Genomic DNA, 72,089 nt, shown 5'->3' with positions numbered 1-72,089 from the left:
CTGAGGGTGCTTTGGCTATCAACAAGGGAATATTCTTCCCCTGTCTCTTGTGACGAGCGCAAAGCTTCCGACTTCATGCTGACCAGAGAGTTTTTCAACAGGCCAAGCAGCGGGATGGTGAGGCTGATGATGGCGGCATCGCCACTGACCATCTGTGTTGACTCCTCAAAGTTACTCAGCACCTGACAGATATCAGACATCCACGTCCACTCCTCATTGTAGACTTGAGGAAGCTGACTGACCTGACTACCAGTTCAGGTGGAAGTTGACATCTGGCAGTCTACAATCGCTCTGCGCTGCTGGTAAACTCTGGATAACATGGTCAGTGTTGAATTCCACCTCGTGGGCACGTCGCACAACAGTCGGTGAGCGGGCAGTTGGAGGCGGCGCTGCGCTGCCCTGAGAGTGGCAGCATCTGGGCTGGACTTCCTGAAATGCGCACAGATGCGGCGCACCTTCGTGAGCAAATCAGACAGATTGGGGTATGTCTTGAGGAAACGCTGAACTATCAGATTTAACACATGGGCCAGGCATGGCACATGTGTCAGTCTGCCGAGTTGCAGAGCCGCCACCAGGTTACGGCCGTTGTCACACACAACCATTCCCGGCTTGAGGTTCAGCGGTGCTAGCCACAGATCAGTCTGCGCCGTGATGCCCTGTAATAGCTCTTGGGCGGTGTGCCTTTTGTCGCCTAGGCTCAGCAGTTTGAGCACCGCCTGCTGTCGCTTAGCGACGGCACTGCTGCTGTGCCTAGAGCTACCGACTGATGGCGCCGTGCCCACGGATGGTAGTTCGGAGGAGGAGGTGGAGGAGGGGTGGGAGGAGGAGGAGGCATAGTAGGCCTGAAACACCTGGACCGAGGTAGGCCCCGCAATCCTCGGCGTCGGCAGTATATGAGCAGCCCCAGTGTCAGACTCGGTCCCAGCCTCCACCAAGTTAACCCAATGTGCCGTCAGCGATATATAGTGGCCCTGCCCGGCAGCACTCGTCCACGTGTCCGTGGTCAGGTGGACCTTGTCAGAAACGGCGTTGGTCAGGGCACGGATGATGTTGTCTGACACGTGCTGGTGCAGGGCTGGGACGGCACATCGGGAAAAGTAGTGGCGGCTGGGGACCGAATACCGAGGGGCGGCCGCCGCCATGAGGTTGCTAAAGGCCTCGGTCTCTACTAGCCTATAGGGCAGCATCTCCAGGCTAAGCAATCTGGAGATGTGCACATTAAGGGCTTGGGCGTGCGGGTGGGTTGCACTATATTTGCGTTTCCGCTCCAGCATCTGGGGTATGGAGAGCTGAACGCTGGTGGATGCTGTGGAGGATCGTGGAGGCGACGATGGGGTTTTTGTGGCAGGGTCCTGGGCAGGGGGCTGACTAGCAGCTGACACAGGGGAAGGAGCAGTGGTGTGCACGGCCGGAGGTGAACGGGCTTGTTGCCACTGAGTGGGGTGTTTAGCATTCATATGCCTGCGCATACTGGTGGTAGTTAAGCTAGTAGTGGTGGAACCCCTGCTGAGCCTGGTTTGGCAAATGTTGCACACCACAGTCCGTCGGTCATCCGGTGTTTCCTTAAAGAACCTCCAGACTTCTGAAGATCTAGCCCTCGCCGCAGGAGCCCTCGCCACGGGAGCTTCACTAGTTGACACATTTGGCGCTGATGCACCAGCTCTGGCCCTGCCTCTCCGTCTGGCCCCACCACTGCCTCTTCCAACCTGTTCTGGTCGAGGACTCTCCTCCGTCTCAGAAGCACTGTGTTCACCCGGCCTCTCAACCCAGCTTGGGTCTGTCACCTCATCATCCTCCGGTCCCTCAGTCTGCTCCCCCCTCGGACTTCCTGCCCTGACAACAACTTCCCCACTGTCTGACAACCGTGTCTCCTCATCGTCGGACACCTCTTTACACACTTCCACTACGTCAAGAAGGTCATCATCACCCACAGACTGTGACTGTTGGAAAACCTGGGCATCGGAAAATTGCTCAGCAGCAACCGGACAAGTGGTTTGTGACTGTGGGAAGGGTCCAGAAAACAGTTCCTCAGAGTATGCCGGTTCAAATGCCAAATTTTCCTGGGAGGGGGCAGACTGGGGGGGAGGAGGCTGAGGTGCAGGAGCTGGAGGAGTGGCGATTTCGGTGACATGGGTGGACTGCGTGGAAGACTGACTGGTGGTGGACAAATTGCACGAAGCATTGTCAGCAATCCACGACATCACCTGTTCGCACTGTTCTGGCCTCAACAGTGCTCTACCACGAGTCCCAGTAACTTCAGACATGAACCTAGGGAGTGTAGCTCTGCGGCGTTCCCCTGCTCCCTCATCAGCAGGTGGTGTCTCACCCCGCCCAGGACCACGGCCTCTGACCCCTGCAGTAGTTGGACGCCCACGTCCCCGCCCTCGTCCTCTACCCCTAGCCCTCGGGTTAAACATTTTTAAAATGAGAGTTATAACTTTATTTTTTTTTTTACTTTTTTTTGTTTTTTTTTGTGTTTTTTTTTTTTTTGTGTTTTTTTTTTTTTTTTGAGTTTTTAAAACCAAACAATGCTATCCTATTGCTATGGCTATTTTCTAGCCAAGTATCAAAGCACACTACTATGCCAGATGAGATGACACTGAGTTAGTGCCTAATTGAAATCCAACCCCTACTAAATTTTCCCACTTTGGTCTTTGCTATGGATATGTGCGTCACTAAGCGCAGAACACAGCGGTCGCAAGTCTCACTACAAATTGCTCAGAATTGGCTAGTACATGCACTGCAGAAAGTACAGCCACCAGCAGATCAACCAGAAATCAAATATATAGAACGCTACTGTATGCGTAAGTAAGCTCTTTGTATTCTCCTATGGCTATTTTCTAGCCAAGTATCAAAGCACACTACTATGCCAGATGAGATGACACTGAGTTAGTGCCTAATTGAAATCCAACCCCTACTAAATTTTCCCACTTCGGTCTTTGCTATGGATATGTGCGTCACTAAGCGCAGAACACAGCGGTCGCAAGTCTCACTACAAATTGCTCAGAATTGGCTAGTACATGCACTGCAGAAAGTACAGCCACCAGCAGATCAACCAGAAATCAAATATATAGAACGCTACTGTATGCGTAAGTAAGCTCTTTGTATTCTCCTATGGCTATTTTCTAGCCAAGTATCAAAGCACACTACTATGCCAGATGAGATGACACTGAGTTAGTGCCTAATTGAAATCCAACCCCTACTAAATTTTCCCACTTCGGTCTTTGCTATGGATATGTGCGTCACTAAGCGCAGAACACAGCGGTCGCAAGTCTCACTACAAATTGCTCAGAATTGGCTAGTACATGCACTGCAGAAAGTACAGCCACCAGCAGATCAACCAGAAATCAAATATATAGAACGCTACTGTATGCGTAAGTAAGCTCTTTGTATTCTCCTATGGCTATTTTCTAGCCAAGTATCAAAGCACACTACTATGCCAGATGAGATGACACTGAGTTAGTGCCTAATTGAAATCCAACCCCTACTAAATTTTCCCACTTCGGTCTTTGCTATGGATATGTGCGTCACTAAGCGCAGAACACAGCGGTCGCAAGTCTCACTACAAATTGCTCAGAATTGGCTAGTACATGCACTGCAGAAAGTACAGCCACCAGCAGATCAACCAGAAATCAAATATATAGAACGCTACTGTATGCGTAAGTAAGCTCTTTGTATTCTCCTATGGCTATTTTCTAGCCAAGTATCAAAGCACACTACTATGCCAGATGAGATGACACTGAGTTAGTGCCTAATTGAAATCCAACCCCTACTAAATTTTCCCACTTCGGTCTTTGCTATGGATATGTGCGTCACTAAGCGCAGAACACAGCGGTCGCAAGTCTCACTACAAATTGCTCAGAATTGGCTAGTACATGCACTGCAGAAAGTACAGCCACCAGCAGATCAACCAGAAATCAAATATATAGAACGCTACTGTATGCGTAAGTAAGCTCTTTGTATTCTCCTATGGCTATTTTCTAGCCAAGTATCAAAGCACACTACTATGCCAGATGAGATGACACTGAGTTAGTGCCTAATTGAAATCCAACCCCTACTAAATTTTCCCACTTCGGTCTTTGCTATGGATATGTGCGTCACTAAGCGCAGAACACAGCGGTCGCAAGTCTCACTACAAATTGCTCAGAATTGGCTAGTACATGCACTGCAGAAAGTACAGCCACCAGCAGATCAACCAGAAATCAAATATATAGAACGCTACTGTATGCGTAAGTAAGCTCTTTGTATTCTCCTATGGCTATTTTCTAGCCAAGTATCAAAGCACACTACTATGCCAGATGAGATGACACTGAGTTAGTGCCTAATTGAAATCCAACCCCTACTAAATTTTCCCACTTCGGTCTTTGCTATGGATATGTGCGTCACTAAGCGCAGAACACAGCGGTCGCAAGTCTCACTACAAATTGCTCAGAATTGGCTAGTACATGCACTGCAGAAAGTGCAGCCACCAGCAGATCAACCAGAAATCAAATATATAGAACGCTACTGTATGCGTAAGTAAGCTCTTTGTATTCTCCTATGGCTATTTTCTAGCCAAGTATCAAAGCACACTACTATGCCAGATGAGATGACACTGAGTTAGTGCCTAATTGAAATCCAACCCCTACTAAATTTTCCCACTTCGGTCTTTGCTATGGATATGTGCGTCACTAAGCGCAGAACACAGCGGTCGCAAGTCTCACTACAAATTGCTCAGAATTGGCTAGTACATGCACTGCAGAAAGTACAGCCACCAGCAGATCAACCAGAAATCAAATATATATAACGCTACTGTATGCGTAAGTAAGCTCTTTGTATTCTCCTATGGCTATTTTCTAGCCAAGTATCAAAGCACACTACTATGCCAGATGAGATGACACTGAGTTAGTGCCTAATTGAAATCCAACCCCTACTAAATTTTCCCACTTCGGTCTTTGCTATGGATATGTGTGCCACTAAGAGCTAAACACAACGGTAGCAAGTCCCCCTGCTAATTCCTCACAAAATGGTACTAGATGCAAATTAAAATAAAAAAAGTAGAACGTTATTGTAGCCCTAAGAAGGGCTGTTGGGTTCTTTGAGAATCACTCCTGCCTAACAGTAAGCTAATAGAACACCCTAACGCTTTCCCTGACCAGCAGCAGCTCTCTCCCTAGCGGCATCCAGACACAGAATGATCCGAGCAGCGCGGGCAGCGGCTAGTCTATCCCAGGGTCACCTGATCTGGCCAGCCAACCACTGCTATCGACGTGTAAGGGTACCACGTCATGCTGGGTGGAGTGCAGAGTCTCCTGGCTTGTGATTGGCTCTGTTTCTGGCCGCCAAAAAGCAAAACGGCGGGAGCTGCCATTTTCTCGAGCGGGCGAAGTATTCGTCCGAGCAACGAGCAGTTTCGAGTACCCTAATGCTCGACCGAGCATCAAGCTCGGACGAGCATGTTCGCTCATCTCTAGTTAGCTGTTAACACCCTGGTCACATGACATGAAGTGCTGAATGGTGACAATGGGGCATTGGGATTAGCAGATACGAGTGAGAATGGGACAGCACACTCCTTATGACTTTCTGAAGATCTGGGTTTATACCAGGTAACATAACAAAGTTAATTTTAAGGGGATGTGAGGGTAACAAGTTTTACGAAACATTTAGTCAATAGAGCTTTATAGGCACCTGTCACTAGATGTAGTTGTGAAAAATGCGGTGACAGGTTCTCTTTTAGAGCTGTTCTCACATGGTGTAATAGGTCACTGCTTTAGACACAACACTATACAATTCAGAATTACTGCTTTATTTAGCCAAATACTGTATATACTCGAGTAGAAGCCGACCCAAGTATAAGCTGAGGCCTCTAATTTTACCACAAAAACCTCGTAAAACCTATATTTTTTTACTTGAGTATAAGCCGAGTTTGGGTTTTCAGCACATTTTTTGTGCTGAAAAACTAGGCTTATTCTCGAGTATATATGGTATATGTAGCACATTCATGTCCCCTGCTGGTATTAAGAAAGGGGTATTAAACACAATGCAATTTTTGTAAAACAAAATGTAAACAATAAACTCAAATAAAAATTGAAAAAAATATTAAAACAATAAACATTTCCCCTAACAAATTTTGAAATCTTATTTTTATAACAAAGAAAAGATGGAGTCACCCGTTCATATTAATAGTTCCTGCAGAATATTGTGAACAGAATTGTACAGTGCTACAGATTTCATGGCATACAGACCCCAATATTTTATGTACAATTCTAGAATGCACCTACCTCAAGACCGTGTGGTAATTAGTCACCAAACAAGGGGTCAATTCACCCAGTATAAAAAAAAACAAGAATAAATAAGAACTGAATAAATAAATCAAATATTTTTTGTAAGAAATTCTGCTACTCCTGTACATTTTTCACATGAAAAAAAAGACAGAGACAAGAATTAGGATTACATCTCCTTATATTAGGTATCTGCAATATCTCTCTTTCTATGGAAATGAGTGGCTGGAGATTTGCCACAATGTTCAGAGTTCTCAGTGATAATAATGGGTCTCCTGACACACCCTCCTCCTAAGAATTAAGAATAGTGTAGAATGAAGTTAAGAAAGTTTGAAAGTGTGTGGCCCACATTTACTGTACTATGTGCAGTTTGCCCGTGTAGTGTGCAGGGGGCGCCTGGTGCCTGTTCTTCATGAATCTGCACTGCCCTGACAAAGTGCACCAACTTTTTTTTGTGCACCTTAAACATGTCGGACTATGCATGTTGAATGTGGAGCACCACAGCACCTATTTCAGTGAAGAATATAGCAGCTGCACCCCAAAAGGGTCACATGTGCCACATACGTGGCACGGACACTTCTTAAATATATGTGCAAACAGTTTGCACCTAAAAGAAGGTCCTTAGTAAATGTGCCCCTGTATTTCTACATCTCATTAATTTTTTACTTTTAATTTAGTTTCAAACCAAAACCAAACATCTTTTGGTTCAAACTTTTTACCACTCAAATAAGATATATACAAAGATTATTCGATTTTACTGAAGAAATAAGACAGGAATATTTTAAATAAAAAACAATTGGGGCATTTTGGCCGTTCACAGTGGCATGGAGGCATGCCTTGGTGAATGAGGATGGCCAAAAAACTCATTGAAATAAATTTAGGCTGATGGAAGGTGTAATGTATGCCAGTCTCAATAATTGACGCACCCAGAATTGATACCTATTCTTAGTCCAGGTTGGCATAAATTTCTGGTAAGTTGGGGTAAGTTATAGTAAATTTCGTTGGCCAAGGCTTTAACTGTTAAAAAGTAATGATTGTAAAAAGGCCACAAGTTACCAATTTTAAGGCCATGCCCAGTACACCAAGAAAATTATGCATGACGCAAAATATATTGTTCTCAATGGGGCACATTTACAATACTTACCCCGCTGCTCAAGTTCAACGAAAGTGCATTGTCCATGTACAATGCCCTGTGCTGCGATTCACTAGGATAGTGCGCTCGATATCCTGCATGTGTCACTTCCCATCTCAGGTCCGGCAGAGTTCACCATCTTTATAGTGGTGCATGTAAGTGCTTGGGCTTACAACACAGTCCGAATCCATCGGCATGCCCCCTAAATTGTGTTGCATGGAAGCCAGCACCCATGCGCCAAAGAAGGGTTGTGTGTGACATAATACCAGCGCAAACACATGTTTAATACCTTTGCGAGCTGTTTTAGCCCTAAAATGGTGCACAGTCCAACGAAAGTGAGCAACGTGACCCTTTGTAAATGAGTCCCAATGTGTATCCGCATTGGAATGATTTTTTTCTCCAATTTGACAAGAAAAGATAACCTTCATTTCAACTGTAGCTGGACTCGGTACAAAGGAGAATATTCAACAAAATGTTCTTATTGCTAATTAGGAACTATATCCAGACACAGTTGTACTGGCTCCTCAGTTCTTAATCACTGGCCAGCAGGAGAGCCTGTGATGTCACAAGGCTCTCGTGATTCCCGGGCATGTGGGGGTCATCTCTTCAGTGCACAGTTGGCTGCTCTTCAATGTGGCTTCGCACTGCAGAAACAGCCATGCATGGCTAGAAATTGCCGATAGCCAGGTAGTGTCACCGGTACCCTGGCTGGCCATAGGGAAATGGCCGGCAGAAAGGGGAAAACATACATAAGTGAGGATGGAAAACAGAGGGGCTCCAATGTCACCCACCAGGGCTACTCTGTCTCATTGCCATATTTTTGAAACTCAATTTTCACAGAAATGAGGCCAAAAAATGAACAGCACATCTAGAACACGGGGGCACCTAGGATAATGTAAGAGATGCTGGTTAATATTGCAGGATACAGCTAGTAGATTTAATTTAAGAAACCAAATATGTGTAAAAGTTTGAACCTTTCATCTTTTTTTTCTTTTACAGTTTACTGCATATTTAACAAATAATAAAAATAAACCAAAGTTTAATATACATAGGTATTTAATATTTCCCTATTTCTTTCACTGTTATACCAGTAAACAGAGCCGGCGCCAGCACTGGGCATACCTGGGCAGGTGCCGGAGCCTAGAGCTGTAGGGGAGGCCCACATAAAGCTGTACATAAAAAATCTATAGAGTGAGGGGGACGGTATCTAATAAATCCATAGGGTGTGAGGGGGACTTATTTAATATAACCATTTGTGCCCTGATGTAGGGGAGGCCCACATAAAGCTGTACATAAAAAATCTATAGAGTGAGGGGGACTGTATCTAATAAATCCATAGGGTGTGAGGGGGACTTATTTAATATAACCATTTGTGCCCTGATGTAGGGGAGGCCCACATAAAGCTGTACATAAAAAATCTATAGAGTGAGGGGGACTGTATCTAATAAATCCATAGGGTGTGAGGGGGGCTTATTTAATACAACCATTTGTGCCCTGATGTCTCAGTTATTAAAATCAGATAAGTGGCACCTATAACAATCACTAAAACTTGTGACCGTTGAATGAATTCTCCAACAACTCATTAATACAATGAAGGAGGAAATTTGTGATACCATGTATATAGTTTGAATACAATATACAAAAAAGGGGAAAATTGCGCTCCCATAGAATAGTAAATCAGTATAACAATAGCCGTCAAGTGACCCGAGACCCAAAGGGAGAGAGGCTACCTTATTTACGCTAAGAAACAGCCTGTCCTATTAAAAAAGGCAGCACGAAGTCCTAAAAACCCGGATCGCATTGTCCAGATTGAAGAGTGAAGGCAAATAATTCTTTGTTCAAGAAATAAATTAATGCGTTTCTTTGCTTGTCGACGCCCATCTATTCCGATTGCCTTCTTATATATAGTATGGAAATACCATTGTTCATACGCTCTTTCTTAATATAGAGCAAACTGCAGAAACAAACATAGAAGTAAAGAAACTTAGTAGGAACTTTGTAAAGAAATTCTTTTAACAAATTTTTAAACTTTTAAAAAATGGTATTTATTTTTTATTATACCCTTGTTTTGCTGATGGTCTTAAGGAAGGTAAAAACCTCAATTATAAGATTACACCAGAAGAGTGAGATGCGGGTATCAAGACTCAGGATGCTGACTCCCTCTCTCCTAGAAAATAGTATCAGACAATAAACCTGGAGCCTTAACCCAAAAGCTTTAAAAATGGCTGGCTGCTGACTAATTCCACTATCCAACAGGTTAACATACTACATCCAAAAAGCCCAAGGTATAGAAATACAAACCAGAACATCCTTACGGGAAGATACTTCCGGCACCAGGACGTGCTAATATATGCCGCTTCTGGCACCGGAGCTGGGGTGTCTCACCGCTCACAATGCGCTCTGACGTTATTGGAGCAGCGCAATGATCGCCTTAAAAGAAAAATGTTCCAAAAAAGCTTTTAAAAAAGTTTAAAAAATACTCTAAAAAGTGAATAAAAAATGTTACGCACTCCGAAATAATAGCACTAAAAATCAACTCTTCTTGCAAAACAAGCCCTTAACTAGATTTGTCCACTTACAAATAAAAAAGTTATGCATCTGAAAAGACATTGATTCTAAAACTTTCTCCATATTAGTCTTTATTTAGTAACATTGGGAAAAAACTAAAATTCAGTAATTAAATTTCAGTAATTTCGGTAATTGTGGCTTTTCATGGAATAAAAATAACATATTGGGACACATTTACTTACCCGTCCCGTTGACGACGACGATACTCAACGTCCAACGAGGATTCAGGTCTGCCACGATTCACTAAGACCGTGTGTCCAATTTCCTGCATGTGTCGCTTCTCCCGCTGAGGTCTGCCGGAGTTCACCTTCTTCTTCCCGGTGCATGTGAGTGCTGATCTTGCAACACAATTTGGTTTTTAAATTCTGCGGTTTGTCCGAATCAGTCCGGTTGTCCGATGTCCACGCCCTCTGATTTGTGTCGCATTCAAGCAGGCACCGATACGCCACAATTCGATCACGTGCGCCAAAAGCCCGGGCAATTCAAGTTAAAAATGGTAAAAAGTCGGGACGAAAATGCGGTGTTAGTAAATGTGCCCCATTGTTTTATGGTATGGTGAACAGCCAAAAATATCATCTTACCAAAAATGTATGATTTTCATTTCCTCCACCAACAAAGAGTTAATAGAATCTTATGAATTAGCTATAGATGCCCCAAAATTATGTGCCAGAAAAGTACATCTCATGTGACAAAAAAATAAGCCCCTATATGTCCACATTAAAAAAATGTGTAACCTGTACAATGGGACAATACAAATCTGCTCCTCCTTCCATTCTGTGCCCGGCCGTGTGCCCACACATCAGGTTACCACCACATATTGGGTAACGACACACGGGAGAGATTGGGTATCAAACTTTGTGGAGCCTTTTACATGTAATCCATTGCGAATGTTTAATTTTCTGCCCAAAATGAATGTATTGACCAAAAATATTACAATTTGTAGACCTCACCTCCATTTTGTAATAACCCCTATAAAACACAGGAAGGCTTAACAAATGTCTTAAAAGTGATTTTTCATACATTGAGTAGTGTAGTTTCCATAATTTATGAGTCTAGCTATTATACAGACCTCTCACAGTCAGTTGAATGTTGAGCAGTTCCATCTAAATACAGGTTTTGACGATTTTCAAAAAAATTACACCCAAATTCTAAGTATCATTTGTTTTGGGTTTTTTTTTTTGCGCTATACGTTGGGCCATTCTTATTGTACCTAAACAGGAGGATTATCTTATATTGGAAGACATTTATTTCAGTTTTTAACCAGCTCATTTTCACCTTTTGGAAACAGCATGATTTTTCATATCTGCCTGTGTCGCGGTATGCAGTTATATTTTTGGAATGCTTTATCTTGCCAAGTTTATTTTCAGACAGTTTTTTCATGACATATTGTACTTTACATTAATGCTATAGTTGAGTTGATGTTTTTTGAACTTATTTATAAAAAAATTGAATTTTTTTTCAAATTTAAATTTTTTTTTTAAATTTTCTTATTTCTGAATATTATGCCCATCATACAGTTGGTCTAACCCCACAAACGGTATGCTGAGTAGAGTTTGTCAAATGGCAGAGGGACACTTGAGTTCTGCCTGAAAATGACAAAAATGAGTTCTGAAACAAAAATTGCGACAGGTGATCATAGAATTTGGGCATTGGTGAGAGGGTAGAGAGGGCTGAGCAAGAGACAATGGGGCAGATTTATCAAGCTGTCTAAAAGTAAGACTGTTCTTAGTTGCCAATGGCAACCAATTACAGCTCCCCTTTAAAATATTCATGAGCACTGGTAAAATGAAAGCTAAGCTTTAATTGGTTACAATGGACAACTAAGAACATTCTTACTTTTAGAAAGCTTGATAAATCTGCCCCAATGTCCAAGAGTAAATAGTGGTACTGTGTGATCTGTGACTTTATGTGAAATTAAAGGACAAACATGATTGGATTGTAGGGTGATGAATAACTAATACAAATGTACCAGAGAGACTATCGTCAATCTCCGTCAGTACCACAGAGATGAATGGAGCAACAGATCCAACAGAGGCTACTTGGACTCCATTGGACCACTCGTTCTCGTGATGGGTGGAGTCTAATCACCGAGCCTCCCACCAATCAGCAAGTTAGGCCCTATCCTGTGGACACGTCCCAAGAATACAGCTGGGGTGCTGATTTTGGTAGCAAACCACACAGGATAATAAATATTTCCAAGTGGGCCCCCAAACAGTTGTACCAATACTGCCTATAATCGTAGATAATAATTTTACAAAGGAATGCTGCAGACCGTTCATGATATAAGGAACCATAAAAATGTGTTTTTTTTCCATTCAGCCCAGACCACCATGAAGACTTTTTCCAGCTATGATGTGCCTTGTAACATTTCTTATGCAGACACCTTTGCCACCACACTTTTATAGCACCCTACCCAAATATTCCAGTGTTCCTAATTCCTGGCACAAATAACAAGCTTACAAGCCAAAGAGTATTGGAGTCTACATGTCCTTAAGCTGTACCAGTATCATACAGGAGAAAATTTGAACTGCACCATGTAAGCCCGTGGCTACTGCCCACCTTGGATGCCTCAGAGCTGTCACCAATTAGACTATAATAGGATTCAGAAATCTGCCAACCGTTTTGTTTTAAGAATCTATGTGCTTTAAAATAAACCCCAGTGGCAAGTGGTTAAGACTACTATTTACTTGATGTTTTAGCTTATTTCAATGGTCTCCTACAAAGTTTAAATATGATTGTGTCCTTAACATCCTTGTTCCTCATGCTATAGATGATGGGATTCAACATTGGGGTCACTGCTGTATATATAATGGAGATGACCTTGTCTATCTCAGGAGATTGTGCTGTAGGAGGTTTTAGGTAAATAAAGATAATTGCCCCATAGTAGATGGACACGACTGTGAGGTGGGAGGCACATGTGGAGAAAGCCTTATCTCTTCCTTGTGAAGATATTGTCTTTAAAATAGTCGAAATGATACGAATATATGAAATTAACGTCAAGAAGAAAGCAAACAAGATAATGATCTGTGCTGCAACGTACATAAATATTTCATTCAGACGTGTGTCTTTACAGGAAAGTTTGAAGAATGGAGGCATCTCACAGAAGAAGTGGTTGACATGATGAGATTTGCAAAAGGGTAGTTGGAAAGTAAGTGGTGTGTGAATGCTGGCAGCTCCAAAGCCCATGCCCCATGCTACGCTAGCCAAACAAATACACATCTTCTTATTAATGATGGTTTGGTAGTGCAATGGTCTACAAATAGCTGCAAATCGATCATAGGCCATGACGGCAAGAATGATGCACTCTGCAGCTCCCAGCGCCATGTGTAGATACATTTGAAGTGCACATCCCACCAGAGAAATACTCTTGTCCTTGGATAATGTATTAATTAGAATTTTAGGAACAATGGTGGATGAGAAGCCGATGTCAATCATGGAGAGATTACTCAAGAAGAAGTACATGGGGGTCTGTAGCTTTCTATTGATCCTTACAACAATAATCAGTAGAACATTTCCTGACAACATTATCAGATACATGATCAAAAACAGAACAAAGAAGATGATCTGGAGATGTGGAATATCAGACAGGCCAAGGAGGATAAATCCGCTTCCAGAGGTTTGATTTAAGATTTCCATAAGATATAATGTACCTGGTGAATAGGGCGAAACAAAGTCTTAAAAATCTATTGTTCTGTAGCATCAGCACCATCTTTAAGCCTTAGAGTAGTTAACCTGTTCTATCTGGATCATCCTTAGAACAGTGCTGGTTATAGTTCAATATTTACCCTACAGATGCTGACTAGTGATGATTGAACCCGAACCGCAATGAACCTCAGCCAGAAGTTTAGGCTTGGCTCAACCCTAAGGTTCCCTATGGCACACGCATGCCGCCTCTTACTCTAGGATGGTCAATCCTGATGACTATACCGGCTGCATTTAGAGGGTAACACCTGCAAAAGGTTCCAGTGACAATGACAGGTGTTACCGGAGGTGTGAGACTTTGGGTTCGGCCAAACTGTAACTTAAATGGGTCCACTCATCCCTAATACGAACATGTAAAGGCCCAAAGATTTTCCGATATTTTTATCTTGATCTCTGTTATAGAAGATACAGATACAAATATCTTTTGTTTCTCCTATTTGATGCCATTAAATGATTGAAGATGAGTGGATTTCATTTAGTATTTACATGAAGGAATTAACAGGTAAGTAGTCACTGTAGGTGAGTTGAGCTTTTTTGTTGATTGTGGTGTCAGAAGTCTTATAACTGTCGCACATGATACTATTTTAAAAATAGATTTTTTTGGAAAAGTATCCTTATTCTTAACACCTACAGTATCAAGCGTGACTGACATGGAGCCCTACCTTTTACTTGAGCCTCATGCACAAGATCATGTGGTGTATCCGGTGGCTAGCTGCGCCCTCACCAAACCCATGGCAGCCTGGCTGGAAAGAGGGGACTCGGCCTGTTGTCTGTAGCCTACATGCACATGGTTGTGTTCAATGAGCTTTAACCTTGCATCCATGGTCACAGTTAAAACTGTCCCTCAGGCACATAAGATACAAAAAATGTGGATCCATATAGGATTCATCCATAGGTGTTCACTCTACTTTTTAGTTTAGAAATCATGACTCTAATAGCTCTAATACATCTGTACAAGTGATATCAAATCTTTCTAAAATTAGACCAGAGAAAATATTAGTGTCCTTTTTCACCATATATAAAAACCTACCTTAGGACAAAGACATCTTTACTTGCTAGTAGACCACACCTGAAGACCTTCTGAAGACTTTCTGATCATCACCATAATCATCACCGGCTCATGTTCAATTAGTATAGGGCATGTATAATACTGGCAATGCCCTTTCATATATACTGTGCTGTCATCGACTTTTAGTCCCAGTTGTACACAAGTGGAGTAAAAGAAGTTGTAAAGATCATGGAGCTCCCTGCTGGGTTATCTCCCTCGAGATAACCCAGAAGTTCATAGTTTCATTGTGTTTAAAAAAAAAACAAACTTATTTTAAGTTGTAATTTATAATCCAAATCCCTTTTTATTTTAACTTTATCAAACAATCATGTTGTTTTATGTGTTTCTACTTTTTCACATTAAACTTTGCAGATGTAATTCTGCATATTTACACTTCGTATTGTGGTGGTTCGGGAGGTTGTTTGTTACATAAATAATAGAATTTATTTGAGACTTTTGATGTCTTGATAAGTCATAACTACTCCTCCTTTATGACACTTCCATACCAAGTGGGTGCCAGTGGAACATCAATCATGATAAATTCCAGCTTTTGTGAATACAAACCGATCACCTTCAGCTGAGGAGCAGATCAATCTGTGGTTGGATACAGGGGAAGAATTATAATATCTGATCCTTGCTGATGCAGAACAAGGAACAATCGACCATTATATTGGCTTCCAAACCAAAAGGTTATTTGTACTTAATCCCTTCAAGACCAAGTTTTTTCTTCTTTAGCGTTTGTGTTTTTTACTCCTCTCCTTCCACAAGCCATACTTTTTCGTATTTTTTAATCTTTTTTTGACTATTAGTTCAGCCCCCTCTACGGGTACTTGAAACCTAGGGAGTCTGATTATTTATACAATACCTTCTAATACAATTGGTGAACAGTTGCAGTTCCCAGCAGTTGTCAGCAGTGTAATACAGCTGACTACTGCCGCATATGGAAAAGACTCAGTCACCAGTTCAAATTTTAAAAAATAGCAGGTAAAAATGTCCAGACTAAAGATAAATAACCCTACTATCCAGTTCATTAATAAACCCCACAAATGTACTCATTCATGTCTTGGTCATCCTATGAGACCAAAGCACTTTCTCTGTGAATACCCAGACTGGGTAAAAGATATAGATGACAATATCAGATCAGATGGGCGGGTCACCGAATATCCAGCTAATGACAAGATAATGGTATCTTAGTACCAAAATATCAAAGTATATAAGGCCGGAAAAAGACGCAAGTCCATCAAGTCCAACCTTTAATAATTAAATAAATGTTTATCCCCATAATCTGTGATATTATTTCTCTCCAGAAAGGCATCCAGGCCTCTCTTGAGCATGTACATAGAGTCCGCCATAACAACCTCCTGCGGCAGAGAGTTCCATAGTCTCACTGCTCTTACAGTAAAGAACCTTTGTCTATTTTGATGGTAGAATCATCTCTACTCTATATGTAGAGGCTGTCCCCTGTCTATGGTGATGGTAGAACCTCCTCTCCTCGAGGTGTAGAGGATACCCCCTGTCTATGGTGATGGTAGAACCTCCTCTCCTCTAGGTGTAGAGGATGCCCCCTGTCTATGGTGATGGTAGAACCTCCTCTTCTCTAGGTGTAGAGGATGCCCCCGGTCTGTGGTGATGGTAGAACCTCCTCTCCTCGAGGTGTAGAGGATACCCCCTGTCTATGGTGATGGTAGAACCTCCTCTCCTCTAGGTGTAGAGGATGCCCCCTGTCTATGGTGATGGTAGAACCTCCTCTTCTCTAGGTGTAGAGGATACCCCCTGTCTATGGTAATGGTAGAACTGCCTCTCCTCTAGGTGTAGAGGATGCCCCCTGTCTATGGTGATGGTAGAGCCGCCTCTCCTCTAGGTGTAGAGGATACACCCTGTCTATGGTAATGGTAGAACTGCCTCTCCTCTAGGTGTAGAGGATGCCCCCTGTCTATGGTGATGGTAGAGCCTCCTCTCCTCTAGGTGTAGAGGATACCCCCTGTCTATGGTAATGGTAGAACTGCCTCTCCTCTAGGTGTAGAGGATGCCCCGTTGTCCTGATCACAGGCCTAGGCATAAAAAGATCTTTGGAGAGATCCTTGTACTGTCCATTCAGGTATTTGTACATTGTAATGAGGTCTCCCCTCAGTCGTCTTTTTTCTAAACTGAATGATCCCAAATTTTGTAATCTGTCATTGTATTCTAGTACCCCCATGCCCCTAATAATCTTGGTTGCTCTCCTCTGCACCCATTCCAGCTCTACTATATCATTTTTATACGCTAGTGCCCAAAACTGCACACAATATTCCATGTGTGGTCTGACCAGGGATTTGTATAAGGGTAAAACTATGTCTTTATCATGAGAATCAATTACTATCTTGATACATCCCATGATTTTATTTGCTTTAGCAGCAGACGCCTGGCTCTGGTCACTAAAAGTAAATTTACCATCCACCAATACCCCCCCAAGTCCTTTTCAGCTCCAGTTTGACCAAAAACAGTAATTTACTGTTTAGAACATAATTTTACTTTTTGTTTCCATGGCCCAAGTGCATAACTTTACAATTATCTACATTAAACCTTATCAACCATTTCTTTGCCCACTCCTCAAGCTTCCACAAATCCCTCTGTAAAGCTAAACTACCGACCTCAATATTAATTGCTTTACACAGCTTAGTATCATCTGCAAATACTGAAACTTGACTGTGTAAACCCACTACAAGGTCATTAATAAAAATATTAAAAAGAAGTGGCTCCAATACTGACCCCTGTAGCACTTCACTGGTCATCCATGTCATTAAATGGAACCAGTGAGTGCTATTTTATCAGCAGACAGGTTGCTGTAGAAAAGTACTGTATATTCCAAATATGTTTTGAAAAAATTGTCTGTGTTATATGGTGTTTGAAATAAAGTATGTAAAACTTTACCTGGCTCGCTGCCAGATGCCTCAGTCGAGTTCCAGAAAGGAAAAGTTTAAATCGGTCCTGCCCCTCCTCAACCCTCCGACATCCTCTCTCTCTTGCCTCTTGTACTGATATCCCAGGGGAGAGAGTAAGCAGTGAGCTGTCACGTCAGCAGGGGAGGGAGGGGCAGGAGCCTGGAATGACCAGGAGAGCAGTGAATGTATTACAGAGCAGATGGAAGTTGTGATTTGAAGTTTTCCTCTCTGGGACTCGGCTGAGGCATCTGGCAGGGAGCCAGGTAAAGTGTCACATACGGTACATTTTTTTTAAACACCATTTAACACATTTTTTAAAAACATATTTGCCATATACAGTATTTTGTGCCTATAGCAACCTGTCCCCTGAATGAATTAGCTCTCTGGTGGCAGGTTTCCTTTAACCTTTAAACCTCCTTTAATTCCTGCTTTTTACATGAACCACTATATATACATATATATCCTCACTTCTACAATTGACCAAAACTAGTAAAATGAACTCTTACTATATTATAGATGAGCAAGGAGGTTTTTGGTATAAAGCATATCTTAACCTAGATCCAATTTCTTCATAGTGTAAAACATTAAAAAGGTCATTTAGATTATATAATAATAAATAATGAATCTTTATTTCATCATATTGTACAATGCCTTAAAGATCATGGGGGACATCTACCAAATAATAACAGACTTTACAAATAATAACAGACTGAGGGCCCTTCTCACAAGGGTTTACAATCTATAGGGAGGAAGGTAGGACACAGGAGGAATAAGAGCTTGACCAATGGTCCAGTCATTCTTTAAGGGGTGGCTTCCATATGGGATCAGAATAATTGTATAAAATATTTAATTTAATAAATAGATAAAACTGCTCCATGAACCAGTCATTAGCTGTCATCTTATATACAGAGACCAATTTAAATAGAACTGCAGAAAAGCCTGAAGCTTGGTGTCTAGTACTTCCAATATTACATAGATGAGAAGAATACACAGGTTTGGTAAGTGAAAAGAGAGTTGAAGTTGTATGCAGTTAGTTGCTGGGATAGGCCCGCTTTAAGAGATGGGTTTTTAGGACACATTTGAGGCTTTGGTAGTTGTGTATTTGTTTGATAGTTCAGAGTAGGGCATTCCAGAGATTTGATGCAGCTCGGGAGAATTCCAGAAGACGTGTGTGGAAGGTTTGAATAAAAGATGAAAATAGAATAAGATGAGGGAGGAGAGGTTGGGCGGTTCTGCACTATGCACAGCTTTGTGTATGAGGGGTATAAATTACAAGATGACCATCAAAATGCTGATGATTGTCAACTTTCAGAATGATATATATACACTCACCGGCCACTTTATTAGGTACACCATGCTAGTAACGGGTTGGATCCCCTTTTGCCTTCAGAACTGCCTCAATTCTTCGTGGCATAGATTCAACAAGGTGCTGGAAGCATTCCTCAGAGATTTTGGTCCATATTGACATGATGGCATCACACAGTTGCCGCAGATTTGTCGGCTGCACATCCATGATGCGTTCCACCACATCCCAAAGATGCTCTATTGGATTGAGATCTGGTGACTGTGGAGGCCATTTGAGTCCAGTGACCTCATTGTCATGTTCAAGAAACCAGTCTGAGATGATTCCAGCTTTATGACATGGCGCATTATCCTGCTGAAAGTAGCCATCAGATGTTGGGTACATTGTGGTCATAAAGGGATGGACATGGGCAGCAACAATACTCAGGAAGGCTGTGGCGTTGCAACGATGCACAATTGGCACCAAGGGGCCCAAAGAGTGCCAAGAAAATGTTCCCCACACCATGACACCACCAGCCTGAACCGTTGGTACAAGGCAGGATGGATTCATGCTTTCATGTTGTTGACGCCAAATTCTGACCCTACCATCCAAATGTCGCAGCAAAAATCGAGACTCATCAGACCAGGCAACCTTTTTCTTCTACTGTCCAATTTCGATGAGCTTGTGCAAATTGTAGCCTCAGTTTACTGTTCTTAGCTGAAAGGAGTGGCACCCGGTGTGGTCTTCTGCTGCTGTAGCCCATCTGCCTCAAAGTTCGATGTACTGTGCGTTCAGAAATGCTCTTCTGCCTACCTTGGTTGTAACGGGTGGCGATTTGAGTCACTGTTGCCTTTCTATCAGCTCGAACCAGTCTGCCCATTCTCCTCTTACCTCTGGCATCAACAAGGCATTTCCGCCCACAGAACTGACGCTCACTGGGTGTTTTTTCTTTTTCGGACCATTCTCTGTAAACCGTAGAGATGGTTGTGCGTGAAAATCCCAGTAGATCAGCAGTTTCTGAAATACTCAGACCAGCCCTTCTGGCACCAACAACCATGCCGCGTTCAAAGGCACTCAAATCACCTTTCTTCCCCATACTGATGCTCAGTTTGAACTGCAGGAGATTGTCTTGACCATGTCTACATGCCTAAATGCACTGAGTTGCCGCCATGTGATTGGCTGATTAGAAATTAAGTGTTAACGAGCAGTTGGACAGGTGTACCTATTAAAGTGGCCGGTGAGTGTATAAGCTGCTTAGTTGGAGTTTGGACAATTTTAAGTTGTTAACATCAACTAACATCAGAACATTTTGAGAGTTTCACAATTTTTTATATTCTTTCTTATACAAATCTTAACCTCCTTATTTCTGATGCTGTAGATGATGGGATTCAACATAGGGGTGACCACAGTATAGAGAATAAATACAACCGTGTCTTTCTCCAGAGAGTGATAAGATGGAGGCTGAAGATAAACGGACATGAGGGTTCCAAAATAGAGGGTGACAACAGTGAGGTGGGAGGTGCATGTAGAAAAACCTGCACGTCTTCCCTGTGAAGACTTTATCCTTAATATGGTGGAGATGATGTAAACATAGGAAACTAAAGTCAAGAAGAAAGAGCCCGAAACAATGGTCACAGATGCCACATACATTGATATCTCATTAAGCCAAGGATCTCTGCAGGACATTCTTAAGAGGGGAGGTACGTCACAAAAGAAATAGTTAATATGATGAGTCCTGCAGAAAGGAAGTGTCCAGGTGATGTACGTCTGTATATAGGAGTTTATGGAAGAAACAATCCATGGAATTAACACTAAAGTAACACATACCCTCATGTTCATAATACTGCTATAGTGTAATGGTCTACAAATGGCTACAAACCTATCGTAAGCCATGAAAGCAAGTAAGATACACTCTCCGGCCGAAAATACTAAATAGCAGAACATCTGGACAACACATCCTTCAACTGAAATGCTCTTATCTTTGTATAGAGTATTTATGAGGAGTACAGGAACAATGCTGGAGGAGAGACAGATGTCAATGATAGAGAGATTACTCAGGAAGAAGTACATAGGGGTGTGTAATGTTGGGCTGGTCTTCACTGTGATGAGAAGAAGACAATTTCCTACCAATGTGAGAATATACATCATCACGAAAATAAGGAATCCTATGACCTGGAGGTGAGGTACAGTAGTTAATCCAATCAGGTAGAATATACCTGGAAGTGTTTGGTTATAACTCTCCATTAGAACACCCAGAACCTCAAACAAAGAATCAAAACTGTAATTATCAACAAATAGACTCAAGTCAACCAACCAGATTTTGTAGTTTTTATAGAGAACTTTTCTAAGCTTTTTAACCTTCTTGGCTTAAAGCTTCCAACTGTAGTCTCTACAATTATCTATTTTATTTGTCTTCATATACAGAGCTGCATACTACATCCTGATGGCTGAAAATTAGACCAAATGCTGAGATTTAAAGGTGACATTAAAAAGGGAAGTGGCTCTACACATTGTTGTTGTTTTTCAATCTGAGCTCAAAAGGCTGACTTTTGCCCTTAAGAAATTCCTTAGGGGTGTAAATCTTATCAAGGGATATTTTATATATTATTTGAGTCTCCTATTTTCTGCATGGTAAATAACAAAATAAATCCTGGAAGCAATTTGGTGCTCTGCAGTGCTGAACCATACAAAAAAAAAATGGAGCCCCAGATTTTTCAGTGTATAATAAAATCAAGTAAAATAGCGGGACTCCAAGCTTCTGTGTACCTTTACTCACAAGTGACTAACTAACTCACTGGGAGTCATTTACTAAGGGCCCAAATCGCGTTCTTACGGCGGGGTACCAGAATTTTTCAGTTTTGCGACGATTTTCCCAGAACTGCCCCGGGTTTTTGGCGCATACGATCGAATTGTGGTGCCAGCGTGCACGCGACGGAAATCGGGGTGCGTTGCCGGCGAAAACCCAACGGATTTGGAAAAACCGCTGCATTAAAAAAAGTGTCGATGGACACGCGCTTACCTGCACCCGGCCCGGCTTGGTGAACTTCAGTGCATTCCGATGAACTTCAGCACAGCAGCGACACCTGGTGGACGTCGGGGGAACTACCTTAGTGAATCCCGGCAGAACCCGAATCCTCCGCAGAGAACGTGCCGCTGGATCACGAATGGACCGGGTAAGTAAATCTGCCCCATTGTTTCAGCTCCCCACATCAAGCCAGACTTCAGGAGCTAAAACATTACAATGGTTACTTTTGAATAATACTACACCGAAGCTTGGAGGTCTGCCATTTTGCTTTAATATTTGGATGGATGGAGGGAATTTTTAAGACGGGTGTTTCAAATGTCAGTAATAAAATTCCCCAGGCAGAGCTCAGACACCCATATTTACTAAGAGGCCTCTGAGCAGATCGAGCGCAATCTACATCAGTTCAAACCTAAGACCAGGTCTGGAATGGTGGAGATCTCTGCTATAGTTTCTACCAGTTTTCTGGTGAAGCCTATGGTAAATGCAGAGGGCGGGGAGTTCATGTCTCTGCCTGACCACCCTTCTTTCTGCCCCAACACACCCAAAGTGACCCACAGGTCGGGGAAATCTGGGATCCTGGGCTTTTCATTTGAGAACTAATTTTTAGCATTGTGTTGCTATCTTTATATTTTTAGCACAGTGAATAGTAGAAATTTTCCCTTTTACCAGTCATTGTACATTCATTTTTGGTAATCATCTGTGGAGTCAACATGTACCCTGCATTGAGTAGTGCTGTTTCCAAAATGTGAACCATTGTTGGGGTTTATATGTCCCTCCAGTGCTCTGCCAATGCTGTGTAAGGCACCAAAGTTGTCCCTTAATGACATAACAAAGCAAAGGGGGTGGGGAATTTCTTCTTTCTTCTGTCACTAAATTCTATGTAGCAAATAATCCAAATAATCACTATCCCACTATATCGCTATATCCCCATAGCGGATTGTGCACTAAATGATGAAGAGTGTTTTTTGTAAATGTGCAAATTTTGGGCGGCATATAAATGTGTTTTTGAAAGGATTTAAGATTCTATGTTTTACCTCTATTTTGTATTTATTCCTAACAGGCTTAATAAAATTCATTTTGAACAGTATGAGGGGTACAATATTAAAAAATGGGTCATCTTACAGGAAGGTTCTAATATATCGTTTTTTGATGTTCTTTAAGAAGTTGGAAAGTAAATTTAACTTTCAACAAATTGCTGTGTGATTTCTAAACGTTCTAAGGTATGTGGTCATTTATAAATGATTCAAGCATAAAGCTGAGATATGGTAAATTAGCAATCTGAGGGGTGTGTCTATCTTTCAAAAAAGAAAGGAATTATAGGAAACAAAAAGAAAAAAAAATTCAAGTTTTCATGATTTTATTTTAAATCAAAACGTGTTGACCAATATGTACTTCTATCAAAAATTCTGGAAAAAGTGGTCTCAAAATTCCCTAGATACTTTAACATGTTCCAAAGTAATTACTACATAAAGAGATACTTGTCAGGTCTGAAAAATGTGGCCCAGTCAGGAGGTCGAAACAGTGGATGAGGTTAATGGCAAAAAGTAAAGAAAATAACACCAATAACATAGTATGGTATCCACCATATCATCATCAAGAAAACAACAATGGCAAATAGGAAAACATAGGGAAAATGAGATTTCAAAATATGTTCAGTAGCAAGAATTTGGAAAGGAGATACCCTTGTTTTTATGTTTTTCTGAGAAATTAAAAACAGACCAAAAAAACTTGTATGAAATTGACTTTAAAGTAAACCATGTACTTCACTTCCAAATTTAGCAATATTCAAATATTCTGTGTATTTGTATTTATCTGCTTTGAAACCATAAAGATAGTGGGGGGGATTTATTAACGCACTTGTGCCACAATTCAGGTGGTTTTGTGCCAAAAACACTTTCTAAAATGCCTTTCACCACAGTTATCTGTGGCTTTTAGACCGTTTTTTGGCAGTTTTCTGACTTGTCCGAATAAAGGGCCTTTGGGGAAATAGGTATGAAAGGGGCATGGCTTGTAGGAAATCGTCCATGAGCCCAAAATTCTGCTGCACAGTTTAGATCAACTAAAACTAGCTCTAAATTAGGAACCGACAGTCTTATCCTGCACCGGGATTCATCATTACAGTGATAAATCTGGCGCAGCAAAAGACTAGTGTTTTCCGGCTAGAAATTGGCGGAACCTGAAAGACATTGTGAAATCACCCCCAATGTATGTACATTCGTCCAACATATCAATGGGAAGACAGAAGTTTATTTGAAATAGCAGAAATAAATATTCCCAAAAAATTGGGGGAGATTTATAAATCTGATTTACTTCAGAATTCTATTGTAATTTGCATAAAAAAACTGCCCCACATTTACCAAGGGTTTTTTAGACAGTTTTACGACAAAAGGGTAGTGGCCAATAAAAAGGGGCATTGTTTCGTGCCAAAAAGTCTATGTGCTAAAAATAATGCGCCAGAATTTTGGCTCAAGTTTCTGGCATAAACTAAAATAGTTTGTGCAAAATATGACTAGACAGTTTTACCCAATGGCAGATTTCTCATCCAGCATCGGACCTGTGCTGCAACATAAGGGTTTTCTCACCAGCTACCGAATAGGGCAGCAGGGTGCTGTTATCCGAATATAGAGAAGACGGCACTCACCAACATGAAAGTCAAGCACCACTTAAAAGAAAAGATGCTGTAACCACTCTTTACATGGTGGAGGTGCTGGCAGTGTACACACTGCTTTACCGATTGTAAATTGACTAAGAAAAATATTACTTACAGATATTATACACAACGCAATTTGGTTAAGAAAGGATCCCAAAAAAATATGCAAAATAGAGACATGTAAGTCTATGGTTTGTATTTCCTATCTTGAGTCTTGTTTTTGTTTAGGAAAAAAATTGTTTTTATACCATATACAAGAGATTATGAACAATCCTCGTAAAAAAAAACACAGAGATGAGCTGGTTTTAGAGTTTAACTAAACCCTTTATTTTATCATAATGACTTAGAATTACAATTCCAGGTTCTAATTAACTGAACACCATCCGGTTATAAGTCCAACAAGCAAGCGGCTATGTCATAACATTCAGTATAAGAATAAGGATAATAATTCTAACTTCAAGATTTTTTGATTTTCAGAAAGAAATTCTGCATGACTGATTTCTTACATCTTGTTCTGCTTGTAATGGTGAAGCGTCTTGTTGTCTTAAAAAAAAAATTTAATTGCTGGACACTAGCATTACCGTATTTATAGTATTTAGGACAATGATCTTCCTTCTTCATGTAGATGAGTGATTGGAGCTTTGCCACGATATTCAGAGCGCTCAGTGATAATAATGAGCCACCAGACATCCGGTCCTCCTAGGAATGAATAAAATTATCTGAAGAAGTAGAATGTTTATCTTTAGGTCTATTTCTTTTAAACTTTATATGAACACAAGTTTTCTTTGTCAACAAACTTTGTACAAGACAATTTCAGCAAGCCTCATTGTAAATAGAGCATTGGAGCAGGGCTCACTCGAACAGGAGGATAGGGTAGAATTATTGGTCGTTCATGATGGCATATGCCAATGGGGATATGGTAGGAAACTACTCAAATTTTGCCATTTACCACAGGAAATAAAAAAAATTAGTTCTCCAATACCTAGCCCACCAAAGAGGTTTTAAATGATATACAATTTGGATGGAACCTATAGTGTAGTATACAAAATATGACAAATAATTTGCGGCAGCACTTGCAGCAAACAATAGGCGCAGGTCTTCTGAAGCTTTGACCAAACCATCTTGTCATCCAGATCAATATAATACTATGAAGCAGCATTCCTCAAGCAAGTGGGAAATGACAAAAGACCCTAGATTCCCATCTAGATATATAGTCTCCGAATAACTGACCCTGGGTAGTTAAACAACTTTAGAAACAAAAGGACCTGGATTCCCATCCACATATAGGGATATAAATTGTCTCAGAATAACTGACCCTCAGGAGTTTGAATGGACACTTCGCTTTACAGAGCTCCCATTTTTTTTAACTCCCCTGCATAATACACCATCGGATTCCCATCTGTACCCCCCACTGCAGTATATCTCTCCCCTGCCTGAATCCTCAACATTGAGCCTGGCGCAACGGGTTGGTGCACAGGTATAAGATATCCTTGTCCTCTAGCTGTATCTTCTCCCTCTTTTCCTATGACCGAAGAGGATTTCGATGACCTGGAGACATTATAACATTTTTAAAGGGGTTGTCTACTTTCAAAAAATTATACAATTTTTCAATATACTTTCTGTATCAATGCTGTGTTCTAGATCTGTTCTTGCTGTTATTTTAGAGAAAGATTATATGTTTACTTGCAGGGGATAGAAATATGTCCATGGTCTTGTGATGGACATGCAGGTGCACGAGACGTTATTATTAGAGATGGGCAGATTTTTCAAATATTCGATTCGCCGAGTTTGCCGGATTTTCTGAAAAAAAATCGATTCGACCCGAATCAAATCATAGCAAATTACATTAAAAACAGGTACTTCCTGGCTGCAGAGAGCCTGTAGGATGTTGTAGAACACTGTGACATGTTCAAATATGCATAGGGAGAGTAATTTGGTCTTCAAACAATGCTGTGTTTTAGTATGACACGCACATGACAGCCGTCGCTCTTAGAATCGCTTCACTTTTCAATTCCATGGGCACTTACAGGGGCCAACTTAACCAAATAAACAAAGCAGGAACGCAGCCTGACAAGGTAACGTCTGTGCCGGCTCGAAAGGACTGAGATAAGGGCCAAGATCCCACTATAACAATAAAGAGTGCACTCTTTTTAGACTGACATCAGATGATCCCATAGATGATGACAGAACCTGTTCAGTAAATAATCCATCAGTGTTGCTAAAGAAAAAAACAAACAGGAGTGGATCCAGAACAGAGATGACCAGTAAATGGGATATTTGCATGTCCTCTGTGTTCTGTGTACACTCCTGCTTTTGGCTATCAATCCTGAAGCTTTTCATTCCTTCTGACAGATGAAATGAGGGGGAAAACCAAACATAGTGGCAACGTCAAAGAGCGATGGAGGGTGAAAACAGCATTATGGAAATCACATGGTGTTCCAGGGAGACCGAGGTCAGTTGGCAGCAGCATGAGTAGGCCGCAGAGTGGCACAATGACAAATTCTGGTGGTAGCAGCAACATGGTAGGCCCCAGTGTGGCACAATGAGTGTGAAGGTGTTGGCAGCAGCAGGAGGTCGGAAAGTGGCACAATGACAGTTTGTGGAGGTGGGTGACAATTCCAGTCCCTGGTAAAGATGGTGGGAGGCAGATGGAGCAACTGGCAGCAGATGTGTGGAATCAAGTGGTTGGCAGCATCAGAATAGTGGTTGAGGCAGGTAGTTAGAATCAAAACTCATTTCTCAACGTTTGGGGGAGGCATCATGGTTGATCTAATCTGATGCATTAGGCATTGGTGTGTTGAAATCCTGGCCGATCCACACCTGATTCATCTTGACAAATGTCAGTTTCTCCAGAGATGGATGGACAAGCGGGTTCTCCCATGGCTAACGATGGCCCCCACCGCACTGAACACCCGTTCTGATGCCACACTACTGTCTAGGTAGGACAGCTTCTCTACTGCAAACTCTGCAAGTTGCGGCCACGCATCAAGTTTGGCTGCCCAGTGGTCCAGTGGATCCTCTACCTGGGCTTGTAGAGTGCTGTCCAAGTAGGCCACCACCTGCTGGCCAGGGTCTGATCCATGTCCTCCTGCTAGTGGCGGCAGCTACCCTGCTCACTAGACGGGTGAAGGAAGCTGCTCATGCAGCTGCTGCTGATGGAGCTGCTACTGCTCCTACCCCCCTATCTCCCCACAGCATCCATGTCAGTAATACCTGAGCAATGACTGCCAGGAATCCCCTGGTCAGACCTGACAGAGGCATAAGAATGGCGCACATAGTCATCGGCCAACTGTCTGCACAGTGTTTCTCTATAGTACGCCAGTTGTTTCACCCTCTCGGCAGGTGGAAAAAAGTCACCCTTTTTGCACCAGGAGGGTGGAGATCCAAAACTCATCCCTATGCCGGATGTTGACTATTCGGCTGTCACTAGTTAAGCACAGCAGCATGCTGCGGGCCATCTGCGCAAGTGACTCTGAGGGACACCCGCCCTCCATATCCACTGCATACTGCCATGGTGCCTCTGGGTCATATGCCTCATCTTCTAACACCGCTGAGAGATGTGTGGATCCCCTGGACCACAACGGGAGGTGGTACTAGCCGACACCTGGGACCAGAGTCTAAGTGGCACCTGGTTTTCACCAGAGACCACCACAAAGCGGGTTGGACTTGCTGTAGCAGAGTAACACCAAGTCGTTCCACAGGTGCGACTAGCCTGCGGTGGCAGCCGAGGTCAAGGTACCTTAACGGAGGGCAGTCTCGTGGTTGGGTCCAGGCACAGAGTGAAGGTAGGCAGCAGAGATGCAGGGACAAGTCCAATCCAGGGTCAGCAACGGGAGGTCCAGGCAGATGGGAATGGGAGCATGGGCATACGGGACACAGGAGCACAGCTACACGGAGGAACACTGGTAACACAGCAATACAGGACTCAGGAGCAGGAACACAGCAACATGGAGGAACACTGGTAACATGGCAACACAGGACTCAGGAGCAGAAATCCCAGCAACATGGAGGAACAGGAATAATCGCTAGGCAGCTTTCTCTAAGGCTGTGAGGCACAAAGATCCGGCAAGGGTCACAGGAAGGGGCAGGAACTTCTGGCAGGCCAGCGCCAATTATCGGCATGCTGGCCCTTTAAATCTTTGTGAGACGGCGCACATGCGCCCTAGGAGACAGGGACGCTGGCCGAGCCACGTGAGCCAGAGAGGCTACCACTGCAGCCAGGGGAGGTGAGTTTAGTGTCCCTGACAGCACCTGTGACAATACATCCCCCCCTCGGCTTCCCCCTCTTCTCCTTGGACCCAGGAAACCCCTGGAGGAGAGACTTCAGGCTCCCAGGATCTCTCCTCAGGCCCGAACCCCTTCCAGTCTACAAGAAAGAACTGCTTACCCCTCACAAACTTCATATCCAGTACCTCCTTAACTTCATAGACATCTGGGGAATCCACTTCAGGAACAGGAGGAGGGATTGCTGGGAGAAGCGGTTCAAGATGACTAGCTTCAGGAGGGATACATGGAAGAAGTTCAGGACGCACATAGATGGAAGAAGGCAGAGCTTGCAGGCCACTTGTTTGATGCGCTTGATTACCTCAAAGGGACCAAAGACCAAGCTTGTAACTGGGTATCTTGAGTCGGAGGTATCTGGAGGACAACCATACTTTTTCACCAGGGAGAAGACAGGAGGAGCTTGACATTTTTTATCAGCTTGGGTTTTGGTACGGTCTGTAGCTCGTAGAAGAGACTTGAGGTCCTGCACCAGATCCTCTACCGCAGGGACATCAGAGGGAGTAGATAGCGGAAGAGGAGAGTTAGGAATACGTCCATAGACCACAAAGAACGAAGCCGAGCAGTAGACCCAGAGTCCAGGGAATTGTAGGAGAACTCATCCCAAGGTAGTAGGTAAGCCCAGTTGTCCTGACGGGCTGAGATGAAGTGGAAGAGGTAGCAGCCCAAAGTCTTGTTCACCCTCTCTACTTGACCATTAGACTGAGGGTGGTAGGCAGAAGAAAAGTCATGGTTGACCTGCAGTTGGTTACACAAGGAACTCCAGAATTTTGACACAAACTGAACTCCTCGATCGGACACGATGTGCATAGGAAGACCATGCAGCCGAAAGATATATTTGAAGAATAGACTGGCAAGCTGTGGAGAAGATGGAAGACCTGGAAGGGGAAAAAAATGGGACATCTTTGAAAACCAGTCCGTGACCACACGGATGACAGCACTGCCCGAGGAGACAGGCAGATCGGTGAAAAAATCCATTGCGATGTGGGACCACGGGAGACTGCGTATCGGCAACGGCAGTAACAGTCCAGCCGGTTTGAGAAGAGAGGTTTTTTTGCAGGCACAGGAGGAGCAGGATCCCACAAACTCCCGAACATCTTGGACCAGATCTGGCCACCAGTAGCAGCGGGAGATGAGGGCCACAGTGCGTTGTACCCCAGGGTGCCCAGCCACAGGAGAAGAATGTCAGCAAGATAAAATACTCTTCCGGAGAGCAGGTCTGACATCAGGGCATCAGCCTTGACATTCTTGTCAGCCGCACAAAAATGGATTAGCAGGTCGAAACAGGAAATAAATAGACATGAGCGAACACACTCGTACGAGCTTGATGCTCGTTCCAGCATTAGCGTACTCGAAACTGCTCGTTGTTCGCACTAGTATTTCGCCAGCTCGAGAAAATGCCATCTCCCGCCGTTTTGATTTTTGGCGGCCAGAAACAGAGCCAATCACAAGCCAGGAGACTCTGCACTCCACCCAGCATGACGTGGTACCCTTACACGTCGATAGCAGTGGTTGGCTGGCCTGATCAGGTGACCCTGGAATAGACTAGCCCCTGCCCGCACTGCTCGCATCATTCTCTGTCTGGATGCCGCTAGGGAGAGATCCGCTGCTGCTGCAGGGATAGCGTTAGGCTGTTATATAAGCTTACTGTTAGGCAGGAGTGAGTCTACAAGAACCCAACAGTCCTTCTTAGGGCTAGAATAGCGTTATATATTTTTTTTGGTTGTTTGCTTGTGGCTGGGCTTGCTGGCACTAGAAGTGCAGCTAGTACCATATTGTGAGGAATTTGCAGGGAGACTTGCTACCGTTATGTTTAGCTCTTAGTGACACACATATCCACCTCAAACACCGAAGTGGGACAATTTATTAGGGGTTTGATTTGAATTAGGCACAGTCTGCTGATTTTTTTTTTTTTCCTTTTTTTTTTTTTTTATAACTCAAAGTCATCTGGCATTGCAGTGTGCTTTCAGTGTAGGCTAGAAAATAGCCATAGGAGAACCCAAACGGCTTACTTTGTCCTACAATAGCGTTATATATTTTTTTTTTTGTTCATTTGCTTGTGGCTGGGCTTGCTGTCACTAGTAGTGCAGCTAGTACCATATTGTGAGGAATTTGCAGGGAGACTTGCGACCGTTGTGTTTAGCTCTTAGTGACACACATATCCACCTCAAACAAAGGTCCCAAAGTGGGACAATATATTAGGGGTTTGATTTGAATTAGGCACAGTCTGCTGATTTATTTTTTTTTTACGTTTATTTTTTTTTATAACTCAAAGTCATCTGGCATAGCAGTGTGCTTTCAGTGTAGGCTAGAAAATAGCCATAGGAGAACCCAAACGGCTTACTTTGTCCTACAATAGCGTTATATATATTTTTTTTTGTTGATATGCTTGTGGCTGGGCTTGCTGGCACTAGTAGTGCAGCTAGTACCATATTGTGAGGAATTTGCAGGGAGACTTGCGACCGTTGTGTTTAGCTCTTAGTGACACACATATCCACCTCAAACAAAGGTTTAGGGGTTTGATTTGAATTAGGCACAGTCTGCTGATTTACAGTTTACACTTTAATTTTGAAAATGTTTAACCCGAGGGCTAGGGGTAGAGGACGAAGGCGTGGATGTGGGTGTCCAACTACTGCAGGGGTCAGAGGCCGTGGTCCTGGGCGGGGTGAGACACCACCTGCTGATGAGGGAGCAGGGGAACGCCGCAGAGCTACACTCCCTAGGTTCATGTCTCAAGTTACTGGGACTCGTGGTAGAGCACTGTTGAGGCCAGAACAGTGCGAAGAGGTGATGTCGTGGATTGCGGACAATGCTTCTAGCCATTTGTCCACCAGTCAGTCTTCCACGCAGTCCACCCATGTCACCGAATTCAGCACTCCTCCTGCTCCTCCACCTCAGCCTCCTTCCCTTCAGTCTGCCCCCTCCCAGGAAAATTTGGCATTTGAACCGGCTTACTCTGAGGAACTGTTTCTGGACCCTTTCCAGAGTCACAAACCACTTGTCCGGTTGCTGCTGAGCTCTTTTCCGATGCCCAGGTTTTCTACCGGTCGCAGTCTGTGGGTGATGATGACATTATTGACGCAGTGGAAGAAGTGTGTAAAGAGGTGTCGGACGATGAGGAGACACGGTTGTCAGACAGTGGTGAAGTTGTTGTCAGGGCAGGAAGTCCGAGGGGGGAGCAGACTGAGGGATCGGAGGATGATGAGGTGACAGACCCAAGCTGGGTTGATAGGCCGGGTGGACACAGTGCTTCTGAGACAGGGGCGAGTCCTATAGCAGAACAGGTTGGAAGAGGCAGTGGTGGGGCCAGATGGAGAGGCAGGGCCAGAGCTGGTGCATCAGCGCCAAATGTTTCACGTAGTCAAGCTCCCGTGGCGAGGGCTAGATTTTCAGAAGTCTGGAGGTTCTTTAAAGAAACACCGGATGACCGACGGACTGTGGTGTGCAACCTGTGCCAAACCAAGATCAGCAGGGGTTCCACCACTACTAGCTTAACTACCACCAGTATGCGCAGGCATATGAATGCTAAACACCCCACTCAATGGCACCAAGCCCGTTCACCTCCGGCCGGGCACACCACTGCTCCTTCCCAGGGCCGGATCATAGGCGGGGCTCCCGCGGCACGAGCCCCGGGGCCCCCACCACTTAGCCCTTTAAAGGGGCCCCCACCAGTGTAGTTGGCTTCGGGCTCCCCGGCCGATTCGCGCGATGTTCCTCACTTTCGTCTATGGCAGAGCGAGGGAACAATAAGTTCCCTGCTCTGCCATAGACGATCGCATATAAACAAAGATGGCGGCCCCCTGCCGCTAGCGTCGCAGTGCGTGACGTCTCAGCGTGTGACGTCACGGCGTCGCGACGACGGCGCTGCTTGTAGCAGGGCGCCGCCATCTTTGTTTACATCCGACACCGAGAAGGAAGATGATGACGGCACGCATCGGAGGGAACGCTGGAAGGTGAGAACAATTTTAGTTTATCTGTGACTGTATATAGTTAATTATAGGGGGATTGTCTGTATATATTTATTATGTGGGGAGGGTGTTGTATATAGTTGTTATGGGGGATTGTATGTAGTTAGTTATTATAGGGGGTCTGTATTTAGTTATAGGGGTTGTATATAGTTTAAGGGGGGTATATAGTTATTATAGGCGGTGTATAGTTATTATAGGAGGACTGTATACAGTTATAGGGGTGTATAGTTATTATAGGGAGACTGTATATTGTTATAGGGGGACAGTATATAGTTATTATAGGGGGTGTATATAGTTATAGGGGGACAGTATATAGTTATAGGGGTATATAGTTACTATAGGGGGCTGTATATAGTTATAGGGGTCTATAGTTATTATAGGGGACTGTATATAGTTATAGGGGGACAGTATATAGTTATTATAGGGGTGTATAGTTATTTTAGGGGGACTGTATATAGTTATTATAGGGGTGTATAGTTATTTTAGGGGGACTGTATATAGTTATTATAGGGGGACAGTATATAGGGGGAGCTGTATATAGCGGTTGCTTGGGGAGCTGTATACAGCGATTGCTGATGGAGCTGTATATAGTGATTGCTGGGGGAGCTGTATACAGTGATTGCTGGGGGAGCTGTATACAGTGGTTGCTGGGGGAGCTGTATATAGTGATTGCTGGGGGAGCTGTATACAGTGATTGCTGGGGGAGCTGTATACAGTGGTTGCTGGGGGAGCTGTATACAGTGGTTGCTGGGGGAGCTGTATATAGTGGTTGCTGGGGGAGCTGTATATAGTGATTGCTGGGGGAGCTGTATACAGTGGTTGCTGGGGGAGCTGTATATAGTGATTGCTGCGGGAGCTGTATATAGTGATTGCTGGGGGAGCTGTATATAGTGATTGCTGGGGGAGCTGTATATAGTGATTACTGGGGGAGCTGTATACAGTGGTTGCTGGGGGAGCTGTATATAGTGATTGCTGGGGGAGCTGTATATAGTGATTGCTGGGGGAGCTGTATACAGTGATTGCTGGGGGAGCTGTATATAGTGATTGCTGGGGGAGCTGTATACAGTGATTGCTGGGGGAGCTGTATACAGTGATTGCTGGGGGAGCTGTATACAGTGATTGCTGGGGGAGCTGTATACAGTGATTGCTGGGGGAGCTGTATACAGCGATTGCTGGGGGAGCTGTATATAGTGATTGCTGGGAGCTGTATATAGTGATTACTGGGGGAGCTGTATATAGTGATTGCTGGGGGAGCTGTATACAGTGGTTGCTGGGGGGCTGTATACAGTGATTGCTGGGGGAGCTGTATATAGTGATTACTGGGGGAGCTGTATATAGTGATTGCTGGGGGAGCTGTATACAGTGGTTGCTGGGGGGCTGTATACAGTGATTGCTGGGGGAGCTGTATATAGTGATTGCTGGAAGGCTGTATATAGTGATTGCTGGGGGAGCTGTATATAGTGATTGCTGGGGGAGCTGTATACAGCGGTTGCTGGGGGAGCTGTATACAGCGTTTGCTGGGGGAGCTGTATACAGCGGTTGCTGGGGAGTGGTATGTAGCGATTGCTGTTCCTTGTCTGGACTACATTCGATGGGGGCCCCCACCATATTTTGCGCCAAGGGGCCCCCACCAACCTTGATCCGGCCCTGCTCCTTCCCCTGTGTCATCTGCTAGTCAGCCCCCTGCCCAGGACCCCGGCCCAAAGACCTCCCGTGCGAAAACCCCATCTTCGCCTCCACGATCCTCCACAGCATCCACCAGCTTTCAGCTCTCCATACCCCAGACGCTGGAGCGCAAAAGGAAGTATAGTGCAACCCACCCACCCACACGCCCAAGCCCTCAACGTCCACATCTCCAAACTGCTTAGCCTCGAGATGCTGCCCTATAAGCTGATAGAGACAGAGGCCTTTCGAAACCTCATGGCGGCGGCCGCCCCTCGGTATTCGGTCCCCAGCCGCCACTACTTTTCCCATTATGCCGTCCCAGCCCTGCACAAGCACGTGTCAGACAACATCATCCGTGCCCTGACCAACGCCGTTTCTGACAAGGTCCACCTGACCACGGACACGTGGACGAGTGCTGCCGGGCAGGGCCACTATATATCGCTGACGGTACGTTGGGTTAACTTGGTGGAGGCTGGGACCGAGTCTGACCCTGGGGCTGGTCATATACTGCCGACGCCGAGGATTGCGGGGCCTACCTCGGTCCAGGTCTCAAAGGCCTACTATGCCTCCTCCTTCTCCCACCCCTCCTCCACCTCCTCCTCCGAATTACCATCCGTGGGCATGGCGCCATCAGTCGGTAGCTCTAGGCACAGCAGCAGTGCCGTCGCTAGGCGACAGCAGGCGGTGCTCAAACTGCTGAGCCTAGGCGATAAAAGGCACACCGCCCAAGAGCTATTGCAGGGCATCACGGCGCTGACTGATCTGTGGCTGGCACCGCTAAACCTGAAGCCAGGCATGGCTGTGTGTGACAACAGCCGTAACCTGGTGGCGGCTCTGCAACTCGGCAGACTGACACATGTGCCATGCCTGGCCCATGTCTTAAATCTCATAGTTCAGCGGTTCCTCAAGACATACCCCAATCTGTCTGATTTGCTCACGAAGGTGCGCCACATCTGTGCGCATTTCAGGAAGTCCAGCACTCTCAGGGCAGCGCAGCGCTGCCTCCAACTGCCCGCTCACCGACTGTTGAGCGACGTGCCCACGAGGTGGAATTCAACATTAACCATGTTATCCAGAGTTTACCAGCAGCGCAGAGCGATTGTAGACTGCCAGATGTCAACTTCCACCAGAACTGATAGTCAGGTCAGTCAGCTTCCTCAAGTCTACAATGAGGAGTGGAAGTGGATGTCTGATATCTGTCAGGTGCTGAGTAACTTTGAGGAGTCAACACAGATGGTCATTGGCGATGCCGCCATCATCAGCCTCACCATCCCGCTGCTTGGCCTGTTGAAAAACTCTCTGGTCAGCATGAAGTCGGAAGCTTTGCGCTCGTCACAAGAGACGGGGGAAGAAGATTCCCTTGTTGATAGCCAAAGCACCCTCAGGTCTGTTTCTCAGCGCATATCGTAGGAGGTGGAGGAGGATGAGGAGGAAGAGGAGGAGAATGTTGGCGAGACAGAAGAGGGGACCATTGTTCAGTCCTTCACTGTTCAGCGTGTATGGGCCAAAGAAGAGGAGTTGGAGGAGTTAGAGGAGGAGTAAATGGAGAGTCAGGCCAGTGAGGGGAGTGAATTCTTGCGCTTTGGTACTTTGGCGCATATGGCAGATTTCATGCTAGGCTGCCTATCGCGTGACCCTCGCGTTCAAAGAATTTATTCCAGCACCGATTACTGGGTATTCACTCTCCTGGACCCACGATACAAGCAAAATCTTTCCACTCTCATCCCTGGAGAGGAAAGGAGTGTGGGAATGCATGAATACCAGCAGGCCCTGGTGCACAAGCTGAAACAGTATTTCCCTTCTGACAGCGCTAGCGGCAGAGGGCGTACTTCTGCGGGACAAGTAGCGAGGGAGAGTAGGCGAGCAGGCAGTTTGTCCAGCACTGGCAGGGGTATGCTTTACAAGGCCTTTGCCAGTTTTATGTCACCATAGCAAGACGCTGTCACCTGTCCCCAGTCTCGGCAGAGTAGGGCTGATCTTTACAGAAAGATGGTGAGGGAGTACGTAGCTGACCATACCATCGTCCTAAATGATCACACAGCTCCCTACAACTACTGGGTTTCAAAGCTGGACATTTGGCACGAACTGGCGCTGTACGCCTTGGAGGTTCTTGCCTGCCCTGCCGCTAGCGTGTTGCCCGAGCGGGTTTTCAGTGCAGCTGGTGGCATCATCACCGATAAGCGTACACGCCTGTCGACTGACAGCGCTGACAGGCGTGTACGCTTATCAAGATGAATAAGGCCTGGATTTCTCCGAATTTTCATTCTCCACCAGGTGAAAAAAGTTCAACCTGAATAATGTATGCACTCCTCCTCCTCATTGTCCTCCTTCTCCTCCTCTTTGTACACTAAAGCAGAGGAAACTGGCTATTTTTTGCCAGGGCCAACTGGCTCTAGCTATAGTACTCTATGTATTTAATTTTTCTGGAGGGCCACCTACCAGGTCCTCTGTTTTAAGCAATTTTTGGGACTGCCACATACAGGCACTCAATCTATTTAATTTTTCTGGAGGACCACCCACCTGCTCCTCTGGTTTGAAAACTTTTTTGGATTGCCACATACAGGCACTATCCAAATTAAATTGTCTCCATAACAGCCTCCACACATCTGTTTAGCTGCCTCCACACGTTGTCCATATAGCTGCCTCCATACATCGTCCCCTTATCAAACGAGCTGTGTCAGGCAGAATTTTGGGTTGTTTTCATGGATTCCATATCAAAGTTGTTAACTTTGTCGCCACCCTGCTGTGTTATCCACAAAATATACTGGCAAACTTTTATCATTTACCGATATTATTTCAGCGCCTCTTGCGCATCTGTTTACATTCACCTCACCGGCCATAACCCAAACTTATAAGAACACTACTACACTTGATCTTATACAAAAGGTTCTTAGAAGTGCTGTTTAGGGAGGAGCCGAGAGACAGGGGCTTGGACAGGCGAAAGTTCGCCTGGCAGCGGACCGCCAGCTCCATCCCAAGATCCAACGAACATCGTTTTAACTGCAGCACCTTTAATCTAATACTACTTCACTGCCTCCATACATCGTCCCCTTATCAAACGAGCTGTGTCAGGCAGAATTTTCAGGTGTTTCACCAGATACATAGTGGAACTCAGCCCATCTGTCGCCGCCATGCTGGAGTACTGAAGTTGCAATCATAGCAGCGCAATATGGATGCCCCATTCTGTCGCTCTTAATCATGGAACCATTTCCGAAAAAACAATTAAAACTAGAACCACTATGCTGTTCCATTATTCCTAGGTGAAATATTCAAACGACCCGCCTGTTTTGAAAATTATAATTTTTTCAAAGTAAACGCTTCTGGCCCCCAGGCCCATTTTGGGTGGGGAGGAGCCGAGAGACAGGGGTTCGGACAGGCGAAAGCTCGCCTGGCAGTGGACCGCCAGCTCCATCCCAAGATTAGGCAGCCTCAGAGGCATCCATGCATGCTGCCCCTGCTGTTTCCTGTCCATTTTTCCTCCACGATCCTCCACAGCGTCCACCAATGTCTCCATCTGCAACTTTCAACTCTCTATACCCCAGACGCTGGAGCACGTGAGGATATGCAGCACATCATCCCCTTATCAAACCAGCTGTGTCAGGCAGAATTTTCAGGTGTTTCACCAGATACATAGTGGAACTCGGCCCATCTGTCGCCGCCATGCTGGAGACCTGAAGTTGCAATCATAGCAGCGCAATATGGATGCCCCATACTGTCGCTCTTAATCATGGAAGCCGTCTCCATGGCTGCCTCCACATGTCGTCCCCTTATCAAACGAGCTGTGTCAGGCTCATTTTTCGGGTGTTTCACCAGATACATTATGGAACTTGCTCACTATGTCGCCACGATGCTGTGTTATCGACTAAATATACCGTCAACCTTTTGTTGACATAGGAAATCATTTCAGCGCTTCTTGCTCATCTCCTTTGGTTCCTCTCTGCCACCCATTGGTTTGAAGCCTGAGTCCATTTAGGGTATGTCGCCATGACACTCTCTACCGCTGCTGCCACTGCCTCTGCATGCCGTCCCCTATAGTGTCAGGGTCAATTATTGGATGTTTTAGATGCTATCTAGCCTCATTCTGTCACTCTGTCATGGCCATGCTGTTGCCCATAATTTTGGCATAATGGTACGATTAAGCAGCCTCAGAGGCATCCATGCATGCTGCCCCTGCTGTTTCCTGTCCATTTCCGTGGTGTTTCCATCCTTTTCTGAGGTTCCCAGGTGTTTGGTCAAGCTTCCCTGTGCAGAGCCTTGGTCCCCTTGAAAAAAGCTCGAGTCTCCTATTGACTTCAATGGGGCTCGTTATTTGAGATGAGCACTCAAGCATCGGGAAAAGTTCGTCTCGAATAACGAGCACCCGAGCATTTTAGTGCTCGCTCATCTCTAGAAATGAACAATGACCGCCTGTGATTCAGGCACTGGGCTGTCTGGAGGTATAGCAAGTTCTTGTGGTCAGTGTGCACACTCACGGGATGAAGAGCACCTTCCAGAAGATACCGCCATTTTTCTAGAGCAAGTTTGATAGCCAACAGCTCTCTGTCACCAATCAAATAATTTCTGTCAGCTGGGGAAAAGGTAATGGAAAAAAAGCCGCATGTGGAAGTTTGGCCCTTGGGCCCTCTCTAGATGTTCACTGCTCCAGCTGCTAAGGAGGACGCATCCACCTCAAGATGAAAAAGGCTTGTTCGTATCAGGCCTAGAGAGTACTGAAGCCGAGGCAAAAGCGGACTTCAACTTGGAGAAGGCCTCTTCAGCCGTAGGAGACCAGGAACGTGGATTGGCACCCTTCTTTGTGAGTGCCACGATGGGAGACACCACAGGGGAGAAATGGGGAATAAACTGTCGATAATAATTCCAGACCCCAAGAACCTCTGTATGGCTCAGAGGCCTTCTGGGCATGGCCACTGAAGAACTGCAGACGCAGGATCCAACGCAGGATCTCACCAGCCCTCCAATTGAGATCCGGGCATGATGTTGAAGCCAAGGAAGACCCACAAGAAGAGCTGATGTGGAGTGAGGCAGGACATAGAAGGACAGTCTCTCCTTCTGCAGTACACCGATCTGCAAGAACAGAGGCATGGTGCAGTACTGGACCGGGTCAGAGAGGATTTGGCCACTGACTTAGGAGATGACCAACGGTTTTTGAGATGAACCACTGGAATGTGATGCCGGGAGACCAAAGTGGTATCCACAAAGTTCCCTGCAGAACTGGAGTCCAAGAATCTGGGTGTTGGTGCCAGTGCTGAGATGCACCGGAATCATCAGGTGTGGTGAAGTTTTACTTACACCTAGGGACGCCTGTCCCAAGAACCCTAGGTGCTGGGCATCCTTTACATGAGAGGAGAATCCCTTTTTGAAAGTTGCAGACAGGGCCGTGTCGTTCCAGGAGAGTTCTGAGGCCAGGGTAAGGAACTTGACTGCATAATCTCTTACTGAGGAGTTGCCTTGGCGCAGGTTCAACAAAGCAGTCTCAGCAGAAGAGGCCCATGCAGTTTCTTTAAATACGGAACAAGACTCCGCCAGAAAAGCCACGAGAATAGCCGTGACCGGGTCGCCTCTGTCCCAGGCCAGGGCTTTTCCGGAGAGAAGAGTGATGAAGAATGTCACCTTGGATCACTCCAAGACAAATTGGTAAGGCATGAGTTCTATGTGCAGGGATCACTGGGTTATAAAGCTCCTGCACAGCTTGGGATCTCCGTCATACTTGCCGGGCATAGACAGCCGTAGGAGCAGGCTCAGAATCCTGTTGCTGGGCGGATAGCAGCTGTTGCAGCATGGAGGTGACTTGATCCAGCTGTTCACGTTGAGCGGCAATCTCCCGGGATTGCTGGACCACTATGGAGGCAAAGTTGGGTCGAGTGGGAAGCGGAACCTCGGCGGGATCCATGGCCGGATCTTACTGTCAGGAATTGGGATGTGTGGATCCCCTGGACCGCCGCGGGAGGTGGTACTAGCCGATACCTGGGACTGGAATCTAAGTGGTACCTGGATTTCACCAGAGCCCGACGCAAAGCGGGCTGGACTTGCTGCGGCAGGTTGCTACCAGTTCGTTCCACAGGTGCAACTAGCCCGCGGTGGCAGCCGAGGTCGAGGTACCTTAACGGGGGGCAATTTCGTGTTCAGATCCAGGCACAGGGTCAAGGCAGTCGACAGAGATGCAGGGTCAAGTCCAATCCGGGGTCAGCAACGGGAGGTCCAGGCAGATGGGACTGGGAACACAGGCACACAGCAACACAGCGGAACACTGGTAACATGGCAACACAGGACTCAGGAGCAGGAACACAGCAACACGGAGGAATATTGCCAACATGACAACACATGACTCAGAAGCAGGAAAAGTGCAAGATGGAGGAACACTGGTAAAACGACAGCACAGAACTCAGGAGCAGGAACACACATGAACGCAGGAATACAAAGGAATGCAGGAATAATCGCTAAGAAGCTTTCTCCCAGGTTGTGAGGCACAAAGATCCGGCAAGAGTCACAGGAAGGGGCAGGAACTTCTGGCAGGCCAGTGCCAATTATCGGGAGCCGCGGGAGCCAGAAAGGCTGCCACTTAACTTTATCAAACATGTTAATTTATGTTTTTCTACTTTTTCACATTAAACTTTGCAAACCAGATGTAATTCTGCATATTTACAGTTCATGTTGTGGTGGTTCGGGGAGGTTGTTTGTTACAGAAATAATAGAATTTATTTGAGACTTTTGAGTCTTTTTGTGTCTTGATAAAGTCACAACTTCTCCTCCTTTATAACCAAGTCGGTGCAAGTGGGACATCAATCACGATAAATTCCAGCTGTGGTGTTTTTAGTTGAATAAAAACAGATCACCTTCAGCTGAAGAGCAGATCAATCTGTGGTTGGATACAGGGGCAGAATTATAATATCTGATCCTTGCTGATGCAGAACAAGGAACAATCGACCATTATATTGGCTTCCAAACCAAAGGTTATTTGTACTTAATGCCTTCAACACCAAGTTTTTGTCTTTTTTAGTGTTTGTGTTTTTACTCCTTTCCTTCCACAAGCCATCATTTTCATATTTTTTAAATATTACTATTTTTATTTGACTATTATTTCAGCATTTATGGCAGATAAAAATGTCCAGACTAGAGATAAATAACCCTAATGACCAGTTGATTAGTAAATCCACTAATGTACTCATTCATGTCTTGGTCATCCTATGAGACCAAAGCACTTTCACTGTGAATACCCAGACTGGGTAAAAGATAACAATATCAGATCAGATGGGCGAATCACCCAATATCCCGCTAATGACCAGATATAAAGGGAACCTGTCAGTGCTATTTATTTTATCAGCAGACAGGTTGCTATAGACAAAATACTCTAAATGCCAAATATGTTTTTTAAAAAAATGTCTGTGTTATATGGTGGTTGAAATAAAGTATGTAAAACTTTACCTGGCTCCCTGCCAGATGCCTCAGCCGAGTCCCAGAAAGGAAAATTTTAAATCGCTCCTGCCCCTCCTCCCCCTCCTACATCCTATCTCTCTTGTCTCTTGTACTGTGATGCCAAGGGAGAGAGTAAGCCGTGAGTTGACACTTCATCAAGCGAGGGAGGGGCAGGAGCCAGGAATGACCAGGAGAGCAGTGAATGTATTACAGAGCAAACAATATGTAGTGTGATCGGAGCTCTATATGTCCTTATTCCTTATTTCCATACATATGCAAGTTCTTGTCATACACATAGAATCCTCTGGTAAATTTGGAGACAATCCGACCAAACGAACTTCGGTGGGAATAAGACACCATTCAGACACGGAACCGCTAACGTTTTCTCTTTATCCTCAAAATTCTCCTTGTAGCCAATTTCGCTATACAAAGAAGATACACACAGACATAGTGTAGAAAGTTCCAATAAAATGAATATTTTAATATATATTTTAATATTTAAAAATGCGGATATAATTCAGCGAGGACGCCAAGTCACAGTGACTTGGCGTCCTTGAGGAGTTATATGCGCATTTTTATCTTGTTTTATGTGAGTAGATCTGATATTAAAATATTCATTTTATTGGAAATGTCTTGGCTACAGGGAGAATTTTAAAGGATAAAGAGAAAATGGTAGAGGTTCCGTGTCTGCATGGTGTCTTATTCCCACTGAAGTTCGTTTGGTCGGATTGTCTCACGAATTTACCAGGGGATTCTGTGTGTATGACAAGAACTTGCATATGTATGGAAATAAGGAAGAAGGAAGAAGGACATATAGATCTCCGGTCACACTACATATTGTTTCTTCTGATTTTTTGGGTGATATTTGGATCCAGCCGGGACCTTTTTTGTAGCTATTTTTATCTAGAAGGTGCTGCATTCTTTTATTGATTTTTTTGTTGCATTACAGAACAGATGGAAGTTGTGATTCGAAGTTTTCCTCTCTGGGACTCGACTGAGACATCTGGCAGGGAGCCAGGCAAAGTTTCACATACATTATTTTTTAAACACCATTTTCCACATTTTTTTAAAAACATATTTGCCATATACAGTATTTTGTGTCTATAGCAACCTGTCCCCTGATTAAATTAGAACTCTGATTAAATAATCCCTGCTTATTACATGAACCAATGATATATATATATATATATATATATATATATATATATATATATATATATATATCCTCACTTCTACAATTGACCACCAAAACTATTATCATTTAGATTAAATAATAACAAATAATGAATCTTTATTTCTATAGCGGCATCATATTGCAAAACTCCTTAACCCCTTAAGGACGGAGGGTTTTCCGGTTCATTTCTCGCTATCCAACTTCAAAAATCCATAACTTTTTCATTTTTACGTGTACAGACCTGTGTGAGGGCTTATTTTGTGCGTAACAAATTTTACTTTCCCGTAATGTTATTTATTTTAACATGCCGTGTACTGCGAAGCTGAAAAAAAATTCCAAATGTGGAAAAATTGAAAAAAAACCGCACGTCACGTTCTTGTGGGCTCAGTTTTTACGACTTTCACTCTTCGCTCCAAATAACACGCCTACTTTATTCTTTGGTTCGGTGCGATCGCGGTGATACCAAATTTATATAGGTTTTATTGTGTTTTAATACATTTTCAAAAATTAAACGAATGTGTACAAAAAAGAAAAAAAAATTTTTGCCATCTTCTGACGCTAATAACTTTTTCATACTTTGGCGCACGGAAATGTGTGAGGGGTCATTTTTTGCGAAATGAGGCGACGTTTTCATTGCTACCATTTTGAGGTCTGTGCGACATTTTGATCATTTTTTATTTCATTTTTTATGTTATGTAAAAAGGTGTAAAAGTCGCATTTCGGACATTTGGGCGCCATTTCCCGCCTCGGAGGTCACCGCCGGCCGTAACCGTTTTTATATTTTGATAGATCGGGCATTTTGGGACGCGGCGATACCTAATATGTCTGTGATTTTTACTGTTTGTTATGTTTTATATCCGTTCTAGGGAAAGGGGGGTGATTTGAACTTTTAATATTTTATTAATTTTTTTTATTTTTTAAACTTTTTTTTTTCTTTTTTTTTTCACTATTTTTTAGACCATCTAGGGTACAATAACCCTAGATGATCAGATCGCTCCTACCATATACTGCAATACTACAGTATTGCAATATATGGCGTTTTTGCAGGTCTTACATTACAATGAGCCACTGGCTCATTGTAACGAACCTGCATAAACCATGTAGCCTCGTGTCAAGAGAAGACCCGAGGCTACCATGGTAACCAATCGCCGCCCCCCGATGACGTTCGGGGGCGTGGCGATCGAAAAAAAGATGGCGGCGCCCGCGCGCCGCCGTCTTTTAAACGCCGCCCGCGACTTTGCGGGCGGCGTTTAGAGGGTTAATAGCCGCGATCGGTGCAAGCACCGACCGCGGTTATTAGCGGTGGGGGTTTTGTGCAAAATGCAAAAACCCCCACCTCTGTATGAAGAGGACTCAGCCCGTGAGCCCTCTTCATACTTCCCTTATACCTCTGCGCCGTAGAGCTACGGCGCAGAGCGTTAAGGGGTTAAAAGATCATGGGGGACACCTACCAAATAATAACAGACTTTACAAATAATAACAGACATGGTCAGATGAAACAATAGGAGTGAGGGCCCTGCTCACAAGAGTTTACAATCTATAGGGAGGAAGGTAGGACACAGGAGGAATAAGAGTTTGTTCAATGGTCTAGTCATTCTTTAAGGAATGGCTTCCATATGGGATCAGAATAACTGTATACAATAATTAAATAAATAAATAAATAAATAGATAAAGCTGCTCCATGAACCTGTCATCTAATATAAAGAGACCAAGTTGAATAAGATTGCAGAGAAGCCTGAAGCTTGGTGTCTAGTACTTGCAATATTGATGCGAGAGATGAGATTAGAAGAATACACAATGAAAAGAGAGTTGAAGTTGTATGTACTTAATTGATGGGATAGGCCCGCTTGAAGAGATGGGTTTTTTGAGGCTTTGGTAGTTGTGTATTGGTTTAATAGTCCAGTGTAGGGCATTCCAGAGATTTGATGCAGCTCGGGAGAAGTTCTGGAGTTGTGAGTGGAAGGTTTGAATTGAAGATGAGAATCATTGGAAGATTGAAGTGTTGAAAAATAGAATGAGATGAGGGAGGAGAGGTTGGGTGATTCTGCACTATGCACAGCTTTGTGTATAAAGGGTATAAAAAAGAAGATGGCCATCAACATGCCACGATTGTCATCTTTCAGAATGATATATGTAAGCTGACTAGTTGGAGTTTGAACAATTTTAAGTTGTTAACAACAACTCACATCAGAACATTTTGAGAGTTTAACAATTTTTTTTATATTCTTTTTTATGCAAATCTTAACCTCCTTATTTCTGATGCTGTAGATGATGGGATTCAACATTGGGGTGACCACAGTATAGAGAACAGACACAACCTTGTCTTTCTCCAGAGAGTGATAAGATGGAGGCTGAAGATAAACGGACATGAGGGTTCCAAAATAGAGGGTGACAACAGTGAGGTGGGAGGTGCATGTAGAAAAACCTGCACTTCTTCCCCGTGAAGTGTTTATCCTTAATATGGTGGAGATAATGTAAACATAGGAAACTAAAGTCAAGAAGAAAGAGCCTGAAACAATGATCGCAGATGCCACATACATTGATATCTCATTAAGCCAAGGATCTCTGCAGGACATTCTTAAGAGGGGAGGTACGTCACAAAAGAAATAGTTGATATGATGAGTCCTGCAGAAAGGAAGTGTCCAGGTGATGTACGTCTGTATATAGGAGTTTATGAAAGAAACAATCCATGGAATTAAAACTAAAATAACGCATACCCTCATGTTCATAATACTGCTGTAGTGTAATGGTCTACATATGGCTACAAACCTATCGTAAGCCATGAAAGCAAGTAAGATACACTCTGCTGCCCCAAATCCTAAATAGCAGAACATCTGGACAACACATCCTTCTACTGAAATGCTCTTATTTTTGTATAAAGTATTCATGAGGAGTACAGGAACAATGCTGGAGGAGAGACAGATGTCAATGATAGAGAGATTACTCAGGAAGAAGTACATAGGGGTGTGCAATGTTGGGCTGGTCTTCACTGTGATGAGAAGAAGACAATTTCCTACCAATGTGAGAATATACATCATCACAAAACCAAGGAATCCTATGACCTGGAGGTGAGGTACAGTAGTTAATCCAAGCAGGTAGAATATACCTGGAAGTGTGTGGTTAAAGCTCTCCATTGGAACATCCAGAACCTTAAACAAAGAACCAAAACTGTAATTGTCAACGAATAGACTCTAATCAACCAACCAGATATTGCAGTTTTATAGATAACTTTTCTAAGCTTCTTAGCTTAAAACTTCAACTGGAGTCTCTACAGTTATCTATTTTATTTGTCTTCATATACAGAGCTGAATACTACATCCTGATGGTTGATAATTAGACCAAATGCTTAGATTTGAAGGTGACATTAAACAGGGAAGTGGCTAATACATTCGGCCAACAAAGAGTTAATACCATAGAAGCCTCAAGATGCACATATACTTTTACTTCCAATACACATTGGGACAGATTTACTTACCAGGTCCCGTCGTGCGTTGTCCGACGAGGATTCGGGTCCGGCGTCATTCACTAACATTGTGCGTCCGAGTTCCTGCAGGTATCGCTTCTGCACTGAGGTCCGGCGGAGTTCACCTGCTTCTTACTGGTGCATGTAAGTGCTTGATCGTGCGACACAAATCCTTTTTTTTATTCTGCGGTTTGTCCGAATCCGCCGGGTTGTCCGATGGCCACGCCCCCCATTTCTGTCAAGTGAAAGCCAGCGCCGATGCGACACAATCTGATCGCATGTGCCAACATCCTGGGGCAATTCGGAGCAAAACGGAAATATTCAGAAAACCTGACAAAAGTGCAGCATTCGGACCCTTAGTAAATGAGCCCCATTGTTTCGTTTTTTTTATCTGAGGTCAAAAGGCACACTTTTGCCCTTACAAAATTCCTTAGGGGTGTAGTATTTATCAAGGAGTATTTAATACATTAATTAAGTCTCCTGTAAAATAAAATAAGTCCTGGAAGCCATTTGGTGCTCTGCAATGCTGAACCATACCATAATTGTAGCACAAAAAAAAAAAAAATTGGAGCCCCAGATTTTTCACAGTGTATAATAACATCAAGTGAAATGGCAGGACTCCAATCCTCCGTGTACCATTATTCACAAGTAACAAACTTGTCTCATTGTTTCAATGATTACAATGTCACTTGTAAACAAAAGTACAAAGAAGCTTGGAGTTTTGCCATTTTACTTGCTTTAATATTTGGATAGATTAGAGGGCAGCCCCCCTTATCTACTAAGAGGTCTCTAAGCAGATTGAGTGCAATTTACACCAGTCTGAACCTAAGACCAGTTCTGTAATGGTGGAAATCGCTGCTATAGTTTCTGCTAGATTTCTGGTGGACACTGTAGTAAATGTGGCAGACCAGGGAGTTTATGCCCCTTACCCAACCACCCTGATTCCTCCCCTAATACACCCAAAGTGACACGCAGGTCGGAGAAATCTGTATTTGTATTTGAGTATTAATTTTTAGCATTGTGTTGCTATCTTTATATATTTTTTTAGCACAGGGAATAGTAGAAATTTTCCCTCTTACCAGTCATTGTACATTCATTTTTGGTAATCATCTGTGGAATCAACATGTACCCTGCATTGAGTAGTGCTGTTTCCAAAATGTGAACCATTGTTGGGGTTTATATGTCCCTCCAGTGCTCTGCCAATGCTGCCTATAGCACCAAAGTTGGCCCTTAATGACATAACAAAGCAATGGAGGGAATTTCTTTTTTCTTCTTCTTTAATTATATGCAAACATATTCTCATGGGTCACTGTCAATAAATTCTATGAAGGAAATGATCCAAATAATCACTATACTGCCATAGCCCCATAAAGAATTGTGCACTAAATGATGAAGAGTGTTTTTTGTGAATGTGCAAATTTTGGGCGGCAAGTAAATGTGTTTTTGAAAGGATTTGAGATTCTATGTTTTACCTATATTTTGTATTTATTCCTAACAGGTTTAATAAAATTCATTTTGAACACTATGTGGGTTGCAATATTAAAAAATGGGTTGTCTTACGGGGAGGTTCTAAAATATAGTTGTCTGATGTTCTTTAAAAATTTGGAAAGTGCGATTTCTAAATGTTCTAAGGTATGTGGGCATTTATAAATGATTCAAGCATAAAGCAGTGATATGGTAAATAAGCAATCTGAGTGGTGTGTCTATCTTTCAAAAAAGAAAGGAATTATAGAATAGAGAAAGAAAAAAAATTCAAGTTTTCATGATTTTATTTTAAATCTAAACATGCTGACCAATATTTACCCCTATCAAAAACTTACAACATGTATGGAAAAATTGATCTCAAAACTCCCTAGATACTTTAACATGCTCCAAAGTTATTACTACGTAAAGAGTTACTACATGTCAGGTCTGAAAAATGTGGCCCAGTCAGGAGGTCGAAACAGTGGACGAGGTTAATGGCAAAAAGTGTAAGAAAACAACACCATTAACATAGTATGGTATCCACCATATTATCCACAAGAAAGCAACAATGGCAAATATGAAAACATAGGGAAAATTATATTTCAAAATATGTTTAGTAGCAAGAATTTGGCAAGGAGATACCCTTGTTTTTATATTTTTCCTGGATATTATAAACAGATCAAAAAACTTTATTTAGCAATATTCAAATGTTCTAAGTATTTGTATTTATCTGCTTTGAAACCATATGTACATTCATCCAACATATAAATGGGAAGACAGAAGTTTATTTGAAATAGCAGAAATAAATATTCCAAAAACATTGGGGCAGATTTATAAATCGGATTCACGACAGAATTCAGTTGTAATTTGCATTAAAAAACTGCCCCACATTTACCAAGGGCTTTAGACATTTTTACGACAAAAGGGTCGTGGCTAGAGATGAGCGAACACTAAAATGCTCGGGTACTCGTTATTCGAGACGAACTTTTCCCGATGCTCGAGTGCTCGTCTCGAATAACGAACCCCATTGAAGTCAATGGGAGACTCGAGCATTTTTCAAGGGGACCAAGGCTCTGCACAGGGAAGCTTGGCCAAACACCTGGGAACCTCAGAAAAGGATGGAAACACCACGGAAATGGACAGGAAACAGCAGGGGCAGCATGCATGGATGCCTCTGAGGCTGCTTAAACGCACCATTATGCCAAAATTATGGGCAACAGCATGGCCATGACAGAGTGACAGAATGAAGCTAGATAGCATCTAAAACATGCAATAATTGACCCTGACACTATAGGGGACGGCATGCAGAGGCAGCGGCAGCAGGCTAGAGAGTGTCATGGCGACATACCCTAAATGGACTCAGGCTTCAAACCAATGGGTGGCAGAGAGGAACCAAAGGAGGTGAGCAAGAAGTGCTCAAATAATATCGGTACATGATAAAAGTTTGCCAGTATATTTTGTGGATTACACAGCAGGGTGGCGACAAAGTTAACATGGAAGCCATGAAAACAACCCAAAATTCTGCCTGACACAGCTCGTTTGATAAGGGGACCATGTATGGAGGCAGTGAACTAGTAGTAGATTAAAGGTGCTGCAGTTAAAACTATGTTAGTTGGATCTTGGCATGGAGCTGGCGCTCCGCTGCCAGGCGAGCTTTCGCCAATCCAAGCCCCTGTCTCTAGGCTACTCCCCAAACAGCACTTCTAAGAACCTTTTGTATAAGATCAAGTGTAGTAGCGTTCTTATAAGTTTAGGATATGCCGGGTGAGGGGAATGTAAACAGATGCGCAAGAAGCGCATGATGCGCATGGAGCTGGCGCTCCGCTGCCAGGCGAGCTTTCGCAAATCCAAGCCCCTGTCTCTAGGCTACTCCCCAAACAGCACTTTTGTATAAGATCAAGTGTAGTAGCGTTCTTATAAGTTTAGGATATGGCGGGTGAGGGGAATGTAAACAGATGCGCAAGAAGCGCTGAAATAATATCCCTAAATGGTAAAAGTTTGCAAGTATATTTTGTGGATTACACAGCAGGGTGGCGACAAAGTTAACAACTTTGATGTGGAATCCATGAAAACAACCCAAATTTCTGCCTGACACACCTCGTTTGATAAAGGGACGATGTATGGAGGCAGCTATATGGACGACTTTTGGAGGTAGGAATGGAGACAACGTGTGGAGGCTGCTATGGAGACAATTTAATTTGGATAGTGCCTGTATGTGGCAGTCCCAAACATTTTTCAAACCAGAGGAGCAGGTAGGTGGCCCTCCAGTAAAATGGGATAGATTGAGTGCCTGTATGTGGCAGTCCCAAAAATTGTTCAAACCAGAGGAGCAGGTAGGTGGCCCTCCAGTAAAATGGAATAGATTGAGTGCCTGTATGTGGCAGTCCCAAAAATTGTTCAAACCAGAGGAGCAGGTAGGTGGCCCTGCAGTAAAATGGAATAGATTGAGTGCCTGTATGTGGCAGTCCCAAAAATGTTTCAAACCAGAGGAGCAGGTAGGTGGCCCTCCAGTAAAATGGGATAGATTGAGTGCCTGTATGTGGCAGTCCCAAAAATGTTTCAAACCAGAGGAGCAGGTAGGTGGCCCTCCAGTAAAATGGGATAGATTGAGTGCCTGTATGTGGCAGTCCCAAAAATGTTTCAAACCAGAGGAGCAGGTAGGTGGCCCTCCAGTAAAATGGAATAGATTGAGTGCCTGTATGTGGCAGTCCCAAAAATTGTTCAAACCAGAGGAGCAGGTAGGTGGCCCTCCAGTAAAATGGGATAGATTGAGTGCCTGTATGTGGCAGTCCCAAAAATGTTTCAAACCAGAGGAGCAGGTAGGTGGCCCTCCAGTAAAATGGAATAGATTGAGTGCCTGTATGTGGCAGTCCCAAAAATTCTTCAAACCAGAGGAGCAGGTAGGTGGCCCTCCAGTAAAATGGAATAGATTGAGTGCCTGTATGTGGCAGTCCCAAAAATTGTTCAAACCAGAGGACCGGGTAGGTGGCCCTCCAGAAAAATGGAATAGATTGAGTGCCTGTATGTGGCACTCACAAAAATTGTTTCAAACAGAGGACCGGGTAGGTGGCCCTCCAGAAAAATTAAATGCATGAAGTATAGCAAGAGCCAGTGGGCCCTGTCAAAAAATAGCCATTTTCCTCTGCTTTACTGTACAAAGAGGAGGAGAAGGAGGAAAATGAGGAGGAGGAGGAGGAGTGGATCAATTATTCAGGTTGAGCTTCCTTCACCTGGTGGAGATTGGAAATTCTGAGAAATCCAGCCTTTATTCATTTTAATAAGCGTCAGCCTGTCAGCGCTGTCAGTCGACAGGCGTGTACGCTTATCGGTGATGATGCCACCAGCTGCACTGAAAACCCGCTCGGACAAGACGCTAGCGGCAGGGCAGGCAAGAACCTCCAAGGCGTACAGCGCCAGTTCGTGCCACATGTCCAGCTTTGAAACCCAGTAGTTGTAGGGAGCTGTGTGATCATTTAGGACGATGGTATGGTCAGCTACGTACTCCCTCACCATCTTTCTGTAAAGATCAGCCCTACTCTGCCGAGACTGGGGACAGGTGACAGTGTCTTGCTGGGGTGACATAAAGCTGGCAAAAGCCTTGTAAAGCGTACCCTTGCCAGTGCTGGACAAGCTGCCTGCTCGCCTACTCTCCCTCGCTACTTGTCCCGCAGAACTACGCACTCTGCCGCTAGCGCTGTCAGAAGGGAAATACTGTTTCAGCTTGTGCACCAGGGCCTGCTGGTATTCATGCATTCTCACACTCCTTTCCTCTGCAGGGATGAGAGTGGCAAGATTTTGCTTGTACCGTGGGTCCAGGAGAGTGAACACCCAGTAATCGGTGCTGGAATAAATTCTTTGAACGCGAGGGTCACGGGATAGGCAGCCTAGCATGAAATCTGCCATATGCGCCAGAGTACCAACGCGTAAGAATTCACTCCCCTCACTGGCCTGACTGTCCATTTCCTCCTCCTCCAACTCCTCCAACTCCTCTTCTTCTGCCCATACACGCTGAACAGTGAAGGACTCAACAATGGTCCCCTCTTGTGTCTCGCCAACATTCTCCTCCTCTTCCTCCTCATCCTCCTCCACCTCCACCTCCTCCGATATGCGCTGAGAAACAGACCTCAGGGTGCTTTGGCTATCAACAAGGGAATATTCTTCCCCCGTCTCTTGTGACGAGCGCAAAGCTTCCGACTTCATGCTGACCAGAGAGTTTTTCAACAGGCCAAGCAGCGGGATGGTGAGGCTGATGATGGCGGCATCGCCACTGACCATCTGTGTTGACTCCTCAAAGTTACTCAGCACCTGACAGATATCAGACATCCACGTCCACTCCTCATTGTAGACTTGAGGAAGCTGACTGACCTGACTACCAGTTCTGGTGGAAGTTGACATCTGGCAGTCTACAATCGCTCTGCGCTGCTGGTAAACTCTGGATAACATGGTCAGTGTTGAATTCCACCTCGTGGGCACGTCGCACAACAGTCGGTGAGCGGGCAGTTGGAGGCGGCGCTGCGCTGCCCTGAGAGTGGCAGCATCTGGGCTGGACTTCCTGAAATGCGCACAGATGCGGCGCACCTTCGTGAGCAAATCAGACAGATTGGGGTATGTCTTGAGGAAACGCTGCACTATCAGATTTAACACATGGGCCAGGCATGGCACATGTGTCAGTCTGCCGAGTTGCAGAGCCGCCACCAGGTTACGGCCGTTGTCACACACAACCATTCCCGGCTTGAGGTTCAGCGGTGCCAGCCACAGATCAGTCTGCGCCGTGATGCCCTGTAATAGCTCTTGGGCGGTGTGCCTTTTGTCGCCTAGGCTCAGCAGTTTGAGCACCGCCTGCTGTCGCTTAGCGACGGCACTGCTGCTGTGCCTAGAGCTACCGACTGATGGCGCCGTGCCCACGGATGGTAGTTCGGAGGAGGAGGTGGAGGAGGGGTGGGAGGAGGAGGAGGCATAGTAGGCCTGAAACACCTGGACCGAGGTAGGCCCCGCAATCCTCGGCGTCGGCAGTATATGAGCAGCCCCAGGGTCAGTCTCGGTCCCAGCCTCCACCAAGTTAACCCAATGTGCCGTCAGCGATATATAGTGGCCCTGCCCGGCAGCACTCGTCCACGTGTCCGTGGTCAGGTGGACCTTGTCAGAAACGGCGTTGGTCAGGGCACGGATGATGTTGTCTGACACGTGCTGGTGCAGGGCTGGGACGGCACATCGGGAAAAGTAGTGGCGGCTGGGGACCGAATACCGAGGGGCGGCCACCGCCATGAGGTTGCGAAAGGCCTCGGTCTCTACTAGCCTATAGGGCAGCATCTCCAGGCTAAGCAATCTGGAGATGTGCACATTAAGGGCTTGGGCGTGCGGGTGGGTTGCACTATATTTGCGTTTCCGCTCCAGCGTCTGGGGTATGGAGAGCTGAACGCTGGTGGATGCTGTGGAGGATCGTGGAGGCGACGATGGGGTTTTTGGGCCAGGGTCCTGGGCAGGGGGCTGACTAGCAGCTGACACAGGGGAAGGAGCAGTGGTGTGCACGGCCGGAGGTGAACGGGCTTGTTGCCACTGAGTGGGGTGCTTAGCATTCATATGCCTGCGCATACTGGTGGTAGTTAAGCTAGTAGTGGTGGAACCCCTGCTGAGCCTGGTTTGGCAAATGTTGCACACCACAGTCCGTCGGTCATCCGGTGTTTCCTTAAAGAACCTCCACACTTCTGAAGATCTAGCCCTCGCCGCAAGAGCCCTCACCACGGGAGCTTCACTAGTTGACAGTGGCGCTGATGCACCAGCTCTGGCCCTGCCTCTCCGTCTGGCCCCACCACTGCCTCTTCCAACCTGTTCAGGTCGAGGACTCTCCTCCGTCTCAGAAGCACTGTGTTCACCCGGCCTCTCAACCCAGCTTGGGTCTGTCACCTCATCATCCTCCGATCCCTCAGTCTGCTCCCCCCTCGGACTTCCTGCCCTGACAACAACTTCCCCACTGTCTGACAACCGTGTCTCCTCATCGTCGGACACCTCTTTACACACTTCCACTACGTCAAGAAGGTCATCATCACCCACAGACTGTGACTGGTGGAAAACCTGGGCATCGGAAAATTGCTCAGCAGCAACCGGACAAGTGGTTTGTGACTGTGGGAAGGGTCCAGAAAACAGTTCCTCAGAGTATGCCGGTTCAAATGGCAAATTTTCCTGGGAGGGGGCAGACTGGGGGGGAGGAGGCTGAGGTGCAGGAGCTGGAGGAGTGGGGATTTCGGTGACATGGGTGGACTGCGTGGAAGACTGACTGGTGGTGGACAAATTGCTCGAAGCATTGTCAGCAATCCACGACATCACCTGTTCGCACTGTTCTGGCCTCAACAGTGCTCTACCACGAGTCCCAGTAACTTCAGACATGAACCTAGGGAGTGTAGCTCTGCGGCGTTCCCCTGCTCCCTCATCAGCAGGTGGTGTCTCACCCCGCCCAGGACCACGGCCTCTGACCCCTGCAGTAGTTGGACGCCCACGTCCCCGCCCTCGTCCTCTACCCCTAGCCCTGGGGTTAAACATTTTTAAAATGAGAGTTATAACTTTTTTTTTTTTTTTACTTTTTTTTTTTTTTTTTGTGTGTTTTTTTTGTGTTTTTTGTTTTTTTTTGTGTTTTTTGTTTTTTTTTTGAGTTTTTAGAACCAAACAATCCTATCCTATTGCTATGGCTATTTTCTAGCCAAGTATCAAAGGAAGCACACTACTATGCCAGATGAGATGACACTGAGTTATTGCCTAATAGAAATCCAACCCCTACTGAATTTTGCCACTTCAGCCTTTGCTATGGATATGTGCGCCACTAAGCGCAGAACACAGCGGTCGCAAGTCTCACTACAAATTGCTCAGAATTGGCAAGTACATGCACTGCAGAAACTACAGCCACCAGCAGATCAACCAGAAATCAAATATATAGAACGCTACTGTAGGCTTCAAGAAGCTATTTGTATTCTCCTATGGCTATTTTCTAGCCAAGTATCAAAGGAAGCACACTACTATGCCAGATGAGATGACACTGAGTTATTGCCTAATAGAAATCCAACCCCTACTGAATTTTGCCACTTCAGCCTTTGCTATGGATATGTGCGCCACTAAGCGCAGAACACAGCGGTCGCAAGTCTCACTACAAATTGCTCAGAATTGGCAAGTACATGCACTGCAGAAACTACAGCCACCAGCAGATCAACCAGAAATCAAATATATAGAACGCTACTGTAGGCTTCAAGAAGCTATTTGTATTCTCCTATGGCTATTTTCTAGCCAAGTATCAAAGGAAGCACACTACTATGCCAGATGAGATGACACTGAGTTATTGCCTAATAGAAATCCAACCCCTACTGAATTTTGCCACTTCAGCCTTTGCTATGGATATGTGCGCCACTAAGCGCAGAACACAGCGGTCGCAAGTCTCACTACAAATTGCTCAGAATTGGCAAGTACATGCACTGCAGAAACTACAGCCACCAGCAGATCAACCAGAAATCAAATATATAGAACGCTACTGTAGGCTTCAAGAAGCTATTTGTATTCTCCTATGGCTATTTTCTAGCCAAGTATCAAAGGAAGCACACTACTATGCCAGATGAGATGACACTGAGTTATTGCCTAATAGAAATCCAACCCCTACTGAATTTTCCCACTTCAGCCTTTGCTATGGATATGTGCGCCACTAAGCGCAGAACACAGCGGTCGCAAGTCTCACTACAAATTGCTCAGAATTGGCAAGTACATGCACTGCAGAAACTACAGCCACCAGCAGATCAACCAGAAATCAAATATATAGAATGCTACTGTAGGCTTCAAGAAGCTATTTGTATTCTCCTATGGCTATTTTCTAGCCAAGTATCAAAGGAAGCACACTACTATGCCAGATGAGATGACACTGAGTTATTGCCTAATAGAAATCCAACCCCTACTGAATTTTGCCACTTCAGCCTTTGCTATGGATATGTGCGCCACTAAGCGCAGAACACAGCGGTCGCAAGTCTCACTACAAATTGCTCAGAATTGGCAAGTACATGCACTGCAGAAACTACAGCCACCAGCAGATCAACCAGAAATCAAATATATAGAACGCTACTGTAGGCTTCAAGAAGCTATTTGTATTCTCCTATGGCTATTTTCTAGCCAAGTATCAAAGGAAGCACACTACTATGCCAGATGAGATGACACTGAGTTATTGCCTAATAGAAATCCAACCCCTACTGAATTTTCCCACTTCAGCCTTTGCTATGGATATGTGCGCCACTAAGCGCAGAACACAGCGGTCGCAAGTCTCACTACAAATTGCTCAGAATTGGCAAGTACATGCACTGCAGAAACTACAGCCACCAGCAGATCAACCAGAAATCAAATATATAGAACGCTACTGTAGGCTTCAAGAAGCTATTTGTATTCTCCTATGGCTATTTTCTAGCCAAGTATCAAAGGAAGCACACTACTATGCCAGATGAGATGACACTGAGTTATTGCCTAATAGAAATCCAACCCCTACTAAATTTTCCCACTTCGGTCTTTGCTATGGATATGTGCGCCACTAAGCGCAGAACACAGCGGTCGCAAGTCTCACTACAAATTGCTCAGAATTGGCAAGTACATGCACTGCAGAAACTACAGCCACCAGCAGATCAACCAGAAATCAAATATATAGAACGCTACTGTAGGCTTCAAGAAGCTATTTGTATTCTCCTATGGCTATTTTCTAGCCAAGTATCAAAGGAAGCACACTACTATGCCAGATGAGATGACACTGAGTTATTGCCTAATAGAAATCCAACCCCTACTGAATTTTCCCACTTCAGCCTTTGCTATGGATATGTGCGCCACTAAGCGCAGAACACAGCGGTCGCAAGTCTCACTACAAATTGCTCAGAATTGGCAAGTACATGCACTGCAGAAACTACAGCCACCAGCAGATCAACCAGAAATCAAATATATAGAACGCTACTGTAGGCTTCAAGAAGCTATTTGTATTCTCCTATGGCTATTTTCTAGCCAAGTATCAAAGGAAGCACACTACTATGCCAGATGAGATGACACTGAGTTATTGCCTAATAGAAATCCAACCCCTACTGAATTTTCCCACTTCGGTCTTTGCTATGGATATGTGTGCCACTAAGAGCTAAACACAACGGTAGCAAGTCCCCCTGCTAATTCCTCACAAAATGGTAAAAGATGCAAATTAAAATAAAAAAAGTAGAACGTTATTGTAGCCCTAAGAAGGGCTGTTGGGTTCTTTGAGAATCACTCCTGCCTAACAGTAAGCTAATAGAACACCCTAACGCTTTCCCTGACCAGCAGCAGCTCTCTCCCTAGCGGCATCCAGAGACAGAATGATCCGAGCAGCGCGGCCAGCGGCTAGTCTATCCCAGGGTCACCTGATCTGGCCAGCCAACCACTGCTATCGACGTGTAAGGGTACCACGTCATGCTGGGTGGAGTGCAGAGTCTCCTGGCTTGTGATTGGCTCTGTTTCTGGCCGCCAAAAAGCAAAACGGCGGGAGCTGCCATTTTCTCGAGCGGGCAAAGTATTCGTCCGAGCAACGAGCAGTTTCGAGTACCCTAATGCTCGACCGAGCATCAAGCTCGGACGAGCATGTTCGCTCATCTCTAGTCGTGGCCTATAAAAAGGGGCATCGCTTCATGCCAAAAAGTTTATCCGCTAAAAATAATGGCTCAAGTTTCTGGCATAAACTAAAATAGTTGGTGCAAAATATGACTAGACTGACTTACCCTATGGCAGATTTCTCATCCAGCATCGGACCTGTGCTGCAACATAAGGGTTTCTTCATTAACTACTGAATAGGGCAGCAGGGTGCTGTAATCCAAATATAGAGAAGACGGCACTCACCAACATGAAATTCAAGCATCACTTTATTGGAAAGATGCTGTAACCACTCTTTACATAGTGGAGGTGCTGGAAGCAGGGTGTGTACACACTGCTCTACCGATTCATATCTGAGCTCCACTAAATACACAATTTAACAACCTAAATAATCGGGTTTTGTAAATTGACTAAGAAAAATATTGGTTACAGGTATTATATACAGGGCAATTTGGTTAAAAAAGGATGCAAAAAATTATGCAAAATAGAAGAGTGTAAGTCTTTTATTTGTATTTCCTATTCCTTTGGAGTCTTGTTTTTGTTTATGAAAAAATTCTATGAAAATCGGCAGTATCTTCTGAAAATTCAAATAGTACAAAGCCATTTAAATAAAGTTTTATTTTAAAATGCAAGCCTAATATTTACAGATAAAATCCTTGAATCCAAATATTATACAATTTTCTTAACCATGAGAAGGCAGCACTCACCTACATGAAAGTCAAGCATTACTTTATTGGAAAGATGCTGTAACCACTCTTTATATGGTGGAGGTGCTGGCAGTAGGGTGTATACAAACTGCTCTAATGATTCATATGTGAGCTCCAATAAATACACAATTTAATAACCTAAATAATCAGGTTTTGTAAATTTAAATTTGTAAAAGAAAATTATTGGTTACAGATATTATACACAAGGCAATTTGGTTAAGAAAGGATACAAAAAATGCAAAATAGAGAAGTGTAAGTCTACTGCTAGAGACTTGTTTTTGTTTATGAAAAAATTCTATGAAAACCGGCAGTATCTTCTGAAAATTCAAATAGTACAAAGCCATTTAAATAAAGTTTTATTTTAAAATGCAAGCCTAATATTTACAGATAAAATCCTTGAATCCAAATATTATACGATTTTTTAACTATGAGTATAATTTTTTCCTATAGCAAGTTGACAGTTGCACAATCCCCTAAAAACACAGAGATGAGCTGCCCATTGGTTTTAAAGTTTAACTTTTATCATAATGACTTAGAATTACAATTCTTGGTTCTACCTACCTGAACACCATCCAGTTATGAGTTCAACAAGCAAGCGGCCAAGTCATAACATTCAGTATAAGAATAAGGATAATAATTAGAACTTAAAGATTTTTGGATTTTTAGAAAGAAATTCTGCATGGCTGATATCTTATGTCTTGTTCTGCTTGTAATGGTGAAGCGTCTTGTTTTCTTTAAAAAAAAATGTAATTTCTGAACACAAGCATTACCGTATTTATAGTATTTAGGACAATTATCTTCCTTTTTCATGTAGATGAGTCGTTGGAGGTTTGCCACAATATTCAGAGCGCTCACTGATAATAATGAGTCACCAGACACCCGATCCTCCTAGGAATGAATAAAATTATCTTAAGAAGTTGAATGTTTATCTTTCGGTCTCTTTTTTAAAAAAAAATGTATGAACACAAGTTTTCTTTGTTAAAAAACTTTGTACAAGACAAATACAGCAAGCCTCATTGTAAATAGAGCATTGGAGCAGGGCTCACTCAAACAGGAAGGTAGGGTAGAATTATCGGTCATTCGCGATTGCAAATGCCAATGGGGAAATAGTAGTCAACAACCAATAATTTTGCCATTGACCAGAGGAAATAAAAAAATTAGTTCTCCAATACCTAGACAACCAAAGACATTTTAAATTGGATGAAATTTGGATGGAACCTTTAGCGTAGTGTACAAAACATGATGAATAATTAAGAGCAGCACCAGCAGCAAACTATGGGTGCAGGCCTTCAGAAGGTTTGACCAAACCATCTTGTCATCCAGATCAATATAATACTATGAAGCAGCATTCCTCAAGCAAGGTATTTTTATTCCACCAGTGTTCAGAAAGGCAAGATTTCACCTTCTAAATGAAGGCAATATCACGCTTGATAATGCCTTCATTGAGAAGGTGAAACATTGTCTGTCTAAACACAGGTGGAATAAAAAACACCTTGCTTAAAGAGTGCTGCTTCATAGTATTATATTGATATGGATGACAAGATGGTTTGGTCAATGTTAAATCTTGCGTGTTGTCTGACGGCCCGCGCCCCAATTTCTGACGTGTGCCGATGCCACACCCTTTCACAAAATTTAAAAAGTAGAAGAAAAACAATGAACTAGATGTATAAATGTTTAAATATTTTACTTAATACTTATTGGAGTGAAACAAATCGTCTATGTTTCAAAGTGGGATGGACTTGCTGCAGCAGGGTGCCACCAAGTTGTTCCACAGGTGCGATTTGCCCGCGGTGGCAGCCAAGGTCGTGGTACAGAATCGACATTCAGGCTCACCATCAGGAGCAGGCTGTTAGTCAGAGCAGGTAGCAGAGATGCAAGGTCAGTGTACAGGTCTGGAGTCAGCAACAGGAGATAAAGGCAGATGGCAACGGGGACACAGGAACGCAGGAACACAGGAACACACAGGAGCACGGGAACACTGGATCACGGGAACACAGGAACGCAGGAACCCTGGAACACAGGAGGGCAGGAACACAGGAACTCAGGAACATGGGAACACGGGAACAGGAACGCAAGAATGGGAAAGCAGAAACAAGAACACAGGAGTAACGCAAGGGGGCTTTCTCTTCTCGCAAAATGGTTCAACATCAAGCAGGGAGTGATGGGAGCTGCCGGATTAAATAGAACCCGGAAGTGGGCAGCGCCAATCAATGGTGCGCTGCCCCTTTAAATTTCCTGGTGCCGGCGCGCATGCCCTAGAGAGCGGAACACGCGTACGGCCTAACCAGGATGGGAGCAGGAGCGTGGAGAGGTGAGTGTGGGCTGGGGAATGGAGCAGCACGGCCAGGCATGAATCACAGCGACACCCGTGACAGTACGCCCCCCCCCCTTTGGCCTCCCCCTCTTCTTGGTCTGAAGAAATCTTTGGAGGAGACTTCTGTCCAAGATATTCTCATCAGGCTCCCAAGATTACTCCTCGGCCTGAACCCCTTCCAGTTAACCAGAAAGAAGCACTTACCCCTCACGGTCTTCATGCCCAGCACCTACTTGACCACGTACATGCCGGAGAATCAGCCTCAGGAGGAGGAGATTGCTGAGAGAAGCGGTTCAAGATAACTGGCTTCAGGAGGGAGACATGGAAGGAGTTCGGGGATGCACATCGATGGAGGGAGGTGGAGTTTGTAAGCCACTGGGTTGATGCGCTTGATGACCTCAAAAGGACTGAGAAAGCAGGGACCAAGCTTGTAGCTTGGTATCTTCAGCCGTACAAATGAGAAAGATAACCACACCTTTTCACCTGTAGAGAAGACAGGAGGAGGACGCCGCTTCTTGTCAGCCTGAGTCTTGGTGTAATCTGTGGCACAGAGAAGAGACTGACAGGTCTGGTCCCAAATTGATTTTAGGTCCTGCACCGGAACCTCTACCAATGGGACATTGGAAGGAGTAGACAGTGGAAGAGGAGGATGAGGGATTTGTCCGTAGACCACAAAGAACGGAGCTGCGCCAGTTGAACCCGAGGCCAAGGAGTTATAGGAAAACTCAGCCCAAGAAAGCAGATCAGCCCAGTTATCTTGACAGGCAGAGACAAAGTGGGGGAGGTAACAGCCCAAAGTTTTATTTACCCTTTCTACTTGACCATTCGACTGAGGGTTGTAAGAAGAAGAAAAGTCCAGATTAACTTGCAGTTGGTTACACAAGGGCCACCAGAACTTGGACAAAAACTGGACCCCTTGGTCAGACATGATGTGCAGTGGAAGTCCATGCAGCCAGAAGATATGCTTGAAGAACAAACTGGCAAGCTGTGGAGAAGACGGAAGACCTGGAAAGGGAAAAAAATTGGACATCTTGGAAAACCGGTCTGTCACCACCCAGATGACAGTATTGCCAGAGGAGAGAGGCAGATCAGTGACAAAGTCCATTGCCACGTGAGACCACAGGCGACTGGGTATCAGCAACGGAAGTAGCAGTCCAGCTGGTTTGAGACAAGAGGCTTTGTTGCAGACACAGGATTAGCAGAATCCTACAAAATCCTGGAAATTTTGGACCAGACCTGGCCACCAGTAGTATCGGGAGATGAGGGCCATAGAACGTGGCACCCCTGGGTACCCAGCCAAACGTGAAGTATGTCCCTAAGACAGAATCCTCTTCTGGAGTGCAGGTCTGACATACATCTTGCCAGGAGGTAACTGCCAATGATCCACCAGAGCTGCTACAACAAGTTGTTCAGGAGAGATGATATCCTGAGGAACAGGCTCCTCTTCAATGACATCCGAAGCACAGGACAGTGCATCAGCCTTGATATTCTTGTCCGCAGGACAGAAATGAATCAGCACCTTAAAGCATGAGAAGAACAGTGACCAATGTGCTTGCCTGGGATTTAGGCCCTGGGCTGCCTGGAGGTACAGAAGGTTCTTGTGGTCTGTGTACACACAAACAGGATGGAGAGCTCCCTCCAGTAGATACCACCATTCCTCCAGAGCAAGTTTTATGCCCAACAGGGAGACGGAGGAAAAAGAAACCGATACCCATATCGGAAGAGAAAACAGGTCTCGTGGCGATGAGACCGGCAGGTGACTTTTCCGGTAATCGAGATGTACCTACTAACCTGTCTAACCCTGAAGCAGCTGATCCGGCCAGCCGGGGGACTACCCCATCAATCTGTCTGGACTGTCCGGAACACCTGACTAACCTCACATTGTTTAAATCCCCCCTAACCCATGAGCTGGGAGGAGATGCCCCCGCTTCTGTTGAGGACATCAGGGACAATAATGTTGTTAATCTTACTAACCTAATTTTGTCTGATGAGTGTGTGTCGCTCTTAAAGAAAGGCCTGAATTTTGCTATTTGCTATTTTTTTCACCCCATCCAATTTGAAGTCGATTTGTTCAAAAGCATACGCAAACTGAATCTACACAAAACATTTCAGGGTGGGGAAAGTGGGGGTGGGGGGACTACTAGGAGTCGTAGAGAAGGTGAGATTCCAGCTGTTGTTGGACCATTAGGCCCCCCGATGCCACCTCACATCTGGACCTACCCGCCATCGAGTGCCTCTTGAGTCTTGAAAATACCCTGTCGCTGGATGAACCAGCAGAACATAGCAATCCAGTTATAGAAGTGGAAGTCAAAGCGTTCAAGAAGGGCGTTAGATCCTCTTTTTGTCCCCCCTTGCCCGCTGGCTCTCCCATAGACATTTTCTGCCAACGCGTCATAGATGACGTTAGGGCCCTTGTATATCCTGTTGCCCGCAGTAATTTATCTGCGGGCGAAAAACAGGCCCTTCCTTGGCTTCAGTCCCATGATAGTGTCGTGGTGAAGCCAGCGGACAAGGGGGGCAATGTGGTCATAATGACCAGAGAATACTATAAGAGGGAAGCGGATAGACAGTTAGGGGACTCTGTCACATATACTCCACTGGCCAATAACCCCACTCTTAGATATCAAACCCTTTTACGCTCCTTTCTTAGGAAGAATGTTGAAATAGGTTTGTTGTCTGAACATACTGCTATTAAATTGCTCCCGGAGAGTCCTAGACATCCTGTATGGTATTTTCTACCTAAAGTGCACAAATCGTTAAACAATCCCCCTGGCCGACCGATTGTGGCAGGGATCGGTTCCCTTACCGAACCCCTGTCACAATATCTGGATTGGCTGTTACGTCCCACATTAAGCGATATACCATCGTATTTAAAGGACACCAATTCATTTCTGAGAGTGGTTAGAGACATATGTTGGAAGGAGAGTTATACTTTAGCCTCTATTGATGTTGAGAGTTTGTATACTCGTATCCCGCAAGACTTAGGCGTACAATGTATCCACCAGCTTCTGGTTAATGCCAATTAGAGTCCTCAATTTGTTGACTTTGTCTGCGAGGGCCTCCATTTTGTGTTGTCTCACAATGCCTTCATGTTTGATGGTCGTTGGTTTGTCCAGAGAGTGGGCACGGCCATGGGCACCCCTGTTGCCTGCACTTTTGCCAACTTGTTTCTCGTCTTTTTCGAGAACCGCGGTGTCTACTCTCTGGACAACCCTTTCGCCGCAAACATCAGGGCTTTCCACCGTTAGGTGGACGACGTATTCATTGTATGGGAGGGCACTCGTGCTGAGTTTTTCGATTTTGTTGAATATCTTAATACCAATAACCATATGAATATGAGATTTACTGCAGTTTATGGCGAAAAAACACTTGAATTTTTGAACATTAAGGTCTTTGAGAACCAGGGCGAACTGTGCACTTCTGCTTTCAGAAAGGAGACAGCTACTAACTCTCTCCTTCACTTTGACAGTCACCATCCATTTCACACTAAGAAAGGCCTGCCATATGCTCAGTTCCTCAGGCTCAGACGCATCAATAGCAATGACACTTTATTCTGCCAACAAGCTAGAGAACTGGGAGAATGGCTAATGGCTAGGGGTTATCCTAATGAGATTGTTTCAGAGGCCTACAGAAAAGTTACCATGTTGTCCCAAAAAGAGTTGTTATACGTCGACTCCAGACGAAAGGTTAGGCACAATGCAGGTAATTGCAAACCCGATGATAGAGGTAAGAGGTTTACTTTCTCGTTTGAATTCAGTCCCTGCGAACTTGCCATACGCCAGGCCGTCTCTAGGAACTGGGGTATCCTGAGTCAGGATCCCCAACTCAAGGATATTACTAATGAGCGCCCATGTGTTGCCTTTAGACGGTGTCCCACAGTGCGTGGAATGTTAGTGCGGAGCCAATTTTCCACACAGAGTCAATCTTGGCTAGAAAAAAGTATTCTTATAGGAAATTTTAGATGTGGCTCTTCTGTGAGTATAATAGTCAGCTCAAAACTATCCAACTGGGAGGTATTACACACAGGGTCAAATCTTTCATCTCATGTAAATCCACATATGTAGTGTATATTATCTTCTGCCCGCAAATTGTTTTACATTGGAAAAACAATACGAAAACTATACGTGAGGTTTAGAGAACATTTTAAATCGATTAGTACGGGGGATGGGTGCCCCCGACTAATCGATCATGTCAGAAAGCAACATGGAGGAGACCCACGGGTCCTACAGTTTGCAGATGTCGAACAGATCAAAGTGGATCCCCTTGGTTGAGACAGGAAAAACAGTTGCTAAGACAGGAAAGTAGGCATATCATTCGGTTTGATGCCACAGACGCCCTGGGTTTAAACGATAGGAGCGATTTTAGTTTTTGTAAGTACTTCGGCCCTTGTAGAACCATCGGTGGGTCTTTGTTTTAGTCCAACTTACCTTGTAGTCGGCTATGCCCTGAACTGCGCGCTTTATTTGCATACAGTAGTTGTGTCTCGTGTTTAGTTATAACTTTCCGCAGCAGGTCCTAATATCGGCGTTTTATGCTGATGTGTTTTTAACTCTGTCACACTGTATCGATTTTAACTGTCACATTCACGTGTATGTTTTATACATATTGTTGTATTGTTGTTACCATGACGCCGTCGACCGGCCCCGACGCATATATTGTGCGCGGCGCCGGATGATGACGTCATTTGGCTTGATAATGCGTTAGACTAGCGCGAAACGGCCCGTCGCCTGGCCACGCTCTGTTCCTGTACGCAGCTCAATAAAAAGAATTCTTCGCATTGAACTGGTGAGTGCCGCTGTCTTCTATATTCTACCTAACAGTTCTCTGTCACCAATAGAATATCTTCTCTCCACAGAAGAAAAAGTTCTAGAAAAGAAGCCGCATGTGAGAGTTTGGCCCTTAGGCCCTTTCTAGGTGAGCACTGCTCCAGCTCCTATTCACCTTAAGATGATTGGGTTTCTCTGTGTCAGGCCTAGTGAGAATAGGAGCGAAAAGGAAAAAGTGAACTTCAACCTGAACACCGCCTCTTCAGCCGCTGGAGGCCAGCCACAGGGATAGGTACCTTTCTTGGTAAGTGCCAACATGGGAGACATCAGAGTGGAAAAATGTGGAATAAACTGCCGATAATAGTTTGAAAAACCCAGGAACCCGTGTATGGCTCGTAGGCCTTCTGGGTGTGGCTACGGTAGAACTGCAGATAGTTTATCAGGATCCATCTGGAGACCTCTGTCGGAGATTATGTAGTCGAGGGAATGGAAGGTTGCGTTGGTGAAACTGACATTTTTCTAGTTTACCGTATAGACGGTTGGCCCGCAGACTACCAAGAACCTGCCATACGTGGGACTGGTGGGTCTCAAGGTCTGAAGAGAAGACCAAGATGTCATCAAGATACACCACGACACATGTGTAGAGCAGATCGGTGAAGATGTAATTTACAAATTTCTGGAAGACAGCAGGAACATTACATTGTCTGAATGGCATCAACAGGTATTCAAAATGACCATCAAGGGTATTAAGCGCCGTCTTCCATTTGTTACCCTTGTGGATCCGGATGAGGTTGTAGGCACCCCAAAGATCCAGCTTGGAGATGCTCTGGAACTGCACAGCCAATCAAAGAGATCTATAATCAACGGCAGGGGGAGTGTTTTTTAACTGATACCTTGTTCAGCCCACGATAGCGGGGACGCAGAGTGCCGTCCTTCTTGGTGACAAAAAAGAACCCTGCACCAGCAGGAGAGGAGAACCTCTCTGCAGGTTCTCTTGGATGTATTTGGACATGGCAGCCACCTCAGGAACAGAAAGAGGGTAGACAAAAATGCTGAAACTTGCAAGGTAGTGGAGGTACCAACACTGACGAGCACAGGAATTGTCAGGCGTGGAGAAGCTGAATTCACACCTAGGGACGCTTCTCCCAGAAGCCCTGGGTGCTGGTGTTTCCCGGACATTGGGGATGAACAGGACAAGCCCCGATTAAATGGTTGGAACTAACACAGTACAAGCAGAGGTTCTCCTGACAACGTCTGGAACGTTCCTTGGCAGTGAGTTGGGCTCTGTTGACTTGCATAGGTTCCAGTGCAGACTGTGCGGCCATAGGCTGGAGCGGCCTTTGGAAAACTGGAGCCAAGCGAGGGAGGCATGGATGCAACTCTTCTACATGCTCCATGAACCACACTTCTATCCGAGTGGCCAGGGAGATGAGACCGCTCAGAGTAGCCGGCAGCGCGTCTTTGACCGGAGAAGTCCCTTTTGAAAAGTTGCTGACAGGGCCGCATCATTCCAAGAGAGCTTGGGCACCAGGGTATGCAACTGGACAGCATACTCGCCTACGGACGAGTCCCCCTGGCCATTTCAGCTGAGGAAGCTTGTGCAGGTTCCTCGAATATGGACCAGAATTCAGCCAGGAATGCGGTATGGATGGCTGTGAATGTGGTATGGGATCACCTTTGTCCTATAGAGGAGTAGCCCAGGCCAGGCCTTTCCCAGAGAGCAGACTGACAATGAATGCCACTTTGGAGCATTCGGTGACAAACTGGGATGGCGTAAGTTCTATGTGCAGAAAACACTGTGTAATGAAGCCCCTGCGCAGCTTGGGATCGCCATCATATTTATCGGGCATCAAGAGTCTGAGCCTTGGCTCTGCTGCTGGTAGACAAGCCAGAGTAAGTGGAGAAGTTTCAGGAACTGCCACAGGAGTAGTTGCTGGAGCCTGATGCTAGTGCTTAGAGGCAAGCAGCTGTTGCAGAGCGGTGGTAACTTGACTAAGCATTTCTTATTGAGAGGCAAACTGTTGGGACTGCTGGGTGACAACACTGGAGAGATCAGCCAGGAACGGACGTAACACCTTGGCGTGGTCCATGGCCAGATCTTACTGTCATGGTTCAGGGTCAGTGGACCCCCTGGACCACCGCATGAGGTGGTACTAGACGACACCTGGGACTGGAGTCTAAGTGGCACCTGGTCTTCACCAGAGCCCACCGCAAAGCGGGATGGACTTGCTGCTGCAGGGTGGCACCAGGTTGTTCCACAGGTGCGACTTGCCCGCGGTGGCAGCCAATGTCGTGGTACAGTATCGACGTTCAGGCTCATCGTCAGGAGCAGGCTGGTAGTCAGGGCAGACGACAGAGATGCAAGGTCAGCATACAGGTCCGGAGTCAGCAACAGGAGATCAAAGCAGATGAGAACGGGAACACAGGAATGCAGGAACACGGGAACACACAGGAGCACGGGAACACTGGAACGCAGGAACACGGGAACACAGGAACAGGAACTCAGGAATGGGAACGCAGTAACAGGAATACAGGAGTAAAACAAGGTGGCTTTCTCTTCTCGCAAAATGGCTCAAAGATTCAGCGAGGAGTGATGGGAGCCGCTGGATTAAAAAGAACCCCGGAAGTGGGCAGCACCAATCAGCAGTGTGCTGGCACTTTAAATTTCCTAGAGCCGGCATGCGCATGCCCTAGAGAGTTGGGACACGTGCGCAGCCTAGGCAGGAGCGTAGAGTGAGGTGAGTGAGGGCCGGGGGATGGAGCAGCACCGCCACAGAGAGGGGCGATCTGAGGCATGGATTGAAGGGACCCCCGTGACACCCAGTAAGTTATGTCCTCACAACCCCCACAGCCCTAAATAATGTCCTCATAGTTGACAACAAAATGGTTAAATATGACATTTCTGATCGGTAGAGGTATCTCTAGGAATCTCTAGCAATATTGAGTGTCAATCGAAATTTCAACAAGTTTTTTAAATGGCATCCAAATTAAGTGAGTGAACCCAAACTATTATATTACAAAACGATGCTGGGAGGACTATCTGACAAAGAAAATGTCCAGTATTTTAATATATTTAATAAATTCTGGAGTTGTGTACACTTTAAGGAAATATTCCAATGGGGTAGACAATATTTCAACCAAATACACCTACCTACATGCAAGCCTGGTGTCCTGAACTCGGGGACGTATCTTGAGTATTGCTGAAATGCCTCTTTTTCAAAGAAAATCTAATTCTTAAATATCCTGATAATTAATATTTATTTATTATTTCACATAGTAACTATGCACATCTAACATAGCCACCCACTCCCACCCCCCTTCCCGAGAGTGCCCGGGAAGTCTTGTTAGTGTGAGTGCTTGTCCCTGCTCACAGGCAAATGCTTTCTTTACAGACGAGCACTCGCACTCACAAGACTTGGCGTCTGTCGGCTCTCGGGCAGGGTGCGGAAGTGGGTGGCTATGTTATGTGTGCATAATTAGCAGCTGAAAGAACTCCGGGCTGCCTGTCTGGTGTCCTCAAGAGTTCCTGGCAATAATTAGCATATTTTCTTCGGTACTCAATATTTTTTTGGGTAAAAAGGCATTTCAGCACTAATCAAGATATGTTCCGGAGTCCGGGACTACAAGGCTTACAAGTGGGTATATTTGGTTGAAATCTTGTCTATCCCAGTAGTAGATTTCCTTAAAGGTCCTTACACAATTATTTATAAATAAGATTTGGAAACTGACGCTCAAGGCATTCAGAACAGTCTACATTTTGGTACACAAAACAACAAAAAATTGTGACTTTTTGGAATTTTTAAAGCAGGTAAAATGTAGAGAATTGGATACTGCTATTCTCATCTGGGGCTTCAGCTAAAGGAAGTTAAAAAAGAAATACAGATCCATCAATATATAATTAAAAAGATCATACATACATATATAGATATATATAAATTAAAAAAATAAATATTTTATAAAGTAGACAATATAAAAGTTACTCTGAAGTGTGAAGTACAACTTGAGGAAAGTTAGTCAAAAGTTAACGTAAGGAAACTTTCAGACAACTTACACATCTCCAGGGAAATAACTATATAATAATAGCATGAACTCTACAACTTCTCTTCAGTTATAATACAGCTGGGGCTAGAAGTTGATGTCGGCACAGTATACACTATATAAAGGGGCATAGCCGGTAGTATAACATCCTCTCTGTGCTTGTTGAATATGAACAGACACCATTTTGGAAGGTCTTCAGGTCTCGTCAATGATCAAAGTAAGGTTTTTCTTTTCTATTAGGGGGCTTCCACACGTTGGAGTTAAATTTGCATCGTAATCAGTTTTGAGGTCATGTTAGGTGCAGTTTTGTTAATTTAACAGGTGAAAGACGTAAACAGAACAGGTGAATTTGATTTTTAAGGGAAAACCTGTTCCACAAATGTCATTCACCTGTTCAGTTTGTGTCTTTCATTTGTTAAAAAGACAAACTGCACCTAAAACCACCTCATAACTGAAAACGATGCCGTTCTAACTGCCACGTGTGGACGCACATTCAGAGCAAACTTGATGTATTATGTTTGAACTGTGCATCTGATGTCTATCATGTTTGTGGTGTCCTTCAAGAAATTATATTGGAGCTCTGAATGTAATGTTTAGGATGTTGTGGTGTCCACCTGAGGTGCATGATGTCTGTGATGTGTGTGTGATATGTATCTGGTGTGTATGACATTTGTGCTGTGTGTCTGATATGCATTATGCCTGTGAAGTACATGATGTTTGGGATGTGTATTTGATGTGTTTTATGTTTGTGTTGTTTTTTGTGCCTCAATTTTGATGTATGCAATTGTATCTGATGTATATATGTATGTTTGTAATGGTGTGTGTATGGTGTGTGTACTCTGAATCTGATGTGTATGATGTCTGTGCTGTCTATCTGTTCTTCAGTAAAAGTATACAGACATTCAATGATGGACACCTCTAAACATTTTACATCTTGACCGCTCTTCACCAGCTACAGTAGATCTAATGGAAAACTCCAATCAAACATCTTCAGGTAGATTTTTCCTCCTCGGTCTGTCTAATGTCCTCTATCTTCAGGGCATCTGCTTTTGTGTGTTTCTGATCATGTATCTGATGACATTGTCTGGAAATGTTCTACTGATCATCGTGGTGAGGATCAACTCAAAGCTACAGACCCCCATGTACTTCTTCTTGAGTAATCTATCTATAATTGACATCTGTTTCTCTTCTGCCATTGTCCCAAAAATTCTCATCAATACTTTATCCAAGGACAGAAGTATTTCTCTGGTGGGATGTGCGCTACAGATGTATTTCCATTTGGCTTTGGGAGCTACAGAGTGCGTAATACTTGCCGTCATGGCCTATGATCGGTTTGCAGCCATTTGTAGACCATTGCACTACCAAACCATCATTAACAAGAAGATGTGTATTTTATTAGCCTCTATATCATGGGGTTTGGGCTTTGGCAATGCAAGCATTCATGTTCCCCTAACCTTCCAATTGCCTTTTTGCAAATCCCATCATGTCAACCACTTCTTCTGTGAGATGCCTCCGCTTTTCCGACTCTCGTGCAAAGATACACGTCCAAATGAAATAGCCATGAACATTGCTGCCCAGATCATAGTCTTGTCTGCTTTCTTCTTTACACTGATTTCATATATTCACATCATCTCCAATGTCTTCAAGATCCGCTCTTCACAAGGAAGAGAGAAAGCTTTCTCCACATGCGCCTCCCACCTCACAGTAGTGTCTATGTACTATGGGACTATCATCTTCATGTACCTGAAACCTCGATCTGCATACTCACCAGAGATAGACAAGACGGTGTCCGTCCTATATACAGTTGTCACACCAATGCTGAATCCCATCATCTACAGTATGAGGAACAAGGACGTTAAAGAAACAATAAAAATTAAGCTGTGTAGGCTATCAACTTAAACTCAATGCAAATCACGTAAATATTTTAGTTTTCCCAGTTACCACTAGATTTTATAAGTACATAGTTTTGGTGGGTCACCTTAGTTTTGATATTTCTAGATGCCTTTAATGTTATAACTTGTGGTGGACCAACTTCTGGAAACACATCAAACAGGAGAATGTTCCTTGGAAACATTACATGGTGGGTGCATGTCTCCCCGACATGCCCCAAAGGAAGCTGTTGTAGCATTTGCCAGGTCAGTAAAATTGATAAATTTTACGAATGTAGCATAGCTGTATAATACTTCTTCTGAGACTAAATTACTAAGTGCATATAAAGTCCCCAAATAAATGTTCAGACCCATTTTCAAAAGCATTAGATAACTCAAATTTGAAAATCATATTGGGCTCATTTACTAAGGGTCCGAACAATGCACTTTCGCCAGGTTTCCCAAATCTTTCCGTTTTGCGCCAAATTGCCCCGTGATTTTGGCTCATCTGATCAGGTTTTGCCGCATCGGCGCCGGCTGGTGACAGAAATCGGGGGGCGGGCCGTCAGACAACTCGACTGATTCGGACAAAGCGCAGAATTTAAAAATTGATTAGTGTCGCAAGATCAAGCACTCACATGCAGCAGGTAGAAGCAAGTGAACTCCGGCGGACCTCGACGCAGCAGCGACACATGCAGGAACATGAAAACACTATGTTAGTGAATTGCGCCGGACCCAAATCCTCGTCGGACAACGCACAGCGTT

General features: G+C 44.5%; 4 protein-coding genes across 4 annotated transcripts; 1 reads left to right on the top strand and 3 right to left on the bottom strand.

Moving 5' to 3' along the window:
* Nucleotides 1-12,660: 12,660 nt before the first annotated feature.
* LOC140070014 (olfactory receptor 5AP2-like) lies at nt 12,661-13,596 on the bottom strand. Its single transcript, XM_072116347.1, has one exon. The coding sequence runs from the start codon at nt 13,594-13,596 to the stop codon at nt 12,661-12,663; it is 936 nt and encodes a 311-aa protein (XP_071972448.1).
* Nucleotides 13,597-20,212: 6,616 nt separating this feature from the next.
* Nucleotides 20,213-21,157, bottom strand: LOC140070013 (olfactory receptor 5V1-like). The gene has a single exon (XM_072116346.1). It carries the CDS (start codon nt 21,155-21,157, stop codon nt 20,213-20,215), a length of 945 nt encoding a protein of 314 aa, XP_071972447.1.
* A 24,103-nt stretch (nt 21,158-45,260) lies between these two features.
* LOC140070012 (olfactory receptor 5AR1-like) lies at nt 45,261-46,223 on the bottom strand. Its single transcript, XM_072116345.1, has one exon. The coding sequence runs from the start codon at nt 46,221-46,223 to the stop codon at nt 45,261-45,263; it is 963 nt and encodes a 320-aa protein (XP_071972446.1).
* A 24,199-nt stretch (nt 46,224-70,422) lies between these two features.
* LOC140070011 (olfactory receptor 5AP2-like) lies at nt 70,423-71,355 on the top strand. The gene has a single exon (XM_072116344.1). It carries the CDS (start codon nt 70,423-70,425, stop codon nt 71,353-71,355), a length of 933 nt encoding a protein of 310 aa, XP_071972445.1.
* Nucleotides 71,356-72,089: the final 734 nt, after the last annotated feature.

This window comes from Engystomops pustulosus, chromosome 7 (assembly GCF_040894005.1).
Source record: "Engystomops pustulosus chromosome 7, aEngPut4.maternal, whole genome shotgun sequence".
In the NCBI taxonomy this organism is placed as follows: Eukaryota; Metazoa; Chordata; class Amphibia; order Anura; family Leptodactylidae; genus Engystomops; species Engystomops pustulosus.
Note: the sequence above shows the minus strand (reverse complement) of the source record. Positions and strands in the feature narration are given on the sequence as shown.

Bases quoted from the DNA above. Each gene is read 5' to 3' on its own strand.
- LOC140070012 (XM_072116345.1), bottom strand. From the start codon at position 46,223: ATGGAGAGCTTTAACCACACACTTCCAGGTATATTCTACCTGCTTGGA.
- LOC140070014 (XM_072116347.1), bottom strand. From the start codon at position 13,596: ATGGAAATCTTAAATCAAACCTCTGGAAGCGGATTTATCCTCCTTGGC.
- LOC140070011 (XM_072116344.1), top strand. From the start codon at position 70,423: ATGGAAAACTCCAATCAAACATCTTCAGGTAGATTTTTCCTCCTCGGT.
- LOC140070013 (XM_072116346.1), bottom strand. From the start codon at position 21,157: ATGGAGAGTTATAACCAAACACTTCCAGGTATATTCTACCTGATTGGA.